The sequence below is a fragment of the Mobula hypostoma genome, chromosome 3 (assembly GCF_963921235.1).
Source record: "Mobula hypostoma chromosome 3, sMobHyp1.1, whole genome shotgun sequence".
NCBI classification, from domain to species: Eukaryota; Metazoa; Chordata; class Chondrichthyes; order Myliobatiformes; family Myliobatidae; genus Mobula; species Mobula hypostoma.
Window position 1 is genome coordinate 78,527,124 of NC_086099.1, and position 72,089 is coordinate 78,599,212.

Here is a 72,089-nt window from a genome sequence, read left to right on the forward strand (position 1 = left end):
GAACCCATATGACCTATCGTTTGACGAAACTGTCTGACAGCTAACAAGCATTTTTGGAGAGAAGTCATCTCTCTTCAGTGTTTGCTACCATTGCCCTAAAGTTGTTAAACATGATACTGATGACTTTGTTACATATACCGGGGAAATGGTTTGCAAATGTGAAAAGTTCAAGCTGGGTGATGTGACTGAGTCCCTGTTCAAACGTTTGATTTCAATTTGCAGATTCAAGCACCTGGTGTTGCAGCCTTTTGCAAACGGCTCCTGATCAGACTGGAGCAAAACCCTGATATCATTCTACAAGCTGTCATTCAAGAACGTCAGTGTTTGATTAACCTGAATCACAGTTCCAACCTGCTGAAATAGAATCATGCCTATGTAGTTTTCACTGGCCTAGACATCATCACTCAGCAGGTCTCCAAACACCAAAAGCAGCTTGTTGGAACAAAACCGGGCTGAGAAGTGGCAGATGGAGTTCAACCCAGGTAAGTGTGAGCTGGTTCATTTTGGTAGGTCAAATATGATGGTAGAATACAGTATTAAAGGTAAGACTCTTGGCAGTGTGGAGGATCAGAGGACTCTTGGGGTCCATGTCCATAGGACACTCAAAGCTGCTACATAGGCTGACTGTGTGGTTAAGAAGGTGCATTGGTCTTCATTAACCGTGGGAATGAGTTTAAGAGCTGAGAGGTGATGTTACAGCTACATATGACCCTGGTCAGACCTCACTTGGAGTACTGTGCTCACTTCTGGTCACCTCACTACAGGAAGGATATGGAAACTATAGAAAGGGTGCAGAGGTGATTGACAAGGATGTTACCTGGATTGGAGAGCATGCCCTATGAGAATAGGTTGAGTGAACTTGGCCTTTTCTCCTTTTAACGACGGAGGATGAGAGGTGACTAGATAGAGGTGTATAAGATGATGAGAGGCATTGATCGTGCGGATAGTCAGAGGCTTTTTCCCAGGGCTGAAGTGGCTAACACAAGAGGGCACAGTTTTAAGGTGCTTGGAATTAGATACAGAGGGGATGTCAGGTTCCTGTAATGGGCTGCCGGTGACTGTGATGTAGGAAGATACAATAGGGTCTTTTCAGAGACTCCTGGATAGGTACATGGAGCTTTGAAAAATAGAGGGCTATGGGTAACTCTAGGTAATTTCTAAAGTAAGTACATGTTCAGCATAGCATTCTGAGCCAAAGGACCTGTATTGTGCAGTAGGTTTTCTATGTTTTACAGTCCTATGCAAAAGACTTAGGCACAATAGTCTATCTCTCTCTCTCTCTCTCTCTCTCTCTCTCTCTCTTTATATATATATTGAGAGAGAGAGAGAGGAGAGCTAGGGTGCCTGAGTTTTGCAAAGTACTGTTGTAATTTCATATTTTATGTGTTGCACTGTACTGCTGCCACAGAGAAAAAAAAACACAATTTTCATGGCACATGTGAGTGTTGAAAAACCTGATTCGGATATGGATCTCTTTTGTAGACTGAGAGTGGGAAGGAGGCAGTGAAAGGGAATCATGGTTGGAAAAGGGGAAGGGATAAGGGAGAGAGTGGGTAGCACCAGAGAGATATTCTGTAAGGATCAATAAACCAGTTGTTTGGAATCCATTGACATGGCCTGATGTCTCAGAGCTGGGTGTGGCTATACTTGCGCCACCCAGCCCTGGCACTCTTCTCTGCCAACTGTCCTACGCCCCTCCTACGGCACTCCACCTTCACCATTACCAACATCCTCTGCACCCACCGGATTTTCAAACTTGCTCTCTGTTCCATGTTGACAAATACAAAACTGTACACACGTCTTAGGCACCTTTGCTATATATATGTTTGTGAAGACTTTTGCACCGTACTGAATTGAATGACACTGTATTGAGGCCTCAGTGGGAAGTTTCCAGCTTAAGCATTTTGGGAAGAAAACTGTGCAGTGTTGAATACGATGCTGCCACAATGTCCAGCATCCAAGACACCAGATGATCAGGTGCACAAAGGTAGCCACACAGACCTGGTTGATGGGTGAATTCATTCATACCTGGACCTGCGGAGTGGGCCAGATAGTATCACAGTAGGTAAGACCCTTTATTACCAGGTCAGATTGTCAAACAAATGGAATAAGTGCTCTATGATGTTATTGTGGACAGACATTAATGTCATTGCAACATCAGCCAGTTGTGACCATGTGCTCCTGAGGGCACAAGTTCATTTGGCAGATCTTCAAACACAGATATGCACCTTTATCTCCTCCTGAAAGATTTCCATTTACCCCACCAATCCAACCACCAGTACCAGCAGAGCCGCAAACGACATTGTGAAAACAAAGTCACAGACTGCAACCACTAAGAAGGATTGATTGCCAGTGAAAGCCAGTTGTTCCAATCCAAATCAACTCTTGAGTCAAATCCGACAGGTAGTCATTTCAAAGAGGAAGGTGTTATGGGAAGGCAAAATAACTAATGCCTGTTGGTCAGCTGACAAACGATCCCAGATTGGTTGGCTTCGCTGATTGGTTATTGTTTCTATCACGTCTTGAATAATGTTCTTGGATACACTACTTAAATAGTCGTGCTATGAGATGTATTTTTGAGTTTTGATTTTTGTAGTTGTGTGTTTTTACTGAATAAAGCTTTATTTTGAGTACCACCTTTGTTCTATGTCCTGGCTTCGGGTCTCATCAGTAGTTATAGATGAGTGAGCACAACACAAGTACCTTTTCCTAGTTTTCTCAGGTTGAGCTATATGTTGAATACAATGATATAGTCAATATGATGGCTGTTTTCATAAATCTTATGTACAGATCAAAAAATTGGTAGGAATTGAGGATGCTTGTTAGCAATAAAGACTGATAGTGATGATGGTGACATTATGACCATGAAAATGACTAACACAGGAATTCCCAACATTTTTATGCCATCTACCAATACTATTAATCAAGATTAGGAACTTCTGTTTTAACACAACATTCTTGTCAAAAAGGGGAACAATCATTTCCTTGTGTTGACCTGTGGTTACTCAAAATAGATTCCTCCACAACCTGGATCAACATGTTGATGTCATATGGAGGCTTGCATGCTTCAAGGATTCCATCAGTCGATGCCAAATCAGGGCCACCCATGTTGATACAGCTGTGGATGAAATTCCAGATGAAGGTTGATCCAACCCCAGTTCCTGAACAGCCAAACTTGCATATGCCCCTCCCAGGTCACACTTTATCATGATTCAAACCATCTTTTCAATATATAAAACCATGAGCAAAAGGAGTGCCTTGACAAAAAACAATTAGAAGCATGAAGAGAAAAAGACCTGCCAGATGAAACAAATAAAAATAGAGCAAAGACAGACATGAAGGTTAAAAAAAATCAAAAACAGACATGTAGGTAGTTGTATGACAACAGAAAGTAGCAATGAGATGCAGAGATTGATTTTTTTTCTGTCTGTGGAAATGTATCTAAATGAATGTCCAACAATGGAACACAATTCACTCTAAAGTGACTTGCAATTTATAACAGCATAAAACATCTATTCATTCCTGTTTCCAATGGAACAGCAGAAAACCTTTAAGAATCAAGTGTTCCAAGGTTGCTTCACAATGAATCATCAGCTGGCTGATATTGTCCAAATACCTCATGAGTGCACACTCCATCAGCATCGTACTCTTGCAGAGCTCCTGATGAAACATCATCATCATGTGTTATTGAGGTTAGTACAGCTGGGGTAGACGGGATAGTAGAGAGATTGTTTCTGAAGCAGAGGAAAGATTTCAAAGTAAGGAATTACTGTTTTAATTGAGTGAGAAATTCGGATTCATTCAACCATGTGCAAGTGTAAGACACAGTTGAGGGACCTTTTAGCCCAAGTCTGAAGGACAAAACTATTTTGTTTATGTCAGAAATCATGTCGGAAAGTCCATGAAGTTCAATTGATTACTGCATGAGACATTTATATGGACACTGAAATGTGGTGATGAATCTATTCTTTATATCAGTACATGGTCAGCCACAAATGCCTCAGAAGAGCAATGAGTCAAGTCAGGAAGTCTTGAGTTTCTCAGATTCAGAATAGAGTGGAATGCTAGAGTCAAGCACATGACTGAGGCATCAGCTGACTTGGGAAGTCAGGCAGTGCATGCAATTCTGCAATGTCTCCGAATAACATTAAGAACATGTAGAATTAAGTATTATAGAAAACAAACCCCAATCTAAACTGATTGTATTTGTACTTCTGGACATTTCATTGTCCTGTGGGCCAGGGGGACGGTGTGTATGCCTTATTCTGATTGTCGAAAGTAATTTCCATTGTAATTGGCTAGTTTGGAAACTGCAGCTGCTTTCCCATTGGTTAGCTTCCTAGTGTCCATTTTCAAATATTTCCTGCTATATAGAGAACACGTGTGGGAGGTTCTTTCTCTCCCATCCCATTTGTTTAAGGCAAGTAGTGCACATGGCCATTCAGAAGGTATGCTCTGCGTGTACTTTTAGTGAAGTATCTTCGCTGAATATCTGTTTGTTGAATATTCAGCTTTGCTGAATATCTGTTTGTTGAATATTCAGCTTTGTAGTTTCAGTAACTTGGGGAACATGAAAGTTTGGTTGAATTTTTGCTGTTTGTAAATAAGTAACATGCCTATTGCCTCACTTGCTAGACCCATGAACATGATTCAACATTATATTTTGATTCAGGGAGCAGGGTCTGGCTTTTAGAGCAGAAATGTATTTCTTTAAATGATTATTTAAAAGAGTGGATCCTCCATTTGAGAGACACAAAGTTGGACAGATACTAATGCAGGCTTTGGAAGTTTCGGTATCTTACTGATGGTTTATGGAATGCTAATAGATTGGCCAGACCAGTTAGATTTTATCGAGGTTGAAATGGAACACCACATTGTTTCCATACTTAAATTGTTTGGTTTTCCCAGGAGAAAGGATAGAAGGCAGGACGCTTTCTGGCTGGTTGCAGTGATTGTAAGACATCAGTATAAATGGCTTTTATTACAGAATTATATCGCAATAGTGGTATCCCACCTGAGGATATTGAATTAACTTCTGGAATGATAGGACACATGGTTACCCCAACAGTTTTTCCAATAAAAGGAGTAATGCTGTTTTTAATAGTACCAGCTGTTGGTCATTCTATAATTACGGTGATTAAATTATTACAAAGTTTAGAGTGTGTAGAAGAGGGTGCACATAGCCAGTTATAGAAATTATATAAGCAGTCAGGGAGTGGAGGATCCTACATGTCCTGTAAATAAATGTCTTTAGCAGTGCTTCATGCGGGGGTCCCAGAGGAGCAAGTAGATGGGGTACACACACCCAGCCTCTATGCAATGTGGAGGAAGTGTTGTCAGGAGAAACAAAAAAGGGAGGCTGTTGAGGGGGAAGGACCATTCTTCAGGTCCTCTGCATTTAAATGTTCCTTTTGCCCTCTCCCAGATTCTTTGCATCACGTTCAGCGTTCCCTGCAAAGGATATCAGCTGATCTTCACCAGCAATGGGAATCAGTGGGGGGCGGGGAGGGGATGGCTAGCACATTCACACCTCATTGTTGGTGGAAAGGGGTTACTTAACCTGTATTACTCTTCCCTGTAAATGGGGTGTGAATGATTTTAATATGTAGAAATATGTGATGTGTGGCTACGTGTCAGTTTGCGCGCGCGTGCGTGTGTGTGTGTGTGTGTGTGTGTGTGTGTGTGTGTGGGCACGCACATGCGTATGTGTTTATATGTGAGGACTTTGCTCTTAAGAGACTGCAAACGTGTTGAGTCCTGCCCAATTGTTTTTTACTTATCAGATGTTTTCTGATAAGTATGCTGCTTCTCTACGAGAAATTAACTGCCTGTTTTAAGTTTTCGCAATTTCATAGGAAGTTTTAAATAGGAGGAATACAGGCTAGGCTCTGTGTTCTAATCTGTTATTTTGTTTCTTCTGTTTGTTTGGTCAGTTACTTTGTTTCTTGGTTTGTAAATCTATAATGTGTTTATTGTGTCTTAATCTGTTATGTTGTTACTTGTTACCATGCAATTTGTTTTAGGGATGACTCACTTTTCATACTGACCCTATGAAATATAAGTTGAAATTTGATAGAAATTTGGGCAACTTTATTCCGGATATGAGACTTCCACAATTCAGAGAGAATTGAGCATTTGGGGAGAAATTCTAAATATCCAGTGTGCAATGGAAAAAAGAATAAATGCGGCACAGATGTGGTTCCTCAGAAGAAAGCTATGCATATCATATACGGGCAGGATAACCAACGAAGTTCTACAGAGAACGAAAACAAAACGTATATTACTTAAATAAATCAGAAAACAGCAATCAAAACTCTTTGGACACATCATGTGAAGAGAGACATTAGAACATTTAGTTACAACTGGAAAACTGGAAGGAAAAAGAAGTAGAGGCAGACAGAGAATGAAAATGAGAGATGAAATAACATCATGGTTAGAAACGGGGGAGGCAACAACTACAATTCGGAGGGTCAGGGACCGTGATGGATGGAGAGACATGATCGCCCATGCTGAACGGCAAGGCACCTGAATGAATGAATGAAATATCCAGTAACTAGTCAGGAATAAGTGCATTTGTATCCCCCTGCCTTACAGAATGGCAAAGTAGTGGATGCTGATTTGCGGTGGGAGATCCTGTGGTACATTCCTGGGGCTGATTTTTGAATTGCACACGCAACCAATGGGCCAGATAACTGTATGAGGAATCCTTACTATATTACAGAAGGGATGCCACTGATACTGGTTCCCTTGATGACGAAGAAAAGGGTATTGGGTAAAATTATATACAGTAGCTTCTCAGTTTGTGTCATGCTGGTTGGAGGGGCTGGGAGCAAGTAGTCTATTCCAGCCAATCTCAATCCAGGGCTTTATAACAGCTTTAAGGGACTCAAGCCTTAGGCTACGTCCACACTAGACTGGATTATTTTGAAAACGCCGGTTTCGCATAAAAACGATAGGCGTCCACAGCAGTGTTTTTTGAAAATACCTCCGTCCATATTAAAATGGATATTTGGGTGAATCTCCTCGTATTGTGCATGCGCAGGACACATCCACAGAAAACAAACGAAGAGGAAACGATAGAATATTTCCGTTTCCACGGCGGCGTTGTGTTATTTCCATTGGTCAAAATCTAGAGTACTTACAGCAACAGCAAAAGAAAGTTTTCTTTTTTAATCTTTTTATTAGTTTTCAAGTTCATAAACATAATAACAATAGTGATATAAAGAGATTACATTAATTACATTATTACAATAATTACATTTTTGATAATAAACATATACAAGAGAAACTACAAATAGTACAAGTGTAATAAACTTCCAAACTCTTGATATAATTAATCATGACGAGAAAAAAAATGAAAAGGAATAAATATCTCAAAGAAAAAAACCCCCAAAAATTCAAAAAAAACCTAACAGAACAAAACAGGTCTGAAGCAATATATTAGATCGAATACGTTCATTAATGTCGTCAACTCCACTCCTCTATTCATATATTCTAAGTTAATAAAAAGGATTCAGAAAAGGTCAAACTATATCATATGAAAATGTTGAATAAATGGCTTCCAAGTCTCTTCAAATTTAACCGAAGGATCAAAAATGACACTTCTGAATTTTTCTAAATTTAAACATGATATAGTTTGAGAAAACCAGTGAAATGTAGTAGGAGGGTTGGTCTCTTTCCAATTCAATAAAATAGACCTTCTGGCCATCAATGTAACAAATGCAATCATACGACAAGCTGAAGAGGATAAAGACCTATGTTCCATCTTTGGCAAACCAACAATTGCCATAATAGTAATAGTAAATCGAAACGCAAAACTGTTGAAATGATATCAAAAATATCTTTCCAAAATGTTTCCAAGAGAGGGCAGGACCAGAACATATGAGTCAAAGAGGCCACTTCAGAGAGACATCTGTCACAAATAGGATTTATATGGGAGTAAAAACGAGCTAGTTTATCTTCAGACATGTGGGCCCTATGCACTACCTTAAATTGTATCAGCGTATGTTGAGCACCTGTAGAGGAAGAGCTAACTAATTGAAAAATTTTCTCCCATTTCTCTATAGGTAGGTGAAGTTGCTCTCTTTCCCATTCATTTTTAATTTTATCAGATATACCTGGCAGTATTTTCATAATTATATCATAAATAGTTGTTATTAATCCCTTCTGATAAGGATTTAAGCCTTCCTTTTTTCTGTGATATCAGTTGGGTATGAAATTGGAAATGTAGATAGCATGGTACTTAAAAAGTTTCTTATTTGTAAGTATATAAAAATAATGGGATCTGGGCAAGTTATATTTATTAGACAACTGTTCTAAAGACATGAAACAGTTATTCAAAAATAAGTCATGGAAACATGTTATACCTTTCATTTTCCATATCAAAAAGGCTTGATCCATAACTGAGGGTTGGAAAAAAATTAGATATAATAGGGCTTGATAATATAAATCTGTTCAAACCAACAAATTTACGAACTTGGAACCATAGTCATAATGTGTGTTTAATTATTGGATTAACCATTTGTTTATTCAATTTAGAAAACACAAAGGGCAGTGAAGATCCTAAAATAGAAACCAATGAAAACCCTTGTACAGAGTAATTTTCAAGGTTTACCCATTGTGGACTTGGAATTATATCCCAATCTTGTGTCCAAAATATTAAATATCAAATATTAATTGCCCAATAATAGAATCTTAAATTCGACAATGGTAAACCACCATCTTTCTTGGACTTCTGTAGATATTTTTTACTTAACCTAGGATTTTTATTCTGCCATATATGAGGAAATTTTAGAATCAATAGTATCAAAAAAGATTTAGGAATAAAAATTGGTACCGCTTGAAATAGATATAAAAATGGAGGTAGAATAATAATTTTAATAGCATTGATTTGGCCAGTCAGTGATAGAGACAATGGGAACCATCTAGTAAGCAATTGTTTAACCTGACTAATTAATGGTAAAAAGTTGAGCTTGAATAAGTCCTTATGCCTCTTAGCAATTTTAACCCCCAAATAGGTAAAATAGTCAGTAATCAATCTAAAAGGTGAACATCTTTTAATGGGAGTCTGCATATTTAATGGAAAAAGTTCACTTCTGTTAAGATTCAATTTATATTCAGAAAAAAACTACTAAACTGAGCAAGCAAAGATAATACTGCCAGAATGGATTTCTGAGGGTTAGAAATATATAATAGTAAATCATCTGCATATAGTGATAATTTATGTGTCTCATTCCCACGGGTAATACCAAATCTATTAGGTGAGTCACGAATAGCAATAGCTAACGGTTCCAGGGCAATATCGAATAATAATGGACTAAGAGTGCAACCCTGCCTAGTACCACGGAATAACTGAAAAAAGGGAGATCTTTGGTTATTGGTAAATACCGAAGCCAAAGGAGTAAGGTATAACAATTTAATCCAAGACATAAATATCAGACTAAAATTGAATTTCTCAAGCGTATTAAACAGATATGACCATTCGACTCTATTAAAAGCTTTCTCAGCGTCCAGTGAGCTGACCCATTCTGGAGTTCTCGGTGAAGAAGTAGAAACAATATTCAATAATCTCCTAATATTAAAGAGGGAGTAATGACTTTTAGTAAATCCTGTCTGATCAACAGAAATAATTTGAGCAATACATTCTCCAGTCTTGTTGCCAATATTTTAGAAAAAATCTTAGAATCCACATTCAGCAAAGATATAGGCCTGTCAGATGCACATTCAGTAGGATCCTTATCTTTTTTGAGAATTAGGGAAATAGAAGCTCGATAAAAAGATTGTGGTAATTTACCTATAGATGGCTGCGTCCTTAAAGATTCTACATAACCAAGGAGAAAATATAGTAGAAAAGGATTTTAAAAATTCTACTGTATATCTGTCCGGACCAGGTGCTTTGCCCGAATCATCGAGGAAATAGCATTCTTTATTTCTTCTATCGTAATAGCTACATCTAATTTTAAACGTTCAATGGGTGGTAATTTTGGAGTATTCAATTTCTTTAAAAATTCATGCATTATAGTGGAACCACCAGGAAATTCAGATTGGTGTAAGTTTTTCAACAATGTCTTCGAGGAATACAAAGAAAACCTCCGCCGGAAAAAGCAGACCGGGCTTCTTCGTTTGGACAGACGATGAAGTTGAGCTGCTTCTGCGAGTTACAAATGACTACAAAGTCAGCAAAGCAGTGGAGAACGTGGGACTGGGAATCGTGCCAAACCAAATACAACGGCATCCTCGACCGCTATAAAGAACGCTATATGCGTTCAAGAAAACAATGAAATGCCGCTCTGCCGCCACCATCTGTTCTGGCACGTCATAACAGTGTTTTTAAAAAGTACCAGATGCCCCGTACACACTACACCACCCAACCAGTGTTTTCAGATTTACAAACTCTGGACAGTGATTTAGAAAGGCTCCATTTTTGGGGGAGGAAAATGCTGTTTTCAGTGTGGACAGAGGGTCAAAACAAAGAGAAAAAGCTTTGGTTATGGATTTATCCGGTCTAGTGTGGACGTAGCCTTAAAATAACCCTGGTGGAGTAAGTACTTTAAGGGCTGATATTTCCCTACATACCATTTGGTGAATTGGAATATTCTGATTCTTAAAGTGATTTCCCCACCTGACAGAGTGGTGCTGCAGGTGGTAAGTTGAGTACAGGTACAAGGTGCAAGGTGGATGGCAGGTGTGAGCAGGAACAGTATCCTGAGACAGCTGTGTCTATGCCAGATGGTGTTGTGAGGCTGGGAATTTCTTGGACACTGAATGGCACTAACTAGGCCTATCTGTGGTTCCCACTGGTAGTGGAGTTGATATGCGGTGCTGTACGTATGCCTCCCCGGTGTCCTGGATGAGCACCTTGTCCATGCTGGTCTGTAAGAGGGATATTACAAGGGAAGGATCTTTTGAATGTTAGCCTTTCTCAGCATGGGAACAGATTTCAATGACCTTCAATTACATGCTCACAAAGAAGGGTTGCACTTGTACTGTTATAGGTCAAGACTGCTCTACCAACATCCCTGATGATCAGTTAACATCAGTCACCTGATTGATCATATCGCAGGTTCAGTTGATAAGATTAAGTGGAGGTTGAGCTCATTGGCTAATATACTCCAGGGTGGGGCTGCTAAACTTTTGGGGCACAGGGAGGCTAGTAGACTACCGTAATATATTGGGGGTGCTTATTGGTTTAACAGTATTGGATATTGAACTTTTATGTTTTCTATGTAAGTTATGCAGTTTGTGAGAGTCATACTAACCTGAAGGTTGGATTGTCATGTCTGCAACTCTCAAGGGGTGGCATATCCTGTGGGGGGGGGGCATGTCTTATTCTGATTGGCGAAAGTCACTTTCATTGTGATTGGTTAGTTTGGAAACTGCAGCTGCTTTCCCATTGGTTAGCAGCCTGGTGTTCAGTTTCAAATATCCTGGGTATGTAGAGAGCACATGTGGGAGGCTCCTTCTCTGTCTTCCTTTGTTTAAGGCAAGTAGTGCACATGGCCATTGGGGAGGTATGCTTTGTGCATGCTTTTAGCTAAGTATGTTTGTTGAATATTCAACTTTGTAGTTTCTGTAACTTGGGGAACATGAATGTTTCGTTGAATTTTTACTGCTTGTAAATAAATAATTAACATACTTATTCAAATTTAATGCTCTTTGCCTCACTTGCTAGAACCACAAACCTGAATCAAAATTACAATCATGTGAGTACTGAAAATTGTGGCACCATTGCACATAGTAAATAAATGAAATAAGCGCCATATGCAGGGAGCTTTTATGCTCTCAGGGTTAGAATAAATGCTCTGAATAAAAGCTCCTTTGTTCTTTTGTTATTACAGGATGTAAAGGTCACCAGAAACCTTGGCTGATTGTAAGGTTCACAGTGGGATGCAGTAAAGCTTCAGCATGAATTGAGCATTGAGCATTGATGTAATTACCTCAAAAGTACTTTGCACACTATTAAAGAATTAATAGATATTGTCTGTCTCTGTGTGTGCCTGAAAGTATTAACAATCAAGGACATACAGTAGTATTTATGTATGTTTTGATATACATATGAAAAATAAAGTAAATCTTTATTTTTTTTATTTGCATATCAGCCCAAGTAAATGATGAAAGTTCCCACCATGATGCACACCTGTAAATTAGATAATAATATTATTTTTAAAAATCTTCTTTTTCCTGATACGAGTGCATTAATAGTCAAGTTATATAAATAGCACTAACATATTCTGGTGGGCGTGATCTCTGTTTTCGGTATCAGTGTGATGAGGACTGATAAGTTAGTTGCAGTTGATAAGGGGTGTGATGTCAGAGGAAAGATGTGGTCCTCTTCAGAATTTCACCTTTTTAAAAGGTAAGTGCTCCAGGTACACACATAGACTTTCTCCTTCCTGCTGACCATAAATGGCAAAGTTCAGGTGAAATTAGTCCTGAAAGAAGCTGACAGATGATAAGGTGAATGGTATATTGTATAGTCTTGCCTAATGTAATTGAAAGGTATATGGGAATTAGATCTCAATGTGTATTTTTTGCAAAGATGGTGAGGCCCCTAAGAGGTATGACTTCATAACATTTCTGGTTGTAGCTACGGGGCTGTAGGTTCTTAATAGGATAGCACGTGGAAAGGAATTGACTAGGCCTTGTAAATGGGCATGATAGTTTCAGTAAATAATTAACCTGTGCCCATTCATTGAGCCGCTGATGACTTGTGGAAACCTTCTTAATCTTATACCTCCTCCCAAGTGATAGTGGTGAAAAGAGGCATATCCTGGATCAAGAGGAGCCTTGGTGGTGGGTGCCTTATTCTTAACCTCATGATGTGTCATGAAGATGTCCTCAATGATGGGGAGGGTTGTGCCAGTGGTGGAGCTGGCTGAGTTTAAAACCTGCAACTCCTTGCAATCTTGTGCATTGGAGCCCCCATACAAAACTGTGATGCAACTGGTCAGAATGTTCTCCACCATTCACATCCCCCCTCATTCTTCTAAATTTCAGTGAGTACAGACCAAGAGCTAACAAACGCTCCTCATATGATAACCATTTCATTCCCAGAGTCATCCTTGTGAACCTCCTCTGAACCCACTCTAATGCCAGTATATCTTCTCTTAGATAAGTGTGCCAAAACTGTACACAATACTAAAGATGAGTCCTCAGCAGTGCCTGATAAAGCCTCAGCATCACATCCCTGTCCTTATATTCTGGATTTCTTGAAATGAATACTAACATTGCATTTGCCTTCCTCATACTAACACAACCTGCAAGTGAACCTTAAGGACGTTCTGCGTAAGGACTTCCAAGTCCCTTTGCATCTCAGGTTTTTGGATTTTCTCCCTGTTTAGAAAATTAGGCTGCAGATTTATTTCTTCTACCAAAGTGCATGACCATGTATTTTCCAACATTTTATTTCTTTTGCCACTTTCTTGCCCATTCTTCCAAGGCCTTCTGCAGCCTTCATATTTCCTTGACACTATCTACCCTTCTACCAATCTTCAATTCATCTGCAAATCAGGCAACAAAGTAATCTATTCCATCATCTAAGTCATTGATATACAACATAAAAATAACATTGCAGTGCCCATGAACACTAACAGTACTGAGGTAACTGTTGGAATCTATTCTTTGTTTTCCTGATCACCCTTCTCTCAGTTCAGTGCCTCTGATCCCTCCACCTGTTCTGACTGAGAGGTTGTAGTGAGTGATATCATGCATCTCCACAACACATCCCAACCCTTTCTCATTCCTAGATTCACAAGAACTGGAACCAGAACAAGCTATTGAAGAAGAAAATAGTGAAAATATATGATCACCATAGGATCAGAGTTAGAATCAGTTTTATTATTGTTGATTTATATGACATGCAAATGTTTTATGGCAACAGTACAGTGCAAGGATATAAAAAATTACTTTAAGTTTCAAAAATAAATAAAGAGCAAATCCTTAAATTTCTACAGAAGCAGAGATGCTAGTGTGGCCTCATCATGATTGCATCAATGCATTTGACCAGGAAATTTCCTCGGAGATGTTAATGTCAAAGAAGATAAATCTGCTCATCCTTGCTTCCACTGAGCTTTCAATTAGAACAGGTGTGTGTACTCCTAAAATTTACATTAGTTCCCTGATCTTATAGATGTTTAGTGCAAGGTTGTTGTTGTGACACTATCAGCTAGCTTATTCCTGTATGCCTCCTTATTACCATAAAAGATTTTTAACAACAACAGTGGACATATAGATGGCATGTAAGCAGTGTTTAGCAAAGTTAACAGTGGAGAGAACAACCAATAAATGCTTCATGAAATGACCTTTCTTATAAAGAAATTTTCAATAATGAAAGGATCAGACTAATATCAGGCAGAGTTACAAATCTACCTGTGGTTTCACAGCTCAAAGAATCTGAGGAAGATTATGGCACAGAAAGTGACTACTCACAACTTTGTGCCTGTGCCTTTTGGAAAGGAACTGCACAACTTATTCCTATGCACAGGGCTTAATCCATAACTCTGCAGTTCATGATCATTTGGGGATTTCCTAATTATACTGAGGGATTCTGACTCTGCCATCCATTCAGGCAGTGAGTTCCAAACCCTTGCCACACTCTGGATAAAATAAAAACCATCACCTCCTTTCTAATCCTTGTACAGATTGCTTTAATTCTATGCCCTGCTGAACATGTGTGAAGTCAATGGAAACCTGCTGTCGGAGCCGCAATTGGATTGACTCCATGTCCCTGCTTCCAGCAGGGTGAAATGAGATAGAACGGTATCTCTGCATGGAGAGCCTCAATAACCTCATTTGCACAATGATACACTATGTGTGGCAAGGTGTTCCTTATTTCTGAAAGAGACATTCTCTCCCTTCACTTCTCTATACTTGCAAACTATGACATGATGTCCAGCCGTTCTTTCCTCTTTAATCTTGAATGTCAATAACTCCAAAAATGGAGTTTAGTAGAAAGAGAGATAGCTTCTGAGGGGGCTTGCTTCTGATCTGCTCTGCCATTAAATTTGGTCATGGTTGATCATTTCTACAGTGCCATTTTCTCACACCAACCCACATCCTTTTTTAAAGTCTAAAATCCTTTCAGACTTTGCTCTAAAGGTACTCTGTGAGTGAGCCTCCAAAGGTCTCTTGGGTAGAGGATTCCAAAGATTCTCTACCTTTAAATTTCTTTTCAACACTACCATAAATGACTGATCTTTTATTGTGAGATTGTAACCACAATTTCCAACAAATCTTCATTGGGAAACATTATTTGTTCATTTACATTGTCATGCACCATAATCATTTTGGATGTGTCAAAGAAATCACATCTCGTCACTCTCAACCCAAGAGAATAAGAGAACAGCTTGCTTAATTTCTTTTCAGAGACAAAATCCAGCATCCCAGCAATGAAATCCCTCTAATGAAAGTGTATCCTTCCTTGAGAAGGGAGACTTTGAAATTTACTGTGCTCATGGACTTCTTCATCAAGTCATGGTATTGTTGCGCTGTTGTAACTATATGTTATAATTAAGTGGTTTTGTCATTTTTTTCAATCTTGGTCTGTCCTGTGTTTTGTGATATCACACCGGAGGAAATATTATATCATTTCTTAATGCATGCATTACTAAATGACAATAAAAGAGGACTACGTGTCTTCATAATCATAATCATAATAACTATAGCTACACTACTCTAGATGCACGTCACCAAGCTCCATATAATTGGAGAAAGATGGTTCTACTCTTTCACTCAAAGTAACTTGTGATAAAGGCCAACATAATTGTTTTCATCATTGTTTGCTGTATTTGGATGTTAGCAATGAAATAATATGGATGGAAGGACAACCATGTAACATTCCACCTTTTTAAAATATTTATTCTTTCAATTTTCTACCAAAGTGAATGGTCTCACATCTCTCCTACATAGGGTTCTCCATAACCCCAATCACTACCTCAGTAGAGCAAAACTATGACCACTTTACACAGCAATAGACTTTTTTGTTGCTCTGATTGTGTTTCTTTTGTATGATTTTGCATAATTTATATCTATCTCATGTTTTTCTCTTGTGAGTGTTATGTTTTGATGTTAGATGTCTGAAATGCTGCCACAAGTTAAGTTTTTCATTGTGCCCATACAAGTACTTCTGCATATGACAATATCTTGACTTTGACTTTATTTTATCGACGATGTCACCATCTATTAATTTAACCTGCTAACATCCAGAAAAGTCTCTCTAAAACCTTCTTATAGAACATAGAATAGTACAGCACATTACAGGCCCTTCGGCCCACAATGTTGTGCCGACCCTTAAACCCTGCCTCCCATATAACCTCCCATCTTAATTTTCTCCATATACCTGTCTAGTAGTCTCTTAAACTTCACGAGTGTATCTGCCTCCACCACTGACTCAGGCAGTACATTCCACGCACCAACCACTCTCTGAGTAAAAAACCTTCCTCTAATATCTCCCTTGAACTTCCCACCCCTTACCTTAAAGCCATGTCCTCTTGTATTGAGCAGTGGTGCCCTGGGGAAGAGGCGCTGGCTATCCACTCTATCTATTCCTCTTATAATCTTGTACACCTCTATCATGTCTCCTCTCATCCTCCTTCTCTCCAAAGAGTAAAGCCCTAGCTCCCTTAATCTCTGATCATAATGCAGACTCTCTAAACCAGGCAGCATCCTGGTAAATCTCCACTTTACTCTTCCAATGCTTCCACATCCTTCCTATAGTGAGGTGACCAGAAATGGACACAGTACTCCAAGTGTGGCCTAACCAGAGTATTATAGAGCTGCATCATTACATCAGGACTCTAAAACTCTATCCCTCGATTTATGAAAGCTAACACCCCATAAGCTTTCTTAACTACCCTATCTGCCTGTGAGGCAACTTTCAGGGATCTGTGGACATGTACCCCCAGATCTCTCTGCTCCTCCACACTACCAAGTATCCTGCCATATACTTTGCACTCTGCTTTGGAGTTTGTTCTTCCAAAGTGTACCACCTCACACTTCTCTGGGTTGAACACCATCTGCCACTTCTCAGCCCACTTCTGCATCCTATCAATGTCTCTCTGCAATCTTCAACAATCCTCTACACTATCTACAACACCACCAACCTTTGTGTCGTCTGCAAACTTGCCAACACACTCTTATACCCCCACATCCAGGTCGTTAATAAAAATCACGAAAAGTAGAGGTCCCAGAACAGATCCTTGTGGGACACCACTAGTCACAGCCCTCCAATCTGAATGTACTCCCTCCACCACGACCCTCTGCCTTCTGCAGGCAAGCCAATTCTATATCCACCTGGCCAAACTTCCCTGGATCCCATGCCTTCTGACTTTCTGAATAAGCTTACCCTGTGGAACCTTGTCAAATGCCTTACTAAAATCCATATAGATCACATCCACTGCACTACCCTCATCTATATGCCTGGTCACTTCCTGAAAGAACTCTATCACCTATCTCTAAGAATCTTTTCCAACAGCTTTCTCACCACAGATGTAAGGCTCACTGGTCTATAATTACCCGAACTATCCCTACTACCATTTTGCAAAAGGGGACAACATTCACCTCCCTCCATTCCTCCGGTACCATTCTCGTGGACAACGAGGACATGAAGATCCTAGCCAAAGGCTCAGCAATCTCTTCCTTCGCCTCGTGGAGCAGCCTGGGGAATATTCCGTCAGGCCCCGGGACTTATCCGTCCTAATGCATTTTAACAACTCCAACACCTCCTCTCCCTTAATATCAATGTGCTTCAGAACATCAACCTCACTCATATTGTCCTCACCATCATCAAGTTCCTTCTCATTGGTGAATACCGAAGAGAAATATTCATTGAGGACCTCGCTCACTTCCACCGCCTCCAGGCACATCTTCCCACCTTTATCTCTAATCAGTCCTATCTTCACTCCTGTCATCCTTTTTTTCTTCACATAGTTGAAGAATGCCTTGGGGTTTTCCTTTATCCTAGTCGCCAAGGCCTTCTCATGCCCCTTCTTGCTCTCCTCAGCCCCTTCGTAAGCTCCTTTCTTGCTTCCCTATATTCCTCAATAGACCCATCTGATCCTTGCTTCCTAAACCTCATGTATGCTGCCTTCTTCCACCTGACTAGATTTTCCACCTCACTTGTCACCCATGGTTCCTTCACCCTACTATTCTTTATCCTCCTCATCCGGACAAATTTATCTCTAACATCCTGCAAGAGATCTCTAAACATCGACCACATGTCCATAGTACATTTCCCTGCAAAAACATCCCAATTCACACCCGCAAGTTCTAGCCTTATAGCCTCATAATTTGCCCTTCTCCAATTAAAAATTTTCCTGTCCTCTCTGATTCTATCCTTTTCCATGATAATGCTAAATGCCAGGGAGCAGTGGTCACTGTCCCTCAGATGCTCACCCTCTGAGAGATCTGTGACTTGACCCGGTTTATTACCTAGTACTAGATCTAGTATGGCATTCCCCCTAGTCGGCCTGTCCGCATACTGTGACAGGAATCTGTCCTGCACACACTTAACAAACTCTGCCCCGTCTAAACCCTTGGAACTAATCAGGTGCCAATCAATATTAGTGAAGTTGAAGTCACCCATGATAACAACCCTGTTATTTTTGCACTTTTCCAAAATCTGCCTCCCAATCTGCTCCTCTGTATCTTTGCTGCTACCAGGGGGCCTATAGAATACCCCCAGTAGAGTAACTGCTCCCTTCCTGTTCCTGGACACAAAAGAGGATCCTGCTACATTACCCACCCTTTCTGTAGCTGTAATACTCTCCCTGACCAGTAATGCCACCCTTCCTCTCCCTCCCCCCCCCCCTTTCCCCCCCTCTCTATCCCTTTTAAAGCACTGAAATCCAGGAATATTGAGAATCCATTCCTGCTCTGGTGCCAGCCAAGTCTCTGTAATGGCCACTACATCATAATTCTATGTATGTATCCAAGCTCTCAGTTCATCACCTTTGTTCCTGATGCTTCTTGCATTGAGGTACACACACTTCAGCCCTTCAACCTTAATATCTTTACACCATTTATTCTGCTTCTCTTTCCTCAAAGCCTCTCTATATGTTAGATCTGGCTTTACTCCATGCACTTCTTTCACTGCTCTATCGTTCCGGGTCCCATTGCCAGCAGGATTTGTACTATCAGCAAACTTTGAAATATTATACTTGATCTACTAACCACTACGTTTTATGCCTCACCAGGTTTTATGCCTCATTCTTGACTTCCAAAGTACCTCTGGATCAATACCATCAGAACCAATGAAATTAACAATCTTTTTGTATCTCAACTATTTTAATTTGCTTATTTTGATTCAAAGTGATCACAATTTCCTCTTATTAACTCCCTGGCTATTATTAAGGCTTGAAAAACAGACATTTCGGTTTTTTTTAAAGTTGTGAAAGGAGCAATTTCTTTTTGTTCTTTGCCATCAAAGTTCCAAAACATCGTTATTTCTGGTTATCATACACAATGTATAATATCATGATTTCTCTTCAGAAGAAATATAAAGAAAATAATCTTTATGCAACTCCTAACATAACTCTTAGTTTTTCAAATTATAGTGGAAATATAGTGGAAATTTTGCAGTACGAAACAAGCAGTGTAGTGAGGTTCTCTGATACTCTGATAATTAGAGCTGTAGCTAACACAAAAGTGGCATTTGTTGCAAGTGGATAATTTCCATTCCTGCAAATTTGAGCTGCTGCTGTAGAGAGGCAAGATAAAGGATGGTCTTTAAGGTAAACATGATGAAAAATTAAAGGATAATTTATGAAATGCATGGGTATAATTCCATAACTACAAATGTTTGTACTTCAAATTCCTTTAGAATTTTGCTCTTAATTTCAGATAATGCTTTAATCTCAATTTCAATGTACAGTTAAATAGCTGCACATATGGAAAGATGGGAAAGAAAGGAAAAGGAATTGACTAACCATTAATAAAACTCGGCAGTGCAGGCTGAAAAGTTAAAAAGGCAAGAGTATTGAACCACAGTGTCATTGATGTTTCATAGAGCTTATGGAATTTGCACTTCTTCATATATGGGAGGGTACTGCTGGGAGTGGTGTGTGGAGATGGTAAACATGTTATTTATTCTTGAAGAAAGTCATATACAATTCTCCTAAATAAACTTACTTACACATTTGCTGCAGGTAATTGCCATACATTTGTATTATTACTTCAAACAATCCTCATTCTTAGAAACAGAAATAAATTTCCTTTCTTCTGCCTCTGTCCCTTCCAGGACATAGAACATAGAAAACACACAGCACAATACAGGCCATTCAGCCCACAATTCTGTGCCGAAAATGTCCTTACCTTAGAAATTGCCTAAGCTTACCCATAGCCCTCTATTTTTCTAAGCTCCATGTACCTATCCAGGAGTCTCTTAAGAGACCCTATCGTATCCACCTCTACCAACACCGCTGGCAGCCCATTCCACGCACTCGGTTTAACAGGTGAAAAACTTAACCCGACATCTCCTCCGTACCTACTTCCAAACACCTTAAAACTATGCCCTCTCGTGCTAGTCATTTCAGCCTTGGGAAAAGCCTCTGACCATCCACACGATTAATGCCTCTCATCATCTTGTACACCTCTATCAGGTCACGTCTCATCCTCCGTCGCTCCAAGAAGAAAAGGCCGAGTTCACTCAACTTATTCATGTAAGGCATGTTCCACAATCCAGGCAACATCCTTGTAAATCTCCTCTGCACCCTTTCTATGTATTCCACATCCTTCCTGCAGTGAGGTGACCAGAATTGAGCACAGTACTCCAAGTGGGGTCTGACCAGGGTCCTATATAGCTGCAACATTACCTCTTGGCTCTTAATCTCAATACCACGGTTGATGAAGTCCCCAAGATCCCTCTGATCCTCCACACTGCCAAGAGTCTTACCACTAATGCTGTATTCTGCAATCATATTTCTCAATGTGTATATTTCCAACTAATAAAAATGGCCAAAGCTAACAATTAGCGTGCAAAGTATGAATAAATGAAAAGGATGTTTATTCAAATTCTACACTATAGCTTAAACGTTGAATGTTAAATGATGGCAATAAGGAGACAAATAAGAATGAGATACTATTGAGTGGTGTAACAACAACCTTGCCCTCAAAGTCAGTAAGACCAATGAGTTAACTGCAGGTTTTAGGAAGGGAAGCCAGGAGAATACAGACTAGCCCTCACTGAGAGTGTCAGCATGTAAAAGGTAAGCAGCTTGCTGGATTTCAACATCTCAGAGGATCTGTCCTGCGGCCAGCACTTTGATGTGATCATGAAAAAGGTATGCCAGTGGCTCCATTTCATTAGGAGTGAAGAGGTTTGCTATGTCACTAAGGACTTCTATAGCTGTATGGTGAAGAGTATTCTGGCTGGTTGCATCACAGCCTTCGACGGAGGCTCCAATGCATATGATCACAAGTGGTTGCAGAGCTGTCTCAGCCAGCTCCATTACAGGCAAGACCCTTCCCACTTCTGAGGATATCTTGAAGAGGTGGTGTCTCAAGAAAGCACTGTCCATTACTACGGACCCTTACTATCCAGGATATGCTCTCTTCTCATTACTACAATCAGTGAGGAGGTACAGGAACCTGAATACCTAATCTTAATGATTTTAGGAACAGCTTCTTCCCCTCCACTATCAGACTTCTGAACAGTCAGTGAATCTGTAAACACTACATCGCTATTTTTGCACCATTTATTTTGTAATGTTTTGTTATTTAATATCATTGCACCGTAGTGCTGCCATAAAACAACAACGTCCATGTCATATAAGACCAGATAATAGACCCGATTCAAATTCTGATCCTAAGTTCATTAAGAATACAATAAAGGCTTACTTTATTTGTCCCAACCAATGCCTTAGTACTGTGCATCTGTTACAGAATTAGATTTGAACCCTAGTGTTTAATTCTCATGCATTCAATTAGCTGCATCTAAATGAGTTTAACAGGTGGTAAATTGGTTGGTAAATTAAAGTTTCAATTGAATTTGTTTCAAAGCAAACTATTTTTCATTCAGTGAGTTTGTCAGGCTATGGATGAATGTGTCTGGTGTAAAAAAAATTGCTCAAACCAACAGAAGGTTATAGAAAATATATTGTAAATGCTGTTGTAAGTTGAGCTTCTGTTTCTTGTTACCAAGCAAAAGTTATAACTAGTCTAGAAATTCATTGATAATCAGTGGCATTAAATGCTTGCCTGAATTCTACTGAGTAAGTTTCACAGGCAGCATATCACACTGTGTTGTGAATTTAACACTACTGACTGGGAATTAATTTCTACTCATAAATGGAAAGTTGTTTAAATTTATCTAGAAAAACTGAATAATTTAAATTAATGTTGGAAGATTTTGTGTGATGGTGCTTTGAGACAGCTGCAATGATATTCTTTCATCATAATACATTACAATCAGAATTAAATTTCCGAAAATCAGGCTGATGTGTGGCTTCTGATGTTTACCCCTCAACTGTTATATCGCTCACAGTATGGAACTTCTCTCATTACGATAATACATAAAATATACTGAATAAATTTAACATATATGTTACATAAAATATAACTCACCTCCTTATCTTTTCAATAAACATTTTTCTCCAACTCTCTGAATTACATAATTAAAGAGGATTTAATATTCTCCCAATATCTCAGTGTAAAATATTCTCAAGCATTTATCTGGGAATTCTGCAAGTATAGATCATTGGAAGCCACAGTAAATAGGACAGATAGAAACCAAGGGCGACCATGCAGAATTTGTTACCTGGATTCTTTGATAATCTTGTCAATGCTGTAATGAAATACTAAGTAGCTTCTTTCAGGCATTGCAGGAAGCTTACTCTCATCACCCTCTGAGTAAAGAAGTTCCCTCTCATGTTTTCCTTAAATACTTCACTTTTCACCCTTAACCCATGGCCTCCAGTTCTCGTCTCACCCAACCTCTATGGAAAAAACCTGCTTGCATTTACCCTAAATATAGCACTCATAATTTAATTAATCTCTATGAAATCACCCTTCATTCTCCTACACTCTAGGGAATAATGTCCTCACCTATTCAACCTTTCCCTATAACTCAGGTCCTCAACTCCTAGCAACATCCTTGTAAATCTTCTCAGTACTCCTTCAAGCTTATTGATATATCTCTGTCTTCTTTCAATCTTATTTACAATAAAAGTAATTGAACTTGAAAACTGATTATGAGACGGGGCACGAGCTGATGTTCAATGCCATTTTGACAATTAAAGCTTCCATTATTCACTGATTAAAGTGATGAGGAAGATTGAAACATCAAGGTGAATGCCAAGGGTGGGCCAAGATTGCTGGTATGATTACTCTGTTGCCAAAGGGGAAGCCTATATGGTCAATCGCTGTGCCCACAGTCTTTCTCTTTTGATAATGCTGGTGAATATTACCAAGTTTATGCACATGGATTTTGGACTATGGACAGTTTTCTCAGTCTTATCTTTTTATATTCTGTGTTTTTGTCATTCCTTCTCATTGTTTCTTGTGCAGGTGGAGGGAGATTTTGGGTTTGATGTTCTTGATGCATTTCGTGTGAGGAAGGATGGTTGGGGGGGTTAATAATCATGTTGGTGGGTTTACTGTTTCTCTCTGAAGTGACTTGCATGGTTTTTCATAGCTACATGGCTATCTGGAGAAGAAAATCCTCATAGTTGTATTGCATACATACTTTGATAATAAATGAACTTTTGAACCTGAACCCCACTGAACTGTTTATGACTTCTGATTTCATTGCTGTCAATGAGCTTTACTTGTCCTTAAAATTGTTAAGCAAGGCACTCAGTTCAGAGGATTCTTGGAGATGCATGATAAGTTACCAACTTCACTAATGATACCCATAACTCACAAACTAGTGATGCTCGCAGTAATGCAAGAATTTCCTCAAACAATGCCATGGATTCAGATGATGAACTCAAGTTATTTCAAAAGATGGATCAAAGGAATTTATGTTTTATTTTGTTATGTGTCCTCTGCCTTTAGTGACAGAGTTATTTATATGTTTCTGCCAATGATCATGGTGTACTCATTTAATTACACAGAAGCAGGTCTTTTCACTCATTTTCCTCAGAGCAGAGGTCTGTGTTCGGCTTTACTGATTGCATCTCAGGAAAGTAACTGCATGCAAGTGAGTGACAAGTTCACATAACAGAGAAATAGGAGATGCCAATGTCATGGGCCTCATTCATTAGGGCATTCTCATAAAGCAGGGCATGGTTTGCAGCACAGAATTAACATAACTTACCTGGCATCTAGGGGATTCTAGGACATTACCCCCTGCTATTTATTTTCGTCAATGAAAGCAGTACTAATATCTGTTTTCTTTGTTAGGATCTAAAAATTCCTGGAAAAAGAAGCTCATGTTCAAATTCAAGATATTGTCATTCAACAGCATACATGTTTACTACCAAACAAAACAACATTACTCTGGACCAAGATGCACAACACAGTGCATATAACTCACATACAACACATAAAGTAATATAACCACAAATAAAGTGCAAATATAAGATTTATATTCCAGAAAATTGACACTTAGTGTCAAGTGCATTTACGACACAAGTTAAAAAGTTATGCACCTCATAAGTGAGGAGACCTGGGTGGTGGCCGGGAGTTCAGTAGTCACATGAACATGCAGGGTGACTTGGATAGGTTGGGTGAGTGGGCAAATTCATGGCAGATGCAATTTAATGTGGATAAATGTGAAGTTATCCACTTTGGTGGCAAAAATAGGAAAACAGATTATTATCTGAATGGTGGCCGATTAGGAAAAGGGGAGGTGCAACGAGACCTGGGTGTCATTATACACCAGTCATTGAAAGTGGGCATGCAGGTACAGCAGGCGGTGAAAAAGGTGAATGGTATGCTGGCATTTATAGCGAGAGGATTCGAGTACAGGAGCAGGGAGGTACTACTGCAGTTGTACAAGGCCTTGGTGAGACCACACCTGGAGTATTGTGTGCAGTTTTGGTCCCCTAATCTGAGGAAAGACATCCTTGCCATAGAGGGAGTACAAAGAAGGTTCACCAGATTGATTCCTGGGATGGCAGGACTTTCATATGAAGAAAGACTGGATGAACTAGGCTTGTACCTGTTGGAATTTAGAAGATTGAGGGGGGATCTGATTGAAAGGTATAAAATCCTAAAGGGATTGGACAGGCTAGATGCAGGAAGATTGTTCCCGATGTTGGGGAAGTCCAGAACGAGGGGTCGCAGTGTGAGGATAAAGAGGAAGCCTTTTAGGACTGAGATTAGGAAAAACTTCTTCACACAGAGAGTGGTGAATCTGTGGAATTCTCTGCCACAGCAAACTGTTGAGGCCAGTTCATTGGCTATGTTTAAGAGGGAATTAGATTTGGCCCTTGTGGCTACGGGGGTCAGGGGGTATGGAGGGAAGGCTGGTGCAGGGTTCTGAGTTGGATGATCAGCCATGATCATAATAAATGGTGGTGCAGGCTCGAAGGGCTGAATGGCCTACTCCTGCACCTATTTTCTATGTTTCTATGTTTCTATTCAATTTGGTGTTCAGCAGTAGACTTATGAGGCACAAAGTGCAGCCATTGTTACATCGACAATATGGGTGGCAGGTGGCAAATGGAGTGAGTTGGAGTAAGGTAATAGCACAGTAAAGTATGGCTGCACAGTGTACATAGCTTATGCCTAGACTTCTGGGCCATCACTTGCAGAGGCAGCAGTCAGCTTCCTCTAAAGGGGTGAGTGAATGGAGCAGATACAGGTAAGTGTGTATCTTCTTTCTCAATTCCTATATTATAAAATAATGTGGTTGTTAAGGATTTTAAGATTGACTTAGAAAGTGCTGATGATGAATATTCTTTAAAGGCTTAGGAAAGCAGCATGGCAACTTTGTTTAGTAACTTGTCATTAGAAAAAAGACATTTATGATCAGTTCTTCAGTTCATAGAATAATTCCCCTTTCTCAAATTCAATTGTAATATAATTTTATTGATCAAATGCAAACTAATAGCATTTGAAATGAAAATAGATAAGGTAAATAGGGTGGAAATAATACCATCCAATACTTTTTCTTTATTTTACATTCCCTTGAGTTGTTCTTAAATTACTTCCTAATTTTTTGTAAATTTATCATTGTAGAAACTGCACCTGCTCTTAAGATTAGTAAATTGGTGCAGTTCATCATTCTAAATCAAAGATTCTTCTGTGGTGGTATCTGTCACATTAAACTCCTTTGATCAATTTCCTACTTACTATTATCTGCACATTCTGTGAATGTTTGTTGTGCAAAATTAATCAGTGTATCAGTCACTTAGAACAAAAACGCACTCCACTTTTGACTTCACAGCATGAGATGCCCCACAAAATTATGCTTTCTGCAACATCTTGTGATTATCAGAGATAGATTGGATACAAGACTCATTAAACTTGCCTGCTTGAAGAAATATACAGAAAAGTTAATTAAATTTGCAGATGTCTATGTCAATGAAAACACCATTCTGCTATAAAAATTGTTTTTGTATATAGTACTTTTTCCGACAGAGTTGAGGTTAATGTATAATCAACAAGGAATAAAGAGTAATCTGAGTCATTCCATTTTCACAATCCATGAATTCCACGTTCCATCTCCAGTGCTTCTGTTCTACCTCCAAGTTCAAGTTTATTGTCATCTGACATTACATATATACAAACAAAACAACATTCCTTTGGACCATGGTGCACCACACAACATATATCATACCCAGCACATAAACCAAATATTACACTATAAATAAGTTAACAAAATAAAATTCAAAAGGCGTCCATTAAAGTGCAGCACAGGTAAACAGTGAACAACTCGCTGTCCTAAATGATAAGTCTGAAACAATAATATGTTTACATTTACTGTCTTATCCTTTCCCTCATTGTTGTGCCTGTCACCATGTAATTGGAGCAAAATATTTTATCAAATTTCATATCCATAACTAATGTTTGCTATTAACTAAATTGCAGAGGAGGCAAGATGGTTTTATTCTGGCAAGCATTATACCACATTTCCATTTACAGCAACAGATACTCGAGAGAAGAGTCTCTGATTGAGTTTGTAAATAAGCCTTGGACACCAGCCCTGTATAAATTAGATTGGAATTTCCCCTGATCATTTCACTTATGTTACAGTTATGTTGTTGTTAGCTTGGGATCAGTAAATGCACATGTGTTGCAGCTAAGCTCTGATTGTGTAACATTATTTGACAATGGGTGGAGTTCTGTCAGGGAAACTGCAATATTTTGGTTCACCTGTGCCTATCATGTTCAGGGCTCCCCATTCCAGTGACCATTATATAAGGGGTAGAATTCCTGTTGTGCTAAACTTTGATGTGTGTAAAGTGAAAATTGCAAAATTGTGCACAAGTGTCTGAACTCCTCTGTGATATTCCATGGTCAAAGCAACTGTTATTCACCATTCCCCATAGGGGAACTCTTCAATGGGTAGGAATTGTCAATAGTCCATGAGAGAGTGATTCAAATATTATGGGTAAACTTTGAAGTCAAGACTGTTACCTCTTCATCAGCAAGAGTTGACAAATATAAGGACAGGTTTCTACCTTCACAAAGATTATATACAAATCCAGGTAGATCAAAGCAGATGGCAGGAGAGGACAATGCCAATCTAATAAAATGTTCGAGTAGTGGGTGGATTAATAGCAAATGGAAGAACATGTAGCTCACAAAGCACATGTTATGGAACTTTACCTGAAGGTGTAGCTCATGAGGCAAACATGAGAAATGTTTCTGTTTCTTATTTTTAGGCATCAGTTGTGTGGATTACCATAACACAATAAGACCATAAAACAGAAGAGCAGAATTAGGCCATTTGGCTCATGGAGTCTGCTCCGCCATTCCATCACGGCTGATCGATTATTGTTCTCAACCTCATTCACCCTCTTTCTCCCCATAAACTTTACACCCTGACTAATGAAAAACCCATCAACTTCCAAATCAAATATACCCAATGACTTGGTCTGCACAATTGTCTGTGGCAATGAGTTCCACAGATTTACCACTCTCTGGCTAAAGATTTTTTTCCTCATCGCTGTGCTAAATGGATGTCTCTCTATTCTGAGGTTGTGCCCTCTGGTCCTCGACTCATCCACTATGGAAAACATCCTCTCCACATCTACTATATCTAAGCCTCATAATATTCAATAGGTTACAATGAGATTCCCCCCTCCTTTTTGTCTGAGCTCCATTGAGTACAGGCCCATAGCCATTAAACAAACATTCTCCATGTGCTAAACCTTCCATTCCTGAAATAATTCTCATGAACCTCCTCTGATCTTTTCCAATGCCAGCATATCTTTTCTTAGATGAGGGATACAAAACTGTTCATGATGCTCCAGGTGTGGACTGACCAATGCCTCATAATGCCTCAGCATTATATCCTTGCTTTTGTATTCCAATCCTCTCAAAACAAATGCCAATATTGTATGTGCTCCTTACAAGGACTCCCAAGTCCCTTTGCACCTCTGATTTTTGAATTTTCTCCCCATTTAGAAAATAGTCCTCACCTTTATTCCTTCTATCAAAACGTATGACACACACTTCCTTACATTGTGTTCCATCTGCCACTTCTTTGTACAAACGTACATTCTCCCAATCTGTCAAAGTCCTTCTGCAGACTGTCTACTTCCTCAACACTACCTGCCCCTCTACCTTACTCATATCATCCACAAACTTGGCCACAAAGTCATCAATTGCTTCACCCAAATCTTTCTCATATAACGTGAAAAGATGCGGTCCTAATGCTGTAACCTGCAGAACATCACTAGTTACCAGAGGCTAACCAGATGATGCTCTCTTTATTCCAACTTTTTGCCTCTTCCCAGTTAGTCAATCTTCTATCCTTGCTAGTATCTTTCACGTAATTCAAGGGGCTCTTATCTTGTTAAGCAACTCGTGTGGCATCCTGTCAAATGCTTTCTGAAAATTCAAATAACAACATCCACTGGCTCTCCTTTGTCTATCCTGCTTGATATTTCCACAAAGAATTCCAACAGATTTTCAGGCAAAATATCCCCTTAAGAAAACTATGCTGACTTTGGGCTATTTTAGCAAGTGCCTCCAAGAACGCCGAAGCTTTGTCCTTAGCAATTGACTCAAACATCTTCCCAACCACTAAAGTCGGGCTAAATGGCCTATAATTTCCTTCCTTCTTCTTCTTAGTGAGTGGAGTAACCTTTGCAATTTTCCAGACATCTGGAACCATTCCAGAATCTAGCGATTCTTGAAAAATCATTGCTAATGCCTCCACAATATCTTCAGCTATCATTTTTTCAGGACCGGCTGTAGTCCACCTGGTCCAGGTTGACTACTTACTTTCAGACTTTTCAGCTTTCCAAGCACCTTCTCCTTAGTAAAAGTAATGACACTCACTTCTGCCGCCTGACACTCTCACATTTCTGGCACTCTGCTATTGTCCTCCATAGTGAAGACTGATGCAAAATACTTATTTTAGTTCATCCACCGTTTCTTCGTTCCCCCATTGCTACCTCTCCGGCATCATTTTCCAAAAGTCTGATATCTAACATCGACTCCTTTTTATATATCTGAAAAAAAAACTTTTTGTATCTTCTTTTATATTATTGGCTAGCTTTCCCTCATATTTCATCTTTACTCTCTTTTTGGCTTTTTACCTTTCCAACTCACCTGGTCTCACCTATCACCTTCCAGCTATTCTCCTTCCCCTCCCCCCCATCTTTTTATTCTGCCATCTTCTCCCTTCCTTTCCAGTCCTGATGAAGGGTCGCCACCCAATAAGTCGACTGTTTATTTATTTCCATAGATGCTGCCTGACCTGCTGAGTTCCTCCGGCATTCTGAGTGTATTGAATGAGGTAATGATGTTGTGTGGCAGACAACTGCTATCTTCTGAATTCTTAAGAGCCATCTTTTACATACTTCAGTGAAAGAGTTAATGGTAGCTTGAATTTCAACTTTCAATTGTCCATATATGCAGTGCGATGGATGCATTATAGTCTACATTGGAAACTTAAATGTACTGTACTGTCATGATAGAAATTTACTATAGAAATTAACAATAACACTTTATTAGCTGGATCAGGGTACTTAAAACTGTATACAGTCAGACAAGTGATCATGATGCTTAGGATGATGGTGGATATTGGCCGCTTGGTTTGAGGCGTTTGATGCTGTGGTGTTCACTGAGCTTGGCAATTAGTTTGCAGATGTTTCATCAATAGTCGAGATGACCTCCACAGTGCACAGTAGCTGGTGTTTCGTTCTGGGAGTGCTCATGTTTATATAGGCCCCTAGTCACTAGCCTAGTCCTGACTGGCTACCCTTTCAGTTGACCTTTGAAGTATATTGGCTCGCATTTCTTTGGCTCTTAAGGGAATTTTTCAGTCGAAGCAAACAGCTGAGAAGAAGGTAGTGAAGAAATCAGGTACAAAAAGTCTTTTTTTTAAAGCACTGTTCGGGGAGAAGAGTCTGCACTGCGCAGGCGTGTGACGTAGTGCGGCAAGGTTTAAAAACAGATCACTATATACAGCGGCCATCATCGGAGTGGACTTATTCAGAGTGGAATGACTTTGGCTCAACAAGCTTCGGCGAGAACAGGCAGAGGCCAGGGTACGTTTTTTTGTTCAGATTGCTTAGTGTAGAGAGAATGCCAGGCAGGATGTTGGAATGCTCCTCTTGCAGGATGTGAGAAGTCAGGGAGCCCTCCGGTGTCCCTGACAACGACACCTGCAAGAAGTGCATCCAGCTGCAGCTCCTAACAAACCGCATTAGGGAACTGGAGCAGGAGCTTGATGACCTCCGGATCATTTGGGAGAATGAGGAGATTATAGATAGTAGCTACAGGGAGGTAGTTACACCAAAGGAGCAGAGGACAGGAAATTGGGTCACTGTCAGGCGAGGGAAGAGGAAAGGGCAGGCAGAGCAGGGTTCCCCTGTGGCCATTCCCCTCAACAACAAGTATACTGTATTGGATACTGTTGGGGGGGATGACTTACCTGGGACAAGCTGCAGTAGCCGGATCTCTGGCACTGAGTCTGGTTCTGCAGTGCAGAAGGGAGGATGGAAAAAGAGGAGAGCGGTAGTGATTGGGGACTCGATAGTTAGAGGTGCAGATAGGAGGTTCTGTGGTCGTGACAGAGAATCCAGGATGGTCTGTTGCCTCCCGGGTGCCAGGGTCAAGGATGTCTTTGATCAATTGCATGACATTCTGAAGGGGAGGGCGATCAGCCAGATGTCGTGGTGCACATCGGTACCAATGACATAACAAGGAAGAGTGAGGAGATCCTGGAGAGTGAGTATAGAGAGCTTGGTAGGAAGTTGAAAAGCAGGACCTCGAGAGTGGTAATCTCAGGATTGCTACCTGTGCCACGTGCCAGTGAGGGTAAGAATAGGATGCTCTGGAGGATGAACAAGTGGCTGAGGAACTGGTGTAGAGGGCAGGGTTTCAGATTTCAGGATCATTGGGACCTCTTCTGGGGCAGGTGGGACCTGTACAAGAGAGATGGGTTACACGTGAACTAAAGGGGATCAATATCCTTTCAGGGAGGTTTGTTAGTGCTATTGGGGAGGCTTTAAACTATATTTGCAGGGTGATGGGAACCGGAGTGCCAGAGCTGACAGTGAGGCTGGGGTGAAAATAAATGACGTTAAAAGTTCAAGCAAAGCCACAAATAGAGAGGTTGTGAGTGGTGGTAAAAATCTTCTGAGGTGTATATATTTCAATGCTAGGAGTATTGTGGGGAAGGCATACGAGTTGAGGGCATGGATTGACACGTAGAATTATGACGTTATAGCAATTAGTGAAACTTGGCTACAGGAGGGGCAGGACTGGCAGCTTAATATTCCAGGGTTCTGATGTTCCAGATGTGATAGAGGCAGAGGAATGAAATGTGGCGGGGGGGGCGGGCGGGTAGCATTGCTTGTCAGGGAAAATGTTACAGCAGTGCTCAGGGCAGGACAGATTAGAGGGCTCGTTTACTGAGTCCTTATGGGTGGAGTTGAGAAACAGGAAAGGTATGGCCACATTAGTGGGGTTGTATTATAGACCACCCAATAGTCAGCGAGAATTGGGGGAGCAAATCTGCAGAGAGATAGCAGGCAACTGCAGGAAACATAAAGTTGTGGTGGTAGGGGATTTTAATTTTCCACATATTGATTGGGACTCCCATACTGTTAGGGGTCTAGATGGGTTAGACTTTGTAAAATGTGTTCAGGAAAGTTTTCTAAATCAATATATAGAGGTACCAACCAGAGGGGATGCAATATTGGATCTCCTGTTAGGAAACGAGTTAGGACAAGTGATGGAAGTGTGTTTAGAGGAGCACTTTGGTTCCAGTGATCATAACACCATTAGTTTCAACTTGATCATGCATAAATATAGATCTGGTCCTAGGGTTGAGATTCTGAACTGGAAGAAGGCCAAATTTGAAGAAATGAGAAAGGATCTAAAAAGCGTGGATTGGGATAGGTTGTTCTCTGGCAAGGATGTGATCGGTAAGTGGGAAGCCTTCAAAGGAGAAATTTTGAGAGTGCAGAGCTTGTATGTTCCTGTCAGGATTAAAGGCAAAGTGAATAGGAATAAGGAACCTTGGTTCTCAAGGGATATTGCTACTCTGATAAAGAAGCAGAGAGAGTTGTATGACATGTATAGGAAACAGCGAGTAAATAAGGTGCTTGAGGAGTACAAAAAGTGCAAGAATATACTTAAGAAAGAAAGCAGGAGGGCTAAAAGAAGACATGAGGTTGCCTTGGCAGTCAAAGTGAAGGATGATCCAAAGAGCTTTTACAGGTATATTAAGAGTAAAAGGATTGTAAGAGATAAAATTGGTCCTCTTGAAGATCAGAGTGGTCGGCTATGCGTGGAACCAAAAGAAATGGGGGAGATCTTAAATGGGTTTTTTGCGATTAAGGAAACTGGATGTAGTCTATGGAATTAAGGGAAACAAGTAGTGAGTCATGGAAACTGTACAGATTGAAAAGGAGGAGGTGCTTGCTATCTTGAGGCAAATTAAAGTGGATAAATCCCCAGGACCTGACAGGGTATTCCCTCGGACCTTGAAGGAGACTAGTGTTGAAATTGCAGGGGCCCTGGCAGATATATTTAAAATGTCGGTGTCTACGCGTGAGGTGCCGAAGGATTGGAGAATGGCTCATGTTGTTCCGTTGTTTAAAAAAGGATCAAAAAGTAATCCGGGAAATTATAGGCCAGTAAGTTTGACGTCGGTAGTGGGTAAGTCATTGGAGGGAGTACTAAGGGACAAGATCTACAAGCATTTGGATAGACAAGGAATTATTAGGGAGAGTCAACATGGCTTTGTGCGTGGTAGGCCATGTTTGACCAATCTATTGGAGTTTTTCGAGGAGGTTACCAGGAAAGTAGATGAAGGGAAGGCAGTGGATGTTGCCTACATGGACTTACAGTAAGGTTTTTGACAAGGTCCCGCATGGGAGGTTAGTTAGGAAAATTCAGTCGCTAGGTATACATGGAGAGATGGTAAATTGGATTAGACATTGGCTCAATGGAAGAAGTCAAAGAATGGTAGTAGAGGATTGCTTCTCAGAGTGGAGGCCTGTGACTAGTGGTGTGCCACAGGGATCAGTGCTGGATCCACTGTTATTTGTCATCTATATCAATGACCTGGATGATAATGTGGTAAATTGGATCAGCAAATTTGCTGATGATACAAAGATTGGAAGTGTAGTGGACAGTGAGGAAGGTTTTCAAAGCTTGCGGAGGGATTTGGACCAGCTGGAAAAATGGGCTGAAAAATGGCAGATCGAGCTTAATACAGACAAGTGTGAGGTATTGCACTTTGGAAGGACAAACCAAGGTAGAACATACTGGGTAAATGGTAAGGCACTGAGGAGTGCAGTGGAACAGAGGGTTTTGGGAATACAGATACAAAATTCCCTAAAAGTGTCATCACAGGTAGATAGGGTCGTAAAGAGAGCTTTTGGTACATTGGCCTTTATTAATCAAAGTATTGAGTATAAGAGCTGGAATGTTATGATGAAGTTGTATAAGGCATTGGCGAGGTCGAATCTGGAGTATTGTGTTCAGTTTTGGTCACCAAATTACAGGAAGGATATTAATAAGGTTGAAAGAGTGCAGAGGAGGTTTACAAGGATGTTGCCGGGACTTGAGAAACTCAGTTACAGAGAAAGGTTGAATAGGTTAGGACTTTATTCCCTGGAGCGTAGAAGAATGAGGGGAGATTTGATAGAGGTATATAAAATTATGATGGGTATAGATAGAGTGAATGCAAACAGACTTTTTCCACTGAGGCAAGGGGAGAAAAAAAAACAGAGGACATGGGTTAAGGGTGAGGGGGGAAAGTTTAAAGGGAACATTGGGGAGGGGGCTTCTTCACACAGAGAGTGGTGGGAGTGTGGAATGAGCTGCCAGACGAGGTGGTAAATGTGGGTTCTTTTTTAACATTTAAGAATAAATTGGACAGATACATGGATGGGAGTTGTATGGAGGGATATGGTCCGTATGCAGGTCAGTGGGAATAGGCAGAGAATGGTTCGGCACAGCCAAGAAGGGCCAAAAGGCCTATTTCTGTGCTGTAGTTTTTCTATGGTTTCTATGGAATCGAAGATGGCGTCTATTTTGATTTTTTTTTACTGAGTTATCAGAAGAGAAACATGTTTCAAACGTTCTCATGCCTGCTTTGTGTTTGCCTGCATCAGGACCTCCATCATGTCCCAGTTAAACTGGTGTCCTTCTTATTCTTCATGTACTGAGATCTGTGATAGTGAATCGTGTCTCTGTACCACCATTTTCTGTTCCCGTAAATGAGTAGAGAGTGATGTAGTTCTTGGTGCAGTCTCCACAGTTGACCCTGTACACCACATTGCTTTTGTTGGTTGTCTTTACTGGTACCTTGGATCTTGAGACAAGCTTACATAAAGTTGGCATTGGTTTTCAAACAATTATGATACCACAGCAACCACATATCCTGCCACAAGAAAAACTGGATTTCCGCGCTATTCAAGAGAGCACAAACCCACAGGGGCGCTGCTGATTTTTGGCCAGGGAAGAGATGCTTACTAACGAGAGAAAGTTGCTCATACCTTAATCAAAATGCATTGAAGCATGTGTCCTTGTCCTACATCAAGAATATCTCAGTCATGACAGCTCATACCTCATGGCATCACAATATTTCACAAACCAACTGCAACCTTAATGACGCCTGTCACAAGAACGAAGGTACCAATAAAGACAACTGACAAAAGCTATGTGGTGTACAGGGTCATCTGTGGAGACTGCAACAAGAACTATATCACCCAGACAGGATGTAAACTCTGAATTAATTTACGGGAACACAAACTGAGAGATCGGAGACACAATCCACTGTCACTGATCTCGGTACCTGAAGACTAAGAAGGGCAACACTTCAACTGGGACAACACACAAACAAACACAAAGCAGGCACAAGAATTTTGAGAAGTGTGGTTCTCTTCTGATAAATCTGTGAACAAACATAGAGAAATAGACGCCATCTACGAACCCCCTAAGAGCCAAAGGAATGCAAGCCAATAGAATTCAAAAGTTAGCTGAAGTAGTAGCCAATCAGGACAGAGGCAAGCAAATGGAGGCTTATATAAATGTGTTTCCCAGAGAGAAGTACCAACAACCAACCCTCAACTGGTGATGAAACACTTGCAAGCTAATTGCCAAGTTTGGCAAACACTGCAACATCCAAAAAAATCATGATGCTATTTATTCTTGTGATTAATGCTATGAATGCAGTTAATGACATAGTTACATTACATCATAATCCCTTAAAATTACAGGCAGATGCAGTACCACACACAAAATCCATTTCTCTCCATAGATGCTGCCTAACCTATTGATTTCTCCAAGCATTTTGTGTGTGTTACTCAAGATTTCCAACATCTGCAGAATCTCTTGTGAGGCAGACAAGTTTTTTTCTTTACTGTGCATTTCAAAAATTTACTGAAGTACTAGTGATCTTAGTTCTGGACCAGACTTGCCATTTTTAATGCTCCAGAGTACCGCTTCAGAAAGCACCTACTCAGCAGGCAACTTGTGCCAAAACTGTGCACCAACAACAGAACCTAGCAAATGATACAGAAACAACAGGAATTCTGCAGATGCTGGAAATTCAAGCAACACACATCAAAGTTGCTGGTGAACGCAGCAGGCCAGGCAGCATCTATAGGAAGAGGCGCAGTCGACGTTTCAGGCCGAGACCCTTGGGTCTCGGCCTGAAACGTCGACTGCGCCTCTTCCTATAAATGATACAGAAGGTGCAATGCTAAGGCTGTTGAGTATTTCCACGCAGCAGCTAGCATGAAATGTTGCCTGAAGCCTATTCCATGTTTACTGGCAAGCTCTTGATGTACACGAAAAATTCTGTGTACAAAAAAATAGAGGGTCAGGAAATATCTCTGGGGGGAAACGAAACTGAGACCCTTTATCAGAACTGGAAAGGAAGGAATATAATAGGGCTGCCTGATCCAATCCACTTAGTTCCCCCAGCATTTTGTGTGCACTCAAGATTTTCAGTATCTTTTGCATCTTTCCTTGATATATTTGTTTCTAGCAAGACTTGCATTTAAACCACAGTTTACAATTGATTTACACCAAGACAGGACGTTACACATAAAAGAATGACTGGCCATAAGATAAGTAGTTTGAATCTGCAGTTGGCACTGCATGTGCTCTTTCAATTTAAGTGATAAGATTACTTTCCAAAATACATCTAGCACAAGGCAGATTTAGACTACAGCCTAGGTCAAATGGCACAAGTTCTTGACTCCCTCTATGGATATCACTTCGCAGATCCTTCCCAATTACATTACTAAACAAATAAGGAAAGTTGATGACATAAGTATACATCATTCTTAGGAATAGTGCAGTTATTTCTTAAATTTTGTTTGCCACTTCACACTCTCACACAAACATACACACAAATCAAAATTACATACTATCAGTATATTCTAAAGGAAGTCTTGTCTACTTTGGAATCATTTTTATCTGTTATTGTAAAGGAGATTGCATGGGTGACATTATTCATGGCCATTGATAAGATTGTTGCTCATAGAAGCTGACATCCAACTCACCATTATCTGAACATTTCCCAGCAGGATGAAGGCAGCAGGATTGATAGGGTAAGACAAGATGTGTAACAGTGAAGATACAAGGATAAATGACTGCATGATATCCATGGAGTTGCCTCGTTGTGTCTTGAAAACATAGAAGCACAGTCAAATGGATATAAACTTTATTAGCATCTGTGTTATTCCTCACAAGAAAAATGTCCATAAGCTGGCAAATCTATATGGCTTTTCTACAGCCTTCAAAGAACTAACATCATGAATAAAATTTACAGAAGAGATGGCTATAAAAAGTCATCTTTGAATAGGTACAGAATTCCCCAAATTTTTGGCAACAATTTAGCATATATCTGCAGACTACACTGATAGCAACTTTAAGATTGAAATGATCATGGTATCATGATCCCCGCAGGCCTGCAAGCCTCTGCAGCTTGCCATACAGCATTCAGCTTCTGGGTTTCTTAAGCACCTGTACTTACTAATTGTTAACTTAACTAGAAACATTTAGCCTTGTGCTTTTGGACTAATCTTGTCAAATTAATTGTGACTGGCATTTTTATGATTATTTAAAGAGGGCTCTCTTTTAGTGCCTTAGTGGAGTTATTGGGTTGGAAAGAATGATTTGCCTTGCGGTGTTTCCCTGCAAGCATTTCTCCGAGGCTCTGTTGGTATTCCTATATCTATCATTTTGTTTCCGTCTCATCATGGGGAGTCTGTCACCCTCCACCCCTGGGAGCTGAGTTGTTGTCAGCACTTACTGTAACTGAGGTTGAGTGGTGCTAGCAACTGCTGCGACAGAGAGCACCTGCTGGTCTTCTACACTTGGGTCTGGTTCTGCAAGCACACACCGTGACACATGAAAATCACTGAGGCACTATCAACTTCAATTAATTCCCTGAAATAGCTCGCCTGAAAATTTTGCATTTGGTTTTAGAAGATCCAAGGATTTTACCTTGTTAATGGATATAAATTTAAAGGGAAAAACATTCCTTAGGTAATCAAGTAGCAGATAATAAATAACTCAATATTTTTTTAAATCACTTTAATTGAAACAAGGATTGTAACTTTTTTAGGCATTACAAAATATCTCTAGTGTATAATTTTTAAGAGCCCAAAATTTTTTTCTGAAGTTCTGTAAAAGTTCCTGAAAGTTTTTGCAAATGTGAATATTTTAACATGGTATACCCGTCCAAGAAATTCACTCTGCAACCTTTTGATTATGTTTTCTTCTAATTTTGCTTCCATTTAATTGGTGTAAAATTTGGCTTTTGAGTTCAATTTCAAAACACATTTAAGTGAGATAAGTATTATTATGAAGAGGGTTGGCTGTTGTTTGATTCTTGATATTGGCATGAATACTGTGGATGTCAACATTAAAAATATATACTTCTATTTGCATACACTCAGCCATTTCTTTATTTAACCTCTAGCAACATCAGTGCATTTTTGAAACAGAAACACATTTTAATAACAAACTATGAAATATATAAAGGGGGATTAATGCATTTATAATCATTCACTCTGAATTGGTGATGAAACCACATTTGTATAAATCAATAGAAAACAAATTGTGGAGTGTGGAAAAAAGTTGAATTTTATATTTTATATGGTTACTCTTATAAATGCAATTACTAAATCCCTAAATATCAGCTTAAACTAGAACAGAGAAGTGACCTCTGTCATCTGAGTTCCTATCTGCTGCAACTCACACTTGATATTATCTGTTCAGTGACTTCAGGACCTTCCCTTCCTTCTTTTCCAACCTCTTTCAGTGGGCTGGTTTCTGAAAGACATTTCTCAGGCTAAGTGTTGAGAAATTTGGGATAGCTAGGCATGCAGTCTTTGCAAATCTGCTAGTTAATTTCTGTCAACAATTTCATAGCTATTCTCTGCTATCAGAATGAACATGAAATCCATGGTGGATAATGAATTTACCGGAATTCTCCAGCTCATGGTCCAAGGAATCAGTTTTCAGAACCTGCACCAGGTTAGATCTGAGGATCTGACAGTGTATTGACAAGCCTATTCATTTCAATGGAGATCGTACTGTTGAGAGAAATATAGATCTATATTAAATTTTAAAAATACTGATATTAAACATTTAAGATCGATTTTACATATTTTAAGTCACACTTAAAGTTCAACTTGTTGTACTCTTATTGTTTATTTCCGTTTAATGTAGTTGGATTTTACTCAGTCTGGTGCTCTGCTACACTTACAACCAGCATTTGTCATGCTTACGCTAGTCCCGCACACAGAGGCTGTGTCAGGCCTGCACAGTTAGGCACCTCCCTGTCTCCACCCAGTTAATAGGAGTCACCAGCCCATACAGGAGAAACTCCGCAGACGCTGGAAATCCAAGCAATGTACACAAAATGTTGAAGGAACTCAGCAGGCCAGGCAGCTTTTATAAAAATGAGTAAACTGCCGACATTTCGGGCTGAGACCCTTAAATCCATTGCATCACCTGCAGCCTATATAAACACAGCTCTCATCCAGTCCTTGATCACCCAGTCAGCTGCTCCTAGTCTTCAGTTACCATGTTCCCTGTGTGTTTAGTATCTGTCCTCTCTTCTTCTCTGGACCCTCATGGCTTGTTATTTTGCAATTGATTATTAAAGTCATCGCTCACCATTAACTCGTCTCTGCTGCCCTGTTCTTGGGTCAAGCTGACAAGATGCCTGAACTCTGTGGTAGAGGAGCTGTGTAGATTGTGGGACAGTTTAGCCTAGAGAAGAAACTTCTCCCATGCGGAAGGGTTCTAGGCAGTGAAGCATCACAGAAACTTCACTTGATGACTGGCTCTTTCTCTGACTATCCATTGGTCTGGGTGTTATAGTCAGAAGACAAATGCTTTGAGATGTGAAGGAGGGGACAGGAGGCTCACCAGAAGCGGGAGATGAATTCTGGGCTCTGGTTGGACATAATATCTTGGGGGAAACCATGGAGGCAAAATCTGCAATTGTGGTGGACCATCAGAACCAGTGTTGCAGAAAGCCCAGAGTCAGTCATGTGCTTGGATAGCCGGAGGGGTTGAGGAGTGGGACAACTGGAGTGCCTAAGAGTGCACGGCCTCCATGCACAGAGTTGGCCTGTGTTGTATGGCCTGGCGGATCTGGTTCTCAACATCCCCAGATAAATGGGACAAGGATCTGTGAGAATGCAATGATGGGCTGAGGGTCGTCTTCCCTTTCAGCTGGGTTGAACTGTTACAACAGGGCATCTACCTTGCTGCTCTTCAAACCGAGTGAATTGTTTGAAGAAGAGAGCCCAACGAGCCTGATGTGCATTGAGATGGTGGGTCTTTTGTGTGAATAAGGGGTTCTGCTGGTCAGACCAGATCAGGATGGGCCCAATGTCTCCATTACTCCAAGGCCCACTTGATGGCAAGTAGCTCAAACAACAGGAGTTCTGCAGATGCTGGAAATTCAATCAACATACATCAAAGTTGCTGGTGAACGCAGCAGGCAAGGCAGCATCTCTAGGAAGAGGTACAGTCGACGTTTCAGGCCGAGACCCTTCGTCAGGACTAACTGAAGGAAGAGTTAGTAAGAGATTTGAAAGTGGGAGGGGGAGGGGGAGATCCAAAATGATAGGAGAAGACAGGAGGGGGAGGGATGGAGCCAAGAGCTGGACAGGTGATTGGCAAAGGGGATATGAAAGGATCATGGGACAGGAGGCCCAGGGAGAAAGACAAAGCGGGGAGGGAACACAGAAGATGGGCAAGGGGTATAGTCAGAGGGACAGAGGGAGAAAAAGGAGAGTGAGAGAAAGAATGTGTGTATAAAAATAAATAACGGATGGGGAGGTAAGTAGCTCCCTGGTTCCTCATCCATAACAGTGTATCTTCCTGTCCAGACCTCACTGGGAATGGATGATCCCAGAGTCCACGTCAGATGTGTCCATCTCTACCACATTAGGTCCAGAGGGGTTGAGATAGTGGAGAACTTTATCAGTGATGAAGTGTCTCTTGAGTTCCTCAAGCATGGTCCATGGCAGCAACCCAGGTTATTCGTGAGGTAGGTGATCGGGTGAGTCAGGTGAGAGGAGCAACTATTTGGCTGTAGTTCCTGATGAAATGGTGATAGAAGTTGGAGAAGCCTTAGAAGTGCTATAGTTGTTTGTGGGAGTGAGATTAGGCCCATTTAACAACAGTACACACTTTCTCTGTGCCCATCCATGGTTATACCTTGGGGTGTAAGGATGTAACCCAGGAAGGAAAGTACTGTGGTGGGGGAGGGGGACTGGGGTTTTTCTTGCAGTCTGGTTGGCTTTTGAGGAGATGCTGAAAGAGTGAATAGGCATGATAGACATGTTTCTGAGGGGTGCTTTGGGAAGATGAGGATATCATTGAGGTAGACAAACATACCTGTGTAGCATATCTCAGAGGATCTCACGAATGAAAGCTTGGGAAAATGACTGGACTGTAGGAAAGTCTGAAAGGTGTCACCAAGTATTTCTAGTGGCCAGTGGGTGTTATGAACACCTTCTCACATTCATCCCTGGCAGACGCGGATCAGATTGTATTTGTTCTGTGGATCCAGTTTGGTGGAGATCTGGGCCTGCAGAGTATTTCAAATGTTCTATGCATCAAGGGGGTGGGGAGGGTAGCGGTTTTTAACAGTGTGATTTTGTTCATTCCATGGTAGTCAATGCATGGACAGAGACCTCCATCTTTCCTTTTGACAAAGAAGAATCCTGCACCGGCTGGGGACTGGGATGGTTGAATGAGACCGTGTTGTAGCGCTTCAGTGATGTCATCATTCATGGCTTGGGTCTCAGGAGTAGAGAGGGAGAACAAACAACCTCAGGTAGGGGTGGTGCCCAGGTGGAGGTCAGTCGCGCAGTTGTATGGTCTGTGAGGTGGCAGGGGGCTGGCATGCCCTTTACTGAAGGTGATGGCTAAAGTCAAGGGTTTCCTCCATCTACACGGATTTATGGGGTGAGGTCAACTTAAGTTTGCAAGCGGGTGAGTCCCCAGCTCAGCAGAGAACTGGATGACCAGTAGATGTGAGGGTCGTGAGTAAAGAGCCAGGGGTAACCTAACACAAATGAAGTGTTGGCTAAGTTGATAAGGAGGAATTGGATGACTCACAGTGTCCTCTGGAACTCATCTGCATAGGCTTGTGCACACCCTCACCATGCCACACACCAAGGGATGTCAGTCAATGGACACAATGTAGAAGGACTGAAAGACAGGATTGGTAGGAAGTCCAAACTGCACAGTGTCTGGTCCAGAAAGTTGCCTACTGTGCCAGAATCTACCTGAGCCTCTTGTGTGTAGAGCCATTGAACTGTGGAGTACCTGACTGCTGGGAGGACAGTTCTTGGGTGCTGTCCAGTTTTATGTTTGATCCACTACTGCTTGAGGAGTTCCACCAGATCCATCCAGATTGTCATCAGCAATCAGATACCAGGTGAAGGAAGGGGGGTCCTGCCAAACCTGCACAGTCAGGCACCACCAGTCTCCACCCAGCTAACAGGAGTCACCTGCCACTCATTTCCAACTCATCACCTGCAGCCTTTTTAAATCCATCCCTCATTAGCTGAAATAAATGAAACAAATTTGTTTTAAAAGATTCAGAAGTTTAAACTTGTTACTGCTCTTAGAGGGATTAAAAAAAATCTTTCCTAATCATTTCATTAGTTCAGATTGATGATCTAACTAGATGTCTCAGCTATAGCTAAGCAGAAGATAAGAGGTATATCTATCCCTGGACTCTGTAAGTTATACAACACCCATGGATTTGATAATGAGTCAATGAGTAGAGTAACAGATCAGATGTTTCTCCACCTGATCTCCAGATGTTCAGCCTTTCCATGGAGCAGTGCACACATGCGAATGTCTAAAGTGGACCAATAAGATGATGTCCAATGTAGCCTATGTTTCTAACAATCCATCTATTTGCTTTCAATGCTCCTAGTGGCAGGAGACATTCCAGGATGCTGAAGAACTTTGATGAGCAGCAAAACTGGGGCCTGGTATTGCCATCAGTCAAACTTTTTGAGGTGAGTTTCATGCACAGGTTTATTTTGGCCATGTATCTTAGCCAGGCCTTTCAGCTGTCCACAAGCAACGTTACCATCCTGAACAGACACAAACATGGGAGATGCCCAATATCAGTCTCAAATGTGAATGGCAGACAAAATGCTTATCATTCTTGTGTTCTATGTTGGTAACTGCCCATGTGATTGTCACCAACTTTCTTAGTGTTTCTCATTCATTATGTATTTCACTGCACAATATTTTATCTGTTTTTGACACATAATGAATATGTAGTTATCAATATTTTTACTAATACAAGTTATATCAGATCCACTATAAAATCAACTTACATAAGGTTATTAATAGCTTTGTAAACATCAGAAATTAGACAATTAGGATATGATGGCATGACAAACCTTGAACAATAGTAAGCATGTATTAGCACCTCCCTTTTTTGTGTTTCAGGAATTTAATTCTGCATAAGGCAAAATATTCTGGTTTTATAATTCCAATAAAAGCTACATTCAGATTCATTATGTTATCTGATACTGGAAAAATCTAGAGCTTTTATTTTCCTCCATTAAAGTCATACATGATCTCTATTGCCATTCACTTCTCATGCCATAACCTTGGCTGCCACATCCAGCTACTACTCAAATAGGATCCCTTAAGACAAGTGACAAGATCTTACATTGAACTCATTTTTGGTAGCTACATTGCAAAGAGAAATCCTGACAAGAATCTGAAATATACTAGAACTATTGTTAGCCTAAGGGTTGCATGTATAGTTGTAGAATGAATGATGTGACAAGCATAACCAGTAATGCTCAGGCCTTTTTGTACTGCACACAGCAGAGAATAAAACTGCTCGGTGTTCATGTTGATTATTGTTGCATGCAAGTTAATTGACTGTGACAACAGCAGGTCACCACAGGCTGGAGAATGTAAATATTTCAGACAAAGTACTATATATAGAGTACTCGCAGGTGTTCTTTGCATCCTGAGAAAGAAAATCAAAAATAATACTGTAAGTGCTAGAAATCTAAAGTAAATGAATAGGAAATACAGGGAATGTTGAGATCAGGCAGGATCTTCAACCTGAAATGTGGACTCTTTCTTCTTCCACAGATGCTTCCTTGACCCACAGACTGTTTCAGCATTTTCTTTTCTTTTTCTCTGCATCATTTTTCATTATTACCTTGTGTGCTTTATACTATGCTTGAAATGAGTGAAAGAAAATAGAGAACTTTGTTGTTATGAAGTTATTAAGGAAAAAAATACACACTTAATAACAATAAAAATGGTATTGTTGATAGTCATTTGCAGTACATAATAACTCCTCACATGCTACTTGGTGAATGATGCAACAGAGGCAAAATATAGTGGGTATTGGAAATCTGAAAAATAGAAAATGCTGGGTGAATGGACAGGGTCGAGGGAGAGAAAATAATTTGTTTCAGAACTGAAAGAATTTAGAGATATTTAATGTTAGGGGTATGGGAATAGTCAAAGCCAAGTTTGTTGTCATATGTATAAGAACAAGTAAAGGATAGGGGCAATGAAAAACTAACATGCAGCAGCATCACAGACAAATAGATGAAGTTCGGTATGAAGGACAGGGTAGCTTTTCTTCTTATTTGTTCATGGGACATTGATATTGTTGGTAATGCTGGCATTTGTTGTCCAAATCTAATTCTCTGGAAGTATGGAGGTAGTTACATGAAGCAATGAGGAAAGCATTTATGACAGTTGAGAGAAGTTAGATTTCAAAAGAGGTTAATAACTGCACCAATTAACAAAAATCAAAAAGATATGTCAAACCAACAGGTCTGTATGGAATTGTAAAATCAGTACCTTGCTAGTTCAGAAAGAAATTCTGATGATAATTATGAGGTGAAGTTATTGAGTGAAAAATTGAGTACTAAAGGATGTGTGGTGGATAGAGAAAAGGTGAGGCTCTTTATTTGAATTTGCTAAATTTTACTCCAGCACAATGTTATTCATTCTAGTGAAAGTTATTGCAACAATTGAACTTTGTCATTTTGAATTTGATAAAGGATTTTTAAAATTATTGTTCCAGAGAAATGGGTGTTACTCTATAAATATGTTAAACTTCTGTAGTCACCCTGAGAAAGTGCAAACGTTTGTGTGTAACTGGTCATCCTGGATCTAAGTTGAAAAATGTAGCTTACACATATGGTGAAGTTGGTTCAAGGCTCAAAAAAGAACTGTATAACAAAACAGTGAATCAAAATTTCCACGACTATGGAGAAAGAACCAACAGGTAGAACACAAGTTACTCAGATAGAAGTGTGACATGGATGTGATGATTCTATGATCTAGTTTAACTTCAGAGAGAGAAAAAAATCAAAAGGCCTGTAGTTGTCAGAAAAGGAGAGGCTGAATGTGATAATTTCTATGTCATGGCACTATTAAGCTGGAATTGGAACTGACAGAAATAAATCCTATTCAATGGCAAAATATGGACTGGTTAAAATAAAATATTTTCAGCAGATTTCCTCTATCTAATGAGAATTCAGAATTAGAATGCCATGGAAAATAAACCTTTGCTAAATTTACCAATTAAGAAAAACAAACAAGAAGCATCACCCTTACTCCAGTCAATTTACATTAATTCTGCTGCTGCATTATCTTATTCAGCTGCTCATATTATATCCACTGAAGAACAAACAGCTTGCAGGTAGTTAGGATTGCAGAACTTCAACCAGCTGAACCCATAAAACTACAAAATGGTATTGCTGGCAAGTCAGCAAGATAATGGCAAACTTATCAATTTGATCTTGTTGGCAACTCTAGTGGCAAATATATTTTTAAATAAGGCGGTCATACTGCTAATCAACCATCAACACCATTAGAAACCTGGTGGGTGAAATTATTCTTTGATAAAAGTACAAAACCAGCATCAACATATTGGTAACTCTTCTTCCACCATGCTTGATTTTCTTTTCCATTGAAAGCAACACATTGGAAATCTCAGTATCAGCTAATCGGGTGATGAAGTCCATACTAAATACATACTAAATACAGACTATACTATAATAAATAAATACTAATTACTCTTTGCATACTAAATACAGACACTTCTGAAGATGGTAGATCAGAGATGATGGGGGTGGGGAGTTGGGGGTAGGAAAAGAATCTAAAAAAGGTATGTGTCCTTTATTTCTGTAGACAGATTGGTGGGGGTCTTTCCAGTTTATTTCAATATAGGCTGGAAATCCTATTCAATGGCAAAATATGGACTTGTCAAAATAAGATGTTTTCAGCAGAAAATCAAATCCACATACAATTTTTTTTCACATTTGGCTTTTACATAACAGTAATCTCTGGGATGATCTGCTATTAGCATGTGGTTTCCTTCTACTTTTTTAACAAATTCAGCAGGCCATATGCCCTTTAAAATGGCGCTGGCACTCCTCCATGTTGAATGGCTGCTGAATCTCTTCAAGGCCTTTGTTTTAAGACTTAAAAAGAAAAATTGGTCCCATTAATCCCAAGATTGGAAGGCAAGTTTGTAATGACTGACACCTCTGTCTTTAATTGGTATTTAATGAGTTTTTAGCAGGTTATAATATTTCAAAGCCTGCACAATGTGTCACCACAGTTCAAACCTGGAAACAAAATTGATTAAATTTATCCTTCCTCTTTAAATGCTAATATACTAAATACCAGCCTACAGCCTATCACTAAAAGGGATCTTCTTCACATTATTCTTTGGACTGAACAAAATGACTAGTTTTTAAATTAGTTTTTAATCCCACCCCCGCCTCCAGCACCACAGCACACCTTGGTGTTGGAGCAGAATCAGATTTATCATCACTGATATCTGACATGAAATTTGTTATTTTGTGGTAACAGTACAGTGCAGAGACATACAGTAAAATTTTATAAAATGCAAAAAGTAAACATGCATAAAAGGAACAATGAGGTTGTGTTCATGGGCTCATGGACTGTATAGAAATCGGATGGTGGAGTGGACGTAGCTGTTACTAAATCATTGAACATACCTCCTCCCTGATGGTAATAATGCAGAGAAGGGATATTTCTGACGGTGAGCATTATCATTAATGATGGATATTGCTTACTTGAGGCACCTCCACTTGAAAATGTACGAGCTAATGGAGGGGTTTTCACACGATGGAGTTGACTGAGTCTATAATCTCTGCAAACTGTTGTCATCCTTTCGAGACTGTGAAGCAACCATCAAACTCTGGGTGCTCTCTCTATTGTTGTATCAATGTTGTAAGCCCAGGATAGATCCTTCGAGATGTTGAGCCCAGGGACTTGAAGCTGCTCACTCTTTCCACTGCTGACCTCTCAATGAGAACGAGGATTTATCTGTCCTACTTCCCCTTCCTGAATTCCACAATCTGTTCCTTTGTACTTGTTGACTTTTGAGTGTGACCACTCAACCAGCAATCTATGTCACTCTTTTTACCTCCTCATCACCTTCTGAGATTCTGCTAACAATAGTGGTGTCAAGTCTCTGTCTATTGTGTTACGTACCCCGTAACTGGGTTGCCAAACCAGCAGAAATGGATCACTCAGTTGGAGTCTGGATTACTAGAACTAAAAAAGTTTTATTAAAGAAACAAGCAACACAGTAATCGAAAGGATAATAAATGCAACAGTTCAGCAATGATAAACACACATGTGCACAGAATTAAGATAACAGCATCAATCAAGCTCTATCGTTGTCTAGGGGTAAATGACCAAATTTCAAAGTGACACAAAAGTTCAGTCCAATTTAGTTCAGTTCGCAGTAATCGTTGCCATGGCGATGGACAACGTGGGGGGAGGGAGAGAGAACGAGAACGACTGATCATTCAGAACGGCTTCCACTCACAGACCGGCGAGATGGCTCACAAGCAGCTTTCGGGCGGGTCCTTTGTGATGTCACCTGAGGTCACCGACTGTGACCCCTCCTCCAGATGCGGTCGATCCTCTGCAGTGAACCCGGCACCCAGGCAAGGGCGGACACACACCGGGTTCCCGCTGATCGTACCTTTCCACCCTGTGCGTTTATGGTCCGGTATTTCCCACCGACTCGCGAAAGGCGCACCGCTTCCAGGGTCTCGTTACCTCGGGTGTCGTGCGTGTGTCTTGCCTTGGCGAACCTGTCCCTTTTTATCCCCCTGCTGGGGTATCGCCTGTCCATCACTTCAAACAGTTCAGGGTTCAAAGGGGGAGCCGCTCTAGACAGCTCTCTCTCCCGTCCCTTCATTACACATCTCCAGATGCTGCTTCATTGTCTTCCTTATCTCTCCTTCCCCTGAGGACAGGTGGCAGACCAACTGCTGATCTCACAGGACAGCTAACATCTATGTGTATTCTCGTCACAATTGTCATCAGTAAACAGCATACTTCAGAATTACAGTGTGCCTTGTAAGAATATCCCCCATCATTTCATCAGGTGTTCTGGAAAAATAGTCCAAATAACTACAAAGAATCATTTACATGATCTTCCCAGGTTTTCTCCCCATCTAGTTGCAGCCAATTGACCATTTTCAATGACACAAATAGAACGTACTTTTTGTTGAATATGGGATTCATACAAAGGCCGCTATGATCATAAGGTAAACCTTCAGACACCACCTGTAAGTTTTGTTCTCCTATAGTTGTTTGACTACATGTCAACTCTTCTGCTGTATGTCACTTGTTTTACCCAAGTTATTGCTTAGAATGCAAAAGCAAACAATTTTAACTTTTTTTCACAGGCAATCCCTCAGGATCAAGGATGACATAGTCCTATGCTGTTTTTATTGGTTATGAGATGGCAAATATGGGAACTGCAGATCTCTCTACTTGTGGAATGGGATGTGTGGCTGTGTAACTTGAGGTCATTTGTTGCTTGCACTGGGTCTTTGTGTGTCATCCTGAAACATGGCCTCGAGGTTGTCAATACTGTCTGGAATACACTTTCTCTACGAGAGCAGCTGTGGGCATGGTTACTGAATACGTGCAGGGAATTCACTCTTTTGCTTAGTAAGTGATCTAACATCCATGTGTTAACAGGAAGCAAAATCATTATTTAATGCATGAGGAACAGGACTTTAAGGTGCTTTGTGTGTAGAAAACACAATGTGTGACTGTTACTGTAATTCTGTGCCACTCTTTTAGATCATTATGAAATATTAACATGTAATTCCTGCAACCATAGAGCATTCTGGCTGAAACAGCAGCAATCCTGAGACCTGAAAATTCAAACAAAACTTTAGTTCCAAATTAGCAGGATACAGATATGGAATAATGCATTTCATGTCAGAATCATTGCAAGTGCAGAGTTCATGACAATACTTGCCCGGGAACACAAAGTAGTATATTACCATCAAGCTCTTGTAAGTATTTATAATGCTATCATTTCATTACTATATCTTCAACGTTTTCAAAATCTTCTACCGGCTATTTAATCGAGTCATTTTGATGTGCTGTCACAAATGGATACCGGACGTCGAGAGATTCATGATGAATGGATCAAATTCATATGCCATTGTGTAGATGGTAGACAGTCCACAAAATTTCCAGAGAAAGTATCCTCTTGAATTCCATGTACAGGTGTCCCCCGCTTTTCGAACGTTCACTTTACGAAACCTCACTGTTATGAAAGACCTACATTAGTTCCCTGTTTTCGCTAACAGAAGGTGTTTTCACTGTTACGAAAAAAGCAGCGCGCAAAAAAAATCAGCACGCGATAAAAAGCAGCACGCGCCCCGAGCAGCAGTTCTTCCCCAGATTCCGAACGGCATTCTCGCCGGCATTGCTTAAACACATGCCTGTGAGCAGCCGTTGGCAATTTGAGTTCTATGGTATCAGAAAAGCCTGAAAGAGCTCATAAGGGTGTTACACTTAGCATAGAACTAGACATAATTAAGCATTTGGATCATGGTGAACGAAGTAAGGACTAAGTGAGTTTGGCTTGTGGAAACTGACGAAGATGATTTTGAAGAGGTTTTGGCATCCCATGACCAAGAACTGATAGATGAAGAGCTGATGCAATTGGAAAAGGAAAAGATAACAATCGAAACCAAATGAGTAATGATAAAGTACGACTTTAATCTTGAAAGGGTACGTCGGTTTAGGAGATATTTGCAGGATGGTTTGAATGCTTACAAAGAACCGTATGATAGAAAAATTGCTCAGCAATCAAGCAAGCCTTCCACATCAGCCACAGCAGATGACGAACCTCGACCTTCAACATCGAGGCGGGCAGTCATAGGAGAAGATGAGCAGCCTGCTCTACTGGAAACAGACGATGAGATGACACCCCAGTGTCCCACCACCCCAACACCCAGGCCACGGACAGATACCGATTTACGGAGAATGCAGCAGTAGCCGGGAGACACACAGCACATCTTTAAGAAATAAAAAGGAAATAAACATGCTAATTAATTAGGTGCCGCCCAACGCGTAATTGTCAGTCCAGATCAGAGGTGATGCAATTGGCGGGCGGCAACTAATTAATTAGCATGTTTATTTTGGCTTTTTTCTTAAAGACGTGCTGTGTGCCTCCTGGCTATCGCTGCATGCTTCGCGGATCGGTATCGGGTCGCTGCCCGAACGGTGGGGGCCACTGCACCACCCAAACTCTGACTCAGTCTAACACACCACCATCAGTGTGCTCTGTGCTTTCCCAATTCCGGTAAGTGATACCACACTGTACATACATTACTTCTACTTTATATCGGCTGTATATTTTTACGTGTTATTTGGTATGATTTGGCAGCTTCATAGCTTAAAGGTTACTGGAGAGCGCTTGCGCCGTGTTTTTACCGACGGCGCTTGCGTGAGATTTTCGCTATGGAAACAGTTCAGGCAATGATTGTGGAAAAGTATTTCTACTTTATGTAAGCTGTGTATTTATCATATCATTCCTGCTTTTACTATATGTTACTGTTTTATGTGTTATTTGGCATGATTTGGTAGGTTATTTCTAGGTCTGCGAACGCTCACAAAATTTTCCCATATAAATAAATGGTAATTGTTTCTTTGCTTTACGACATTCTGGCTTACGAACTGTTTCATAGGAATGCTGTACCTTCGGATGGCGGGGGAAACCTGTACTTGAAGGCACTAAACTATATGACAAAGTCACATTCCAAACTAATGGTGAACATACCCAGGAGTTTGTATGATGATTAGAACAGAGAATAATTATTAAATCTAATTGATTATTCAATATTCTTAGTTAGATGGCACAAAGGAGGCCAGCCCTAGGGTGGAGGAACAGCACCTTGTATTCCATCTTGATATCCTCTAATCTGATGGCATAACTATCAATTTCTCCTACCTGCAAAAGTAAGTAAATAAATAAAGTCCCCTCCCCTCTTCTATTCCCCACTCTGGTCTCTTACTTCTTCTTATCTGTTTATCACATCTCCCTGGATCCCCTCCTCCTTCCCTTTCTCCTATGGTCTACTCTCCTCTCCTATCAGATTCCTTCCTCTCCAGCTTTTACCTTCCCCACCCACCTGGCTTCACCTATCACCTTCTAGCTATCCTCCTGCCTCTCCCTCCATCGTTTTATTCTGCCACCTTCCCCCTTCCTTTCAAGTCCTGAAGAAGGGTCTCAGTCTGAAACATTGACTATTTATTCACTTTCATGGATGCTGCCTGACCTGTTGAGTTCCTACAGCATTTTGCGTGTGTTTCTTAGTTAGGGAATGGGTTTATAGAACAAATCACTCCAGAATAATACAGCAAAAAAAAAGGAATTCTTAAAAACAGTTGAAACCTCTGGGTAAGATAAAGGGAGGCACTGATTGGAAATTACATAGAAGAAAGAAGCCATTCAAGATGTCCATGTTGACTTAGGATGGAGCTATTAATGTTGCTCTCAAATTACAGTTCTCAGTCTATAGCCTTGGTGGTTTACAGCTCTTCATGAGATTGGCCAGCTGTTCTTCTAATGTTTGCTTTTTGTGGTTCTACCTCCATTGATCTCTTAGGCTCTTTGCTCCAGCTCATATCACTCTTAAGTGATTAACTCTACTTCCCTCTAATCCTACTAATTAACTTGAATTTATGTTCCTCAGTTATTAACTTCGCTATCAAGGAAAATGTTTCCTTCCGTTAATTCTGTCCAGGCCTTTTGTAATTTTGCATTTGTCAGTAACCTCTTTTTACTTTAACTAAAATTCTCCAGCCCTAGGAAGAAGAAACTTTCATACATATTCTCCTTTCACCCTCTAGTGCTATAACCTCCTTCATGTATATTCATTGCTCCAAGTGCTGGGTTTACAGCTTGCTTCTGATCAAGGGAAACTAAATTAATCACATATACAATGAAGGAAAGAAAAGAGGAGCAAAATCATGCAGTAAACTGCTCTCCTGTATTTCCCCCTTTATTTAAACCCTAGGAAAATATCACGAAAGCTACATTAGGGTGAATATGTCTATATCACAATTTATTTTTTGTCAAATAGTTGAGAAAGAATCTTCACTCTTAATTTAGAAGTAGAATACAGTGGATTATGAAAATCTGAATTAAAAACATAAATGACTGGAAATAGTTAAAACTTTAGAAGGTGTCAATAGCCAAAGAAACAGAGCTACTGTTTAATTTGTCGGACCTCTGGAGAAAACTTGGGACTGGAACTGAGCGGTTTGAGGTCTATAGATCTGAAGGGAGCTACCTGCATAGCCGCTGCCAACTAATCATGGATTTCCATGGTCCTGCTGTAGTTTGCCACACGTTGACCGACAGATGCTGGCACATCTGCTACCTTCTTCATTGCTGGGCTACACGGGGAGCTCAAGGGTGCAACCCGAGCTTGCAGGCATTCCGCATTTGGATTGATGCCAGTGAGATCTGGCTTAAGAATATAATCTCTATTAACTCCAATGGCTATAGCACAGAAGTTAGGCTGTTACTTTGGTTTATTTCAACTTATTTGTTGCTTTCAATTGTATTTAGTGTTTCACATGTATATTTTATTTAAAGAAACCATATTTACATATCTTTCAAATCATTACGGAATTTTTTAAATATCTCTGAACCTATGCTGGAATCTGATGCATTGAATGAAATGCAGCATATTGTCCATTAGATGGGTGCAATTCTGTCATAGTAAAGGAGCCCAGATCAGGGAAGCAATTTACATGACAGGCAGCTTATGTTTGAAACACTTCTTTGACAGGAATATAAAGAGAATTTAATGAGATTTGTGAAGGGACAAGGACAAAGAGGAAAACTCTTTAAAGCCACCACCTACCACCTGTTCTGGTTGTAAGAAGCAGATTTCAGAATGTTCAATCGCTCCATCAACTTGCATTTCCTCCTGCTATTAATAAGGATGGACAGCAAATTACCACCGTAATTATCTGCCACTCTAGTGCCCCATAAGGTTGCATCCTCAGCCCCCTATTCTGCTTCCTATAACACTCATGACTGCATAGCTAGGTCTACCTTAATTCCATTTACTAGTTTACAGATTCCATTTACTAGTTTGCAGATGATACCAGCACAATGGGTTGTGTCTCACATTATTACGTCAGAGTAGAGGAAGGAGACAGTGGCCCGTGACCAGGTATCATGGCAACAACCTTTACCTTAATGTCAGGAAGGGAGGGCGGTTGCGTGCACATGCTTCTGTTTCCATCAATGGTGCTGAGGTCAAGAAGCTTGAGAGCTTCAAGTACACTCAGAAGAGAGTATCACCAAGAGTCGGTTTCATTCTAACCACAGATGCCACAGCCAAGAATGCAACATTAACATTCTCATTTCTGCTCCCTGAAATAAGGCACAAGATAAATAAGCCTGAGAGTGCGTACCACCAAGCTCAAGGACAGCTTCTATATCATTGTTATAAAGCTATTGAACAGCCCCTACTATGATAAAATGCACTCTTGATCTCACAATCACTATTGCACCTTCTTGTTTATCTGCACTGCACTTGCTCTGCAAAAGTAACACTTTATTCTGCATTCTGTTATTGTTCTTACTTTGTAATAACTTAATGTATTATTGTAACGATTTGATCCAAATGGATGGAATGCAAGCCAAGTTTTTCCACTATACATCAAAACATGAGCCAGTAATAAACCAATTTACAATTTATCATTGTGTTTATTCCAGTACGATCAATGGTAAATGGTATCATGGAATAAACTTTGAAAATACAATACTATGGCTATAGACTTAAGTGACTCATAGTTTCAAGTATCTATTTGGATTCATATCTAGATTCATGAATTGCAGACACACTGCACTATCTTTCTATGCCACGACTTTTTAAATTTATATCCAGTGTATTAGTCATTGCTGTCACTGCCTCTAACCTGCATAAGCAAACAAAAATGTGCCTGCTTCTCCAAAACAAGATTAAATTTCAAGCAGGGGACAACATAACATTTGAAATAAATGCAACACATTAAAAATCATGGTAAAATATTGCACATTCACTTAAATATGTTTTGAAATAATTATGATATTTAATAAACAAAGAGAAGGAAGATCAGATTCCATGATGAAAGCATGAGACTGATATTTTAAACATTCATGTTCCTTAACTATTAGTTTGATGTGTTCTTAATGGGTTATGGTTGCTTTATGAATTATATATTTTTTATCCATCCTAATGTTCAGACTACAACATTAAAGCAATAAAGTGTTTTGGCATAATTTTTGTTACCAAGCAAAACAACTGATGTGACCTCTACATTACATGAACAATTGTTAAGAATCTATAATCAGCAAAACAACGGAGTTCAGATATGATACATAAACTTTGTTATCAATGGTAGTAGGAAAGACACATGATGCTATCTTTAGTAATGGCAATTATTTTTATATTTGCACTTCTGTCACTTGTTATGATTTACAAAACTTTGGAAGTATAATTTTATGATTGCATCTCAGCATACTAAAGAACCTACAAACTGAAAATGACTGAGTAATCTTAAAATATGAATGCTTAATTACTTAAAAATGCAAATACTAGGAAATCTGCAGATGCTGGAAATTCAAGCAACACACACAAAATGCTGGTGGAACACAGCAGGTCAGACAGCATCCATAGGAAGAGGTACAGTCAACGTTTCAGGCCGAGACGCTTCGTCAGGACTAACTGAAAGAAGAGATAGTAAGAGAGTTGAAAGTGGGAGGGGGAGGGGGAGATCCAAAATGATAGGAAAAGACAGGAGGGGGAGGGATGCAGCCAAGAGCTGGAAAGTAGATTGGCAAAACTGATACAAGGCTGGAGAAGGGAGAGGATCATGGGATGGGAGGCCTAGGGAGAAAGAAAGGGGGAGGGGAGCACCAGAGGAAGATGGAGAGCAGGCAAGCAGTTATTGTGAGAGGGGCAGCGAGAGAAAAAAGAGAGCGAGCCACGGTATTGCTCCAACCCGGACAATACTGGACATCGAAGTCAAACACTGCGTAGACAAGTTGCCTACACTGGCTGATAATCTTCATACCTACAATACATGGGATAGGTGGCTCGGTGCCAACAGGATCCCTGACTACTAGAAAGCCACAACTTGGTATCTTCATGCCCATTGTTTGAACCTCTAGCTCTAGATACCCAAGGTAAGGAATACCAAGACAGTTTGCAGCTGCCAGCCTAAGCCAGCCAGCAGTGGACAACATACCCTCATCCTCTCCATTCAAGTGTTCTCAAAAGAACTGTTCAGTCAGTGTGCTTACCTGACTACCTGTGTCCAACAGACAACAGCCAGCGACACCTGATATTTCAAGCTCCACAACTGGGCATGTCCCTATAGCGCTTTACAGCATCTCGTCACGGGGTAGCTGTACATTATCTGCATCTATGATGTTACGCCGAATTGCCCGACTCTCAACCTCTTGAGGGGAGACTCCACTTCCCTTGCACCCCGCTTCTGTGGGCAATTCTTGGCCAAATGCCCTCCCGCCTGACTCTTGAAACATATTGGTTGCCCATCTTCTGTGAACCTAGGCTGTAAATTATGTCTGCCACTAGTAGCGTGTGTAAAACCCCTCTGTACAGTAAGATCTTTCACTGCTTGAGTCAATTCACAAAGGGCTTTGCCCTGCTCTGCGACCACTTTAAGGACGTCATCTAGTGTGACAGACTCAGATTCCCGAGCTTTAAGAATCGAGCACTGTGCCTGGCCACTGCTACACTTTGACTTTCCAGACTTGTATTTCCCAGGGGCTCTTCTACGAGCCACAGACGAGCCTCCTCCCTCACTTCTATCATTGAGGACTCAGGGTGGCCTCGCACGAATCTGTGGAACTCCCTTCTGAGGGAAGGATCCCTGATCCCCTCTATAAATTGATCTCTTAGCACGACCCTCTCATTGGTCACGGCACCAGGGGAGTGCTTCAGTATCAAGTTAAGAGCTTGGGCTAGAGCGTGTGAAAACTCTCTCACATCTGCACCCTCACGCTGTTTGCGACTGTAGAAGCTATGCCACAACTGGGCTGCACTACGCTTGTCTCTCAAAGCTTCCCTGAGATAGGTGATCAAGTCATCAGCGAGGTCTTCCCCAGCATCACTGCACATACGTGTCTCCTCTAAGGCTGCACCCCTGAGCAGGGACATAACAAAGTCATACTGATCCTGGTCAGACTGATCTCTACTATGAAGTGCACGTTGTACTTCTTCAATAAAGTCATCAACAGACCTGCCATCTTTCTCAAACTCCCCCGTAAATGAAACAACCTGTCTTTCCCTTGGGACATATACATAGGACCTTCTGCTTAACTTATCTATGGTTGCCATGGCTTCATCATACCTACTACGCAATTCTCTAATTTGTTCATTCAAATCAAGTTCAACTGGTGTCTCCTCCGAGTGTGATATAGTAAAACCTCAAGTCTTAAAAGTTCACACAACAAGCCTACAAAAGGAGTTGCTGCCGTCCTTTGCTGCAAACGTGCTGGCTTCACGGCCCGCAGTTCCCGGGGTCCGCGTCACCGCTCTGCATCCAGACGTCAGTCGCCGACATCCCGGCCCATTCCCGAGGCTTCAGCGCACTCTCCACGAGGCTCTACCGCGCTGTCTCCCTCCGCCCGAAGGGAACACAGTCCTCTCTTCACCACTACCGTATTAGGTATTGTGAATTATACTGCATACAACCATCAGAGACCCTCTCAACTGGCTTGAAATTAACCCCACTCCGGGTACCAGATTTTGTAGCCTAGGGAAAAGTACACGTTCAGGACAACAAAGACTTTTTCGGGTTTTAATTCCTTTATCGGTTTTCGATGTTTAAGTGCCAGTACAGGGTCGCAAAACAAAACAAATGAATTTACAACCAGTTCTTGCCATTACAATCTCAATTTAACTTCCGATTCACACCCTTGTATATGGACAGAATTGTGTATGCAGTATAAAAATACCAGAACTAATACGGTACAAGTTCAGTACAAATACAGTAGTGGCAATCCTGAAGGAACACAATACAAACAATATTAGAATCCCACCCACCCTGCATCTTATACATAATAGCAAAAAACCTAAGCGAATACATCTCATCCAAGACGTACACACGTGCTGAACTTCCGAACAGAGACTAAACATTCACGTTACGCGGTTACATGCACAATCAGTCCTGATACAATAAGGTCAGACAAAAGGTACACTTTGGCACAACTTTTACAAGGTATTGCATGGTAGTCAAATTACAGGAAGACTGACCTACCTGGCTGGTGAGGAACTTTGTCCAAGCCACACGATCCAGCGTTGAGTCACTTACTCGAGAAAGTCTAAAGCATCTGCATGTAAAACATGTCAAATTACCGATATTCTCGATCCGCCAACAAGCATAAACGAATTCACATGGATATCGTCAATTAATGCTCCCCTTTCCTCACCATGCCCAGCACACTCTGGGAGGATCCAATACCAGCACGTTACCACGTCTTCAGCAGAAAGAAAAATGGTCTCCCCACTATCCCGCGCATGCGAAATGACATCACTGTCTCCCTTAAAGGCACAGACAACTATTCTAGCATTACCCGGATGGATGCCTAAGTACACTTTTAACGATACTGAATAAGATCTGACGGTCACCCGGTTACAAAGAAAAAAAAAATGAATGAATGAATAAATAAATAAGGGATGGGGTAAGAAGGGGAGGGGAGGGGGGGCATTCACGGAAGTTAGAGAAGTCAATGTTAATGCCACCAGGTTGGAGGCTACCCAGACGGAATATAAGGTGTTGTTCCTCCAATCTGATTGTGGCCTCATCTTGACAGTAGAGGAGGCCATGGATAGACATATCAGAATGGGAATGGGACGTGGAATTAGAATGTATGACCACTGGGAGATCCTGCTTTCTCTGGTGGACAGAGCATAGGTGCTCAGCGAAATGGTCTCCCAGTACTTTTGTACAGTACTGTAAATACTCAGGATATTGAAGCTACTGACACTTGCCAATTCCAATCTACTGATGTAGATTGAATGCAAACATCCCCTCAGGGTTAATCACCAAGTTTCTAAACCTGGACCTCTCTACCTCCCTTTGCAACTGGATACTCAGCTTCCTCTACTCTCCCTACTGTGTGGCTAAGCACATCTCAAATGCCACTTATAAGTTCACAAATGATTTAAAATTTAATTTTGTTTTATTTTATTTAGAGATGCAGTGCAAAACAGGTCTCTCTGGCCCAACAAGCACCACCACCCAACAATCCACCTATCTAACAATAGCCTAATCACAAGATAATTTAGAATGACCAGCTAACTGACTCACCAGTGTAGGTCTTTGGACTGTGGGAGGAAACTGGAGCACCATGAAGATAAACACACGTTACGAGAAGGACAAACCTCTTACAGATGGTGCCAGAATTGAACTCTGAACTCCCGTGCTCTGAGCTAAATAGTGTCATGCTAACTGCTACACTACCGTGGCGTTCCAGTGATACCACTGTCAGATGGCCAATAGAGGGCATCCAGGATTGGCATAATGAGCTGGTTGAGTGGTGTCACAATGATAACCTCGTATCCAACATCAGCAAAACTAAGAAATTAACTTTGTGGACTTCAGGAAGGGAAAGTTGGGAGAACACACACCAGCCGTCATTAAAGGGTCAGCTGTGTAAAGCATAAGCTGCCTTAAGTTCTTAGGAGTCAACATCTCCGAGAAACTGTCCTGGGCCCAACACTTTGATGCAAACACAGAAAAGGAATATCAGCAGCTATACTTCATTAAGAACTTGAGGAGATTTGATTTATCACCAAAGACTCCTGTGCATTTCTATAATGGCACAGTGAAGAGCATCTGATTAGAGCCTGCGATGGAGACTCCAGTGCAAGGATCACAAGAGGCTGCAGAAGGTTGCTCCATCACAATCACAACCTACCCACTACAGACGACATTTTCAAGAGGCAGCACCTCAATAAAGCAATATCCATCATTAAAGGCTCTCACCATCTGGGAAATGTGGTCTTTTCTATACTACCACCAGGAAAGAGGTACAGGAGCCTGAAGATTCACACCAGTATTTCAGGATCAGCTTCTTTCACTCTGTCATCAGATTTGGAAATAGTCCATGAACTCTACAATATTATTCATTTATTGCACTGTTAATTTGATAACTTATAGTAATTTCTGTCTTTACACAGGAGTTTCACCATGCGACAAAGTAAAATCATGTCTTACAAGCCAGTGATAATAAACATGAGTCTGATTCTGATATGGACTCGTGCATGTTTTCCCTCCCTCCCGTTCCTGCATTCAATAATTAGTTTATTAGGTTTACTGATGTTGGGCGAGAGGCTGTTGTTTCAGCACTCAACCAGGTGTGCTGTCTTGTTCCCATATGCTGACTGATCATTTCCTGTGATTTGTCCAACAACAGTGTGTACGGCATTGCAGCTGTGCTTAACTACAGAGCTTTGCGTGTACTGAGGAGCCATGACTAGTCCTTATGACGGAGCAACCTAATTAAAGGTCTTAAATGAGGATCTTGAGCATTCACTTTCTGAAACTCCAAAACATAAACAGTCACTCAAAGAGCTAAACCAAGGAATGAATGAGGAACATTAACATTCACCTTCTGAAGCTCCAAAACTACAATAGTCATTTGAGGAGCTAAAACATATCTTGTGAATGAGGTCCATTGCATAAGCCAAAGTGCAGGAGATGGAGCATGCTGCTAATTTCCTTTCAATCTGATCCTGACTTCCTAATTATAATTTATAAGTGCTGAAATTGACAATGCACAGACAAGTGCTCAGAATATAATGACAATGTCCATAGATGCCCAGGCTAGTGCACAACCCCATCCAACCTGATGTAATTTTTCTACCTTTCATTTTATCAACAGCCTAAGAGGCTCAACGGGCCCATACCTGACCATGATGCTTTTTCTTGTTGCTATGATCATGAAAGAATTCAAACCCTGTTAAAAACAGGACAGACGTCAATACAAGTCTCTGTGAAGTCCCCATATAGCTTAAAAAATGTCACATGTCCTTTAGGAATGATAACTTTCTATTATTATTATACCTGGCTTTAACACCCACAATCTTACTTGCCTTCTGACGTGACAGTGCAAGTCTCTCAGTCATATCAAACTGTTACAGGCAAACTGAAATAAATAATAGGCATAAGTTTTGTCTGTGATACCAGCATACTGAATACAAATGAAAAACAATATTAAATAATTAAGCAACACATACAAAGTGTTGGTGGAACGCAACAGGTCAAACAGCATCCATAGGAAGAAGCACAGTCGATGTTTCGGGCCGAAACCCTTCGTCAGGACTAACTGAAAGAAGAGATAGTAAGAGATTTGAAAGTGGGAAGGGGAGGGGGAGATCTGAAATGATAGGAGAAGACAGGAGGAGGAGGGATAAAGCTAAGAACTGGAAAGTTGATTGGTAAAAGGGATACAAGGCTGGAGAAGGGAGAGGATCATGGGACGGGAGGCCTAGGGAGAAATAAAGGGGGAGGGGAGCATCAGAGGAAGATGGAGAGCAGGCAGGGAGTTATTGTGAGAGGGACGGGGAAAGAAAAAAGAGAGAGTGATATACTGCTGGTGTGATGTATTGCGTTCAGTGCTCCCGGTGCGGTCTTCTACATATTGGTGAGACCTGATGCAGACTGGGAGACACACAGATATATATACACACACCTAGGGTGCCTAAGACTTTTGGACAGTATTGTATTTGGCAATGTGGAGTGGAGAGAAAGTTTATAAATCTGGTAGGAGCAAAGGATGCTGAGAAAGGTGAGATGTTGAGGGTGGAGTGCCGTGGGAAATGTGTGGGACAGGTGGCAGAGAAGGAGTGCCGGGGCAGGGGTGGCATAGGTCTGAGACTCCAAACAATTGGTTTATTGATCACTACAGAAGGTCTCTCTAGTGTTTCCCACTCCCTCCCTCTTCCTTCCCCTTTTCACCACAATAATTCCCCCCTCCCTGTCCCCTTCTAATTCTCAATTTTCAGGAACATAAGAAGCTACAGAGAATAGTGGACTCAGCCCAATACATTATGGACACTTCTCTCCCTGCCATCAAAATTATTTACATTTGTGTTGCCTCAAGAAGGCAACAACCATCAAGAAAGATCCCTTCCATCTGGTCCATGCTATCTTCTCACAGCTACTATTAAGCAGGAGGTACGGAGCCTGAAGTTCCACCCCACTAGATTCAAGAAAGCTACTTCCCTTCAACTAAACAGGAGGAATTCTGCAGATGCTGGAAATTCAAGCAACACACATCAAATTTGCTGGTGAACGCAGCAGGCCAGGCAGCATCTCTAGGAAGAGGTACAGTTGACGTTTTGGGCTGAGACCTGACGAAGTGTCTCGGCCTGAAACGTCGACTGTACCTCTTCCTAGAGATGCTGCCTGGCCTGCTGCGTTCACCAGCAACTTTGATGTGTGTTGCTGGTCCCTTCACCTACTTGGTTCTTGAACTAACTTCTACAGCCCTAATCACTATTACAGTATAGCAACACTAAATTTTTAACACTACAATGGGTCTTTTTTGTTCTAATTTTGTATTTGTATAACATATGCTTTATGTTTCTCTTGTGAATATTGCATATCTAATACTATGCGCCTTTGATATTGCTGAAAGTTTTTCGTTGCAGCTGTGTATACACATACAAACATACTTGTGCATATGACAATAATCTCAACTTTAACTTTACATTTTTGTTCATATTCTGTGCCACTCCCATAATGAGACACTTACCCAGTCTTTAGTCCTTTGCAACCTTTTGGCATTCACCTTACATGGATATTAAATGTCCAGGGCTGGGATGCAGTTTTGTCAGGCTCAGCTTTTTAACACAGCAGCTGACACTTCAAGAGAGCAAAGAGTTTTTTCTGAGTAACTTAAACTTCCAACTAATACGCTTTACTCAGCTTCTTGTTGTAGTCAAAGAAGAGCCATTGTTCAGTTCTTACTGTAAGTAGTAGGTAGTAATCAGTCTGAATATAAAAGGACAACTTGGCAAACGAACAACTCTGTCTACAGAGACAGACTCAAACACGAGGAAATCTGCAGATGCTGGAATTTCAAGCAACACACATAAAAGTTGCAGGTGAACGCAGCAGGCCAGGCAGCATCTCTAGGAAGAGGTACAGTCGATGTTTCAGGCCGAGACCCTTCATCAGGACTAACTGAAAGAAGAGCTAGTAAGAGATTTGAAAGTGGGAGGGGGAGGGGGAGCATCCGGTGCTCCCGACGCAGCCTTCTATATATTGGCGAGACCCGAAGCAGACTGGGAGACCTTTTCGCTGAACACCTGTGCTCTGTCCGCCAGAGAAAGCAGGATCTTCCAGTGGCCACACATTTAATTCCAGGTCCCATTCCCATTCTGATATGTCTATTCATGGCCTCCTCTATTGTCAAGATGAAGCCACACTCAGGTTGGAGGAAAAACACCTTATATTCCATCTGGATAGCCTCCAACCGGATGGCATGAGCATTGACTTCTCAAACTTTTGCTAATGCCCCACCTCCCCCTCGTACCCCATCCATTATTTATTTATTTATCTATATACACACATTCTTTTTCTCTTTCTCCTTTTTCTCCCTCTGTCCCTCTCACTATACCCCTTGCCCATCCTCTGGGCTTCCCCTCCACCTTTTCTTTCTCCCTGGGCCTCCTGTCACATAATCCTCTCATATCCCTTTTGCCAATCACCTGTCCAGCTCTTGGCTCCATCCCTCCCCCTCCTGTCTTCTCCTATCATTTTGGATCTCCCCTCCCCCTCCCACTTTCAAATCTTTTACTAGCTCTTCTTTCAGTTAGCCTGTACCTCGACTGTATCTCTTCCTAGAGATGCTGCCTGGTCTGCTGCATTCACCAGCAACCTTTATGTGTGTTACAGAGACAGACTGCTGGCCCACAGCACAGCGCTGACTGTTCGAGAGATGCAGTGTAAGGCAATGGGCCTTATTCAAACCTGACAACATTGGCTAAGTTACTTAGTTCAAGGAAGTTTGCAGACCAGATTGATACTATCATTTAGCACATCAAATAGCTGATCTATCAATAGTTGAAAAGTTTGTGTACTCAGAGAGTCATCCTTCACAGGATTAATTTAGGGTATTTGAAATCTGTCTCTGGAAGCCCTTACCCTCCGACATCTTCTTACTCTGGCATCTACCCCTTCACTTTTCAATCTTGATGAAGGGTCTCAACTTGAAACTTCCACTGTTTATTCATTGCCATAGATGCTGCCTGACCTGCTGAGCTCCTCCAGCTTTTTGTGCGTTGTTCAGCTTTTAGAACAGCTCTGTGAAAAAGTATCTTAAAAAAATATTATGTTTGTGAAGTCACCAAGTAGGAAAGAAACAGTAAGTGAGCAGTCGGGCTAGTTAGGAAGAAGAATGACAGGAAGTTGCAGTAAACTAGAAAATAATCTCTGTTTTTGAATTTGAGATGGACAACTCATTTGTCCGCAACCTGTTGGTAGGTCTTTTTGGCTTATAGGAATTTTACCCACATTTAGGAAATCCTTTGTGTTTTCAACATTGTTTGTAATTTGGAAATCTTTTATAAGATGGAAACCCTCTCAGTTCTAAATATGTTTTAAGAATTTAATCTACATTTAAACATGTAGCACTACAAATCAATGAACTGTGTTTAAATTATTTTATTAGCTGGAAATATTGTTTCTCCTCCTTGATAGAGAGGGGGACCTATCACTCAAAGAGTGGGTATTGGCAACTAAACTCACCATGGAGAATAAACAAGGAAGTGAAATAGTGTAACAATTTTTTTCACTGGGTCTCCGGATTATTAGTCCAATAACATACACTACTTACAGCCATCAACTTCTCTCCTACATTAATGAATGATGCTTCAGAATAAATTCAGGGATGTAATTTAGTTAACAAATTAGAACAATTTAAAACAGCATTTTGGACAATTTACAGCAGGCTCATGATTTAATTCATCTTGGCCCTTAAGTTTTTGTCTTGCAAGACATTTTCTCAAAATTACATTATGTCTTCAAATCATGAATAATGTTAATTGAAGTTAATCACGTAACTCAAAAAAAGCTTAATCAGTTTATACATGCATTATTTATGCAGCAACAATGAATATAAATTGGTGTTATGATGTTTGAGCATAGATCAGTTGTATTACCAAGAAATACTTCCTATTACAATTAAAAAGATAGTGCTGCTACTTGCAATGAGAGAGAATATTGAGTCAAAAATGACAAGATAATAAGATAGATGGATTAACTGTACATTGGAGGTAAACATTTATGATCTGATGGTCATTATAGAGATATTGTTGATAAGAGATCAAAATTGTTAAATTTCCCTAATTCAATACTCAGGGAAAATTGACTTTCAGAAAGGACAGGTGGGAAGGAAAAGAGAATGGGTAGCATTGTTAATGAAATATCCAGTAAGCACAGTTGAGAATGAAGATCTGGACTCAAAGAGTTGAATCAATTTGATAGCTAAAAAAAACAGCAAGAGAAAGAAGAAAATGGAATCATGTATAGACCCCAGTCAGTAGCTGCATTGTAGAGAAAGATATAAATCCACTAATAATGGGGGCTTGTAAAGCGAACAGTGCAATAATTGGGAGAGTTTAATCTTCATGTAGATTGGACTAATCAGAATGGAAAGAATGGTTCTGAGAATGAGGTCAATGGGTGCATTGGGAATTGTTTCCTAGGCAATATATTATGAAGCCAACCAACAAATGGGCTATCTTCAATCTGGTAATAGTTAATGAGGCAGATTTAATAAAGGAGCTCAGAGCAAAATATCCCTGAGGAATTTGTGATCATAATATGATAGAATTTGGCACTTGTTTTGAGCATGAGAACTAAGTCTCACCTAAATCAAGTGAATTCATACCCTCTTCCGCTGCTGGCGCCTGCATTTGAACATCTCCAGGGTGCAACCATGTTTTCCAAAATTGATCTGTGCAATTCTTACAATCTGGTTCGCTAAGAGAAGGGATGAGTAGAAAACAGCTTTCAACACCTCTACTGGCCACTATGAGTACCTGGTGATGCCCCCACTATATTCCAGGCCTCGATGACATGCTCAGGGACATGTTGATCCTGTCTGGGTATTTAGATGACATCCTTATCTATTCCTGCTCTTTCAGGAACATGTCCAGCATGTCTGGAGAGTTCTGAGATGGCTTCTTGAAAATAACCTGTACACCAAGCTGAAAAATTTGATTTCCATAAAGACCAGGTGTCTTTTCTGGGCTATATACTTACCCCATCCAGTGTTCAAAAAAAAATTGACCTTAGTAAAGAGTGGCCCAAACCATCCACATTCAAACAAGTATGGTGTTTCATGGGGTTTGCAAACTTTTATTGCCACCATCTGGAATTTTGGCTGTATCGTGGCTCTTATAAATGCACTCACCAAGAAGAACTTGGCAGGATTCCACTGGACAGCTGGTGCTGACCAAGCATTTAGAGTTAAAGCAATGTTTCAGCACTGCCCCATCACTGCAACACCCAGAGCCATCACAGCCATTCATTGTCAGGGTGGATGCATCCGATGTTGGCATTGGAGCTGTCCTCTCTCAGCGTTTGCCTGTGGATAGCCGGCTGCACCTTGGTTCCTTTCTTTCCCTTCGCTTGACTCTGGCCAAGGGGATTTGCAATGTTGGGAACCGGGAACATCTGGCTGTCAAGGAGGCCCTGGAGGAATGGCAACACTGGCTGGAAGGGGCAAAGCATCCTTTTTTGGTCTAGGCATTTCACAAGAACCTCTCCTACATTCAGGATGCAAAGAGACTCAACTTTCATCAAGCCTGGTTTAATTTCATACCCACCTATTGTCCCAGCAGCAAGAGTACCAAGGCTGATGCTCTCTCTCGGCAGTTCGATGGATCTGAGGACAATGACAATCCAGAACTCATTCTTCCCTGCTCGTGTATTGCTACTTCAGTGATCTGATGAATAGAGGCAGAGGTCGGGGCCGCCCAACATTTGGACCCAGGCCTGGTGGGGTGGGGGGGACCTCCCAACCGGCTGTTTGTCCCTGCTGTGGTGCATTCCAATGTGCTGGAACGGGGTCACTCTTTCTGTCTGGCTGGACATCCAGGAATTCAATGAGACAATTTTGTTGGCCACCTATGTCCCAGGATTTCCACGACTTTGTATCTGCCTGTCTCACCTGTGCTCAGAACAAGGCATCACGCCAGCATCCACGAGGAATTCTGCAAATGCTGGAAATTCAAGCAGCACACATCAAAGTTGCTGGTGAACACAGAAGGCCAGGCAGCATCTCTAGGAAGAGGTACAGTCGACGTTTCAGGACACTGGCATCCTATGGGTCTGCTATGTCCACTGCCGGTGCCCCACTGCCCCTGGTCCCACCTCAGTAGATTTCATCACTGGGCTGCCCCGCCTAATGGAAATACTACCGTTTTGGCCAGTGTGGATTGATTTTCCAAGGCTGCTCACTTCATTTGCCTTCCCAAGCTCCCATTCATTTGTGGGACTGCCACACTCATGGTTCAACATGTGTTCAGGCTCAATGGCTTTCCTCAAGACATAGTGTCTGATCATGGACCACAGTTCACTTCTCACTTTTGGAAGGCTTTCTGCTCTCTTGTAGGAGCCACAGCCAGCCTCTCATCTGGTTTCCACCCCTAATCTAATGGCCAGACTGAGAGAGTGAACCAGGAGTTGGAGACAACCCTGCACTGCCTTGCCTCTTCCAAACCCACATGCTAGAGCTCCCAGTTGCTTTGGGCAGAGATCTCCCACAATAACCTCCAGTCATCCTCCATGGATACATCTCCCTTTAGATGCCAGAAAGGATTCTATTCCCTGCTCTTCCCTGATCAGGAGATTAATGTAGGAGTTCCTGCTGCTGAACAGCTCATCCAGTGCTACAAGCGCACCTGGAGATGAGCCAGGGCTTCTCTGCTGCGCGTCCAGAAACAACATACCCAGCAGGTTGATCGGCTCCACTGACAGGTAAAGCTAGTCAAGCCCGGAGGCGAGGTCTGGTTGGCATCAAGGGATCGTCCCATGAAAGTTGAGAGCTGCAAGTTGGAACTGAGCTACTTGGGACTGTTCGTAGTGAAAAAGGCTGTCAACAAGGTGTCATATAGATTGCATCTGCCAGCATCACTGAAGATCCGCCCAGTGTTCCATTTTTCCCAGCTCAAGCCAATTACTACATTTCCCCTAGCCCCAGGCACCGTTCCTCGCCTCCTCCCTGCTTGGTAGATGGTTCCCTTGACTCTACGGTGCAGCGCCTCCTGGCATTTCACCAGGTACGTGGTAAGTTCCAGTACCTTGTGGACTAGGAAGCATATGGTCCAGAAGAACATTCTTGATGCTGGTGAAGGATATCTTGGACAAGTCACTCATCTAGGACTTCCAGCAGACACAGGTTTTTGACACCTCAGGGGCTGCGCTTAGGGAGGGGGCCCCTGTCACAACCACGGAATCAGCAGCATATATGGCAATAGTGCGCATTGATGTGCACATGTCAGCTAATTATTATTTCATTGTGATGGTATTTAACTCCATTCTTTTTGTCGTAGCACTTATTGCGACTTGAGCAAAGCACAGCAACGCTTCGCTGCCTGCTTGCATTCAACCTTGCCTGAGAAATTGGACTGTCGATTCAACTGACTCTGAAGACTAGCCGTATTCACTTAATGTTTAGTTATTCCTTTCAGCTGCAGTACCAGCTTCATTTTCCATTTCCGTAATAGCCCTGTTTGACCTAGTGTTTATTGTTTTCCTTTGCATCTAACACTGTTCACATTAGATTCTGTGAACTACTGACCCACTTCAGTGCCTCTTGCTCTGCACTTGGGCCATATCTGAACATAGTGACACTGATGAAAGGTTCCTAGATCCTCGAGCCTAGTCTGATAACTTTGGGCTACTCATTGCAGATTCTTTGTCGTTCTCTGATTGACACTACCAATCCAATCAGCCAAATAATGCAAGCACAACCTGTCCATCAACAATGAAAAAGGTACACATCTTGTCCACAGTCAAATTAATCAGAGCATAGCTCACCCACTGCCCAGTTAATACAAGCACATCAAACTTATCCTGGAAAATCCAGTAGCAAAAGAGTTATAATATGTCTTTAAAAGTAACTGTCTGGATTGAAGTAAACCAAAGTAAACATAACAAAGTTGCTGATAATGTGAGATGCCGCAGGCCTCTTTCCATCGTTTGCTGGTTAGACAGGTGACGAGGCAGCAGTGTGTCCTTGGTTGTAGTGAGAACTAGGTAGCAAGTTGGCTTACCTGCTGCTGCTGCCCAGGTGCGATGATGCTGGAGGTGATGTAGCGTGGAGTCTGTGTTCGGTTGGGAGCTGGTCTCTCCCGTCAGTGCTGACCTCCAGTGTTCGACCAGTCAAAGAACTGACTGGATTGACGGGAGCTGTACCATGAATGTGCATGTTGCTCAGGGACTTGGACAATACATGTGTTTCCTTGTGTATTGAGGTATGTGCGTGTTTTTTTCCTATCTCGCTAATTTGAATGTCTGTTATGCACCTTGGCTCCAGAGGAACACTGTCTTGTTTGACTGTATCCATGTATGGTCTAAAGGATAATTAAACTTGATTTGATAATTGTCTAATCAGAGGTTATTTCCAAATAAAAAGTTATTAGTGAAATACTCTTTAATAAAGCAGAAGAATCAACACGGACTTATAAGAAGAGTGGTCTGTGACTGTGAACTGGAATGGCCAGTATCTCACTTGATCTGGATGGCACAGTAGTGCAGTGGTTAGTCCAGCGTTACAGCACCAGCAATAAGGGTTTAATTCCCAGCATTGCCTATAAGGAGTTTGTATGTTAACCCTGTGACCCAGTTGGGTTCTTCTAGGTGCTCTGATTTTCTCCCACATTCCAGACATACAGGATAGCTTGTGGCCACGCCATGTTTGTGCCAGAAAAATGGTGGTACTTGCGAGCTTCCCCTAGCACATCCTCTGAACGTGCTGGTCATTGACGTAGACAACACATTTCTCTGTACGATTTGATGATTTGATGTACATGTGACAAATAAAGCAACACACACAAAATGCTGGAGGAACTCAAAAGGCCAGGCAGCATCTATGGAACAGAGTAAACAGTTGATATTTTGAGACCCTTCATCAGAACTGGAGAAAAAAGATGAGAAGTCAGAGTAAGAATATAGGGCTATGGGAGATCCCAACACTGAACCCTGTCGAACTCCCCTGGTAACTGGTAACCAGCCAGAATAGGATCCCTTTGTTCCCACTCTCTGTTTTCTGCCAACCAGCCAATGCTCCACCCACGCTAGTAATTTCCCCGTAATTCCATGGGCTTTTATCTTGCTAAGCAGCCTCATGTACGGCACCTTGTCAAAGGCCTTCTGAAAATCCAAGTACACCAAGTCATCAGCATTTCCTTTGTCTATCCTGCTTGTAATTTCCTGAAAGAATTGCAGTAGGTTTGTCAGGCAGGATTTTCTTTCAGGAAACGATGCTTACTTTGGCCTATCTTGTCATGTGCCTCCAGGTACTCCGTAATCTCATCACTAACAATCAGTTCCAACAACTTCCCAACCACTGACCTCAGGCTAACAGGTCTATAGTTTCCTTTCTGCTGCCTCCCACCCTTCTTAAATAGTGGAGTAACATTTTTCCCTCCTTCCATGGCCTTCTCTCCTTTCCCATCGGATTCCCCCTTGCCTGGCCCTTTCTCTCTTTCACCAATCGATTTCCCGGCTCGTTCCTTCATCCCTTCCCCTCTTCCAGCTTCACCTATCACCTGCTGCATCGAATTTATTCCTCCCCTCCCTCCATCTTCTTACCCTGACTTCTCATCTTCGTTTTCGAGTCCTGATGAAGGGCCTTGGCCTGAAATGTCAATCGTTCACTTCTTTCCCTCAATGTTGCCTGGCCTGCTGAGTTTCTCCAGCATTTTGTGTGTGTTGCTTGGATTTCCAGCATATGCAGATTTGCTCTTGTTTTGTGACTGGACAAATAAAGCTAATCTTTTTCTTTATAATTAGTAAGAAATGGTCTGCTTCAGCAAAATGCAAAAGAATGACCAAAGAGGCATGTCTTTGTTTGGGAGAAGAGCAGTGAGGTTGTGCCACCTGTATCCTTTGGCCAGAGCCAATGAGGGGTGGACACGGGATAGCCCAATGAACAGAGTCATTGGAAAGAAAATATAACGGTGGAGACCTGATAAAGGAAATGAGGGTTTTCAGAGGTAGATCAGCAAGTACGCAGGAGACTAATGAGCAAAAACTCAGGAGACTAATGGGCAAGAATTTTGGGGAGACCAACTGTTGCTGCAGGGAGGAAAAATGTTGATTATTTGGCTAAAGGGTGATCCCCTATTTTGGTCTTGTACAGAAAGTAGCTTGGGTCCTAACTAATCTGAAAGGAACAGTGGCATTTAGGAATTATTAACGTAACTTGCATGGATATTTGCATTTGATATAATAAAGGTGGTACAATAAGGTTGGGTGTATGGGGTGTCCAGGGAGGGGTAGCACCTCTGGAGGTGGGCTTGTTGTACTCCACCCAGGGGTAGCTCATCTACCTTCCGACCCCACTGCCACCTGGCTCTCACCTATGGCTCTATGCATGCAACAGTGGCCATACGCCGGTACACCTCTTCGACAGGTGGGCGGGCTAAACCAGGTGAGCGTAGCCAAGAACCCCCAACCTGGTAAGACAGGGATATGCGTCAGCCAGCATGTGAAGCTGGTTCTGACAGACTGGCTGGATGAGGTCAACTACAAATCCTACAGCCAAGTGGTGGTGCTGCAACCCTTCGTGGACAGCAAAGCGCATGACAAGGCACAGAAAGCATCATGGCTATCCACTGCAGCCAAGGAAATGTTCAGTCATGACAATTTTCCTTACCATTGGATCAAGCTTTCTGAGCTAGTGCGACGACTTTTTCACAATAGAACTCCTCCCACACAGGTTTACATCGTTGTCGGAAACAATGAACAACCAACACAATGAAGTTACTAGTTTGAATTAATTAGGATTTCTGTGGTCATTTTCCTAACTTAAGTTGAGCAAGATGAGGGTTTACACAGGTATTTGTAATTCTCTGGTGAATTCCTATAACAATGCAATAACTGAAATGTTGTTAAAGTATATTGATTGTGACCTAAAAAGAAGCAAAACTCCCTAATTAAAACTGCAGTGAGAAGATGTGGAGATCCAACTGCGCGAAAGCAGCAATAGAGAGGTTTGCTTTGAATTTTAATTTAATTGCTCTGTGTTCTCTTCTTACCTTTCCCCATCTACAACTTCATGAAAGAGAAAATTACTGATTGATTATTTTCACTATGTGGTTTAAAATTATTCCTCTTCCAGTTGTTAACATATTGGTAGCTTCATACTCACAGAATTGACGGTAGTGTTAGTTTGGTGATCAGCCAAAAGTGCTGTCAAGATATAAAATCGACAATAAATAAAATAGGGCAACACATAAGAAAGAAAAAAAGGTGTACTATCCTACGAAAAGAAATCAACATGACATGAACTTTGTCTGAGTGACTGAGAGTTCCTTGAAGGCACTATTCCAAGGTAGTTTGGGAATCCTGACAGGTACCTGGTTTCACCATATGACACACATACTACT